Consider the following 72,089-nt stretch of genomic DNA (forward strand, 5'->3'; position numbering starts at 1 on the left):
ACCGCTTTTGAACTCCCCCATCCCTCTGTAATCTCAGACATTATCACCAAATCCAAGAACTCCTCCTGTCAACTCGACCCCCTCCCTACTATCCTTATCAAGTCCTGCCTACCCTCTCTTCTTCCATTTATTTCAACCATTATTCACTCCTCATTATCCACTGGAATTGTTTCTATCCCACTCAAAACCGCAGCTGTTACTCCAATCCTGAAAAAACCTGGCTCAGATCCAAACGATTTCAATAACTTACGTCCTATTTCCCACCTTCCATTCATCGCCAAAATCCTTGAAAGACAGTTGTGTCCCAGCTTCACTCTCACCTCACTCACAATAACCTCTACGAACAATTCCATTCTGGTTTCTGCCCCCGCAACAGTACTGTATCGGCTCTCATAAAAATAACGAATTATCTTTTTTATGGCAGCCGATGCCGGTTCACTCTCCATCCTCATCCTTCTTGACCTGACCTCAGCTTTTGACACCATTTCCCACCCTATCCTGCTTGACAGACTTTCCACCCTAGGCATCACCCACACCACACTTCGCTGGTTTCATTCCTATCTCTCTAATCGCTCACAATTTATCCACAATTTATCGTTCACCTCACGGCCCTCTCCTGTGTCCTCTGGTGTGCCTCAAGGGTCTGTCCTGGGGCCAGTACTTCTCTTTATTATCTACCTACTTTCTCATGGCAATATTTTCCATAAGTTTGGCATTCACTTTCACTGCTTCGCGGATGACACCCAACTCTACCTCTCCAGCAAACCCGACGCCTCTCTTCCACCTTTATCCCTCTCACTTTGCCTCTCAGAAATTAAATCCTGGCTTTCCCATAACTTTCTCAAGCTTAACAGTGAAGAAACTGAACTTCTCCTTGTCGGTACCAAATCCACCCTCCACAAAACTAACAGTTTCTCTCTCACCATTGACAGTTCAACCGTGTACCCCTCCCCTCAGGTCAAGAGCCTGGGTGTCATCCTCGATAGCTCACTATCTTTCCACTCCCATATAAATAACATAACTCGGTCTGCTTATTTCCACCTCCGTAATATTAACCGTCTCCGTCCCTCGATCACCCCTCACTCCGCTGCTATCCTTATCCACAGTCTCGTCACCTCCCGCATCGATTATTGTAACTCACTTTTCTTCGGTATCAATCAGAAATTTCTCCATAAACTCCAACTCTTCCAAAATTCTTCAGCCCGGATCATCACTAGAACACCCTCCTTTCACCACATCACCCCTGTCCTCCAGCAACTTCACTGGCTACCTGTTAAACATCGAATCAAATTCAAAATACTTCTGTTTACATTCAAAGCCATCCATAACCTTGCCCCTCCCTATCTTTCTGACCTTCTTCAAATCTCCGTTCCCTCTCGGTCCCTCAGATGCTCATCCTCCCTTTCAGCCGCTCTGCTCCCAAACTCTGGAATTCACTTCAACCCAACATCCGTAATATTGACTCCCTCCCTATTTTCAAGTCCCACCTCAAAACCCATTTGTTTAAAATTGCTTTCAATGTCTAATTCATTCTGCTATTTTATTATGTATCATTTTACTTATGGTTTTATTGTTATGTGCTTTGTGTTATTGTTTTTATTGTAAAGAGTCCTTGGGTGTTTTGAAAGGCGCTTGAAATTAAATGTATTATTATTTTGCTGGCGGCCCCGAACCAAAAAGTGATGGAAAAACACAGAATGTATTCGATGACAGCCGTGTAGAAATGTTGTAGCACCTCTCTTAATGTGTTAATCTGTACTTGGTAATTACTTTCAATGTTTTAGCTCCTCCGCACTCCAACACACCTGATTTACTTGATCGTTATCGTTTCAGGTTTCTGCAGTGCTTACTGATGAGCTAGCTGGTCATTTCAATCAGGTGTGTTGGAGTAGGGTGGGATCCAAAGGAAGCATGATTTGACTCTCAAAGGAAATGGAATTCCCTACCCCAGTGCGAAGGTCTCACGTACTGTATGTGGACCGACAGAACATCAGATGCATGGGAGAGCGATAGTACCGGTTAGCGTTTGACCTATCTGGTGGCAATTGCCGATTGTTGTGGCATGGGTTGTTCATGACAGTTTTCCGTGATGTATCATATTTAGAAAATAATTATTTCTACTCTACAGGGACTTCAAATGTGTCAGTCAATTCAATAGTATGTGCCATACAGTATATTTTAGCTGTAATCGTTACGGCACTCTTCAATGTTGACCCTTTGCAACTGTACAAGTCTTAAGAGGGGAAATTAAGATGGAACAGGTATTGATTACTTCACTTTAAAGCTGTTCATGCAGCTTAGAAGCCTCCACAGTAGCAAGTTGATAATATTTCCAACTGCATGAGATCAGACATATAATAAGCTTCCAACACAGCAACATGTGGGGTTGTGGAATCACACACGCAGCTTCTTAGCAGCATGCTGAGATGCTCCATCAACTTCTCCCAGGGTGCCACACCGACAAACTTTCGGGGGTGACAGACACTGAACTCACTAATGACAATGAGTACATTTGTTATTCTTGTTAGCACAGTGCCCTTTAAAGGAAGACTTCACAATTAGCCGGGTAAAACGAGAGGACGTGAAAAGATTGTGCTTTGATGAATAAAACAATGAAAAAGTGAGTCAAAATTAAGTATGTCAAATATACATAAATAAATAAAGGAAAGGAAAAACGATCCACAATTTCCTAATCAGCACAATAATAGTTCGGTGACAGTTTGATAGAAACTCCATCTCATATTCATAGAATGCACATAAAATATGAGATGTGTGACTTATTATATTCTTATCAGAATGGGTAACTATTCTTCTTGGGTACATTCTTGGTAATTGATTAAGTTGATGAAATTGTTTTAATGAACACTGGAACTCATCTTTGAGTGGATTGGTTGATATAAGTACGCCAGTGTTATGATAATTGCAAATGTTTTTTATATTCAATGAAAATTTGAGTGGTGCTAAAATTAAGAAAACATTCATCAAGAAAAATCTGCAGAACGCCATTGTTGTACCAAGACAACACAGTGAATCCAACATTCTCCCAAATTGTAGGCAACTTTATTTATAACTTTAACTGTATCTACTACCTACCTACACTGATTGTAAACCAGATTTGTCTAAATATGTATTTTATTTAGAACGAAGTCAATAACCACTGTACCAAAACAAAATAAAATTGAGTTTTTTTTTCCCTTTTTGTGTGAATTATTTACAAACCAACAGTTCCAGTGGCTAGCGTTTCGACCTGACACTACATAGGTGCAGGGTTTGAATCCAGCTTTGGGCTTCCTGTGTGGAGTATGCATGTTGTATCTATGCCTGTGTGTGAGTGTGGATGTCTGTATGTGTGTGTGTGTGTGGGGGGGGGGGGGTAGGAGAGTGTGCGTGTGTGTGAGAGAGAACGGATGATTGTTCATCTCTGTGTGGCCTGTTGTTTGTCTGACAACCAGTTGAGGGTTTCCCTCGCCCAAGGATACATGGGATAGGCTCCAGCACCCCTTTCGACCGACCCTTGTGAGCATCAGCGGTTCGGAAAATGGTTGGATGGATGGATTTTCAAACTGATTTTGATGTAATTGTTCTACACATATCGTCCCCCGTCGGCCTCCATCGGTCATGGCTGACCATGGATGACTGTCCCGGTGGACAGTGTGCCTGGGCGGTGTATTATGCAGAGCAGGTTGTTGCCTATGCAGCTTGCTCCCCCTCTCCACCACGCTGACTGGACCAAAGGAACAGCTGAGCTGATACAATTTGGGGTCAGTATGGTCGCAGGAGCTGCCGGAAAGGTAGCGGAGTTCGCTACCAGACCGCCTTAGGTGCGCCATTACCGGATTGATTTCAGGTTTACTCCCATAGGAGCTGCCGGAAAGGTGGCGGATCTCGCCACCAGACCGCCTTAGAGGCTCCGGAGACTCATGGATGGCGGATGTCGTCTTTACACCCGTGTAGGTCTATAGGACCTACCCACTGCCAATCTATGCATATGCATCGTTGGAAACATTTTCCAACATACAATGAAAAGGGAAATAACATATTTAATCTTAAATTCTGATCAGAAGAAAGAGATCACAGCTTATTTATCCAAGACGTTTCACTGGACCCCAGTCAGGTGTATAATCAATGTTAAGATTCTGCTACAGCCACCACCAAATAGTTTGGGTCCAGAATACATTTAATATTAATATTAATTGAGTATAAACCCAAAAAGGCTCCAAAGTCCTCAAAATGAGGTCAATTGTTTAAAACTAACACGCTGAAGTGGCATTTCCCAGTTATGCTCCGCAGAAATACAATACACATTGTGAGAATGAGTCAAGTCAATATAAATGTCTTCAAATACAAGTTACCTAAGCCCCCTGCCCTCTCCCCATTACTTGGATGAATATAATTGAGACATTTTTAAAAATACATTCTGTGGTCTTTTAGTAATTTCATCAACCTTTTTTTATTTTTATCTTTGCTTTCAAATATTTCTAATCCTTTGTTGGGAAAATAAATTCCAATTGGATGTATCCAATATGAATTGGTTCTTAATTTGATTTTCTCATTAACTGAAAATATAATCTGAAACACAGAATAGTTGTATTAAGCGTGAAGTAGAGGCGTATATCAAGCGGGGCATTGATAAAACATGCGCTGAATAACAAAAAGCCCATGAGGACACAATAGGAGATGTCTTGTAGTCTATGAAAATGAAGCCTTTGAAAATGTGATGTACCTCTGCAATTCCCTCAAACCATGGGGGTCTAAAATAATGGGTCCTTGGCAGTGTGCACTCCATCTTTGTTCTCCAGTAATTCGACACATGAATGCCATTGACCACCTCATACTTATTATGCTCAGATGGTTTTGGAAATCAGACCCTGGATGTTTTCTCAATTTGCCCGAAGGCAGTGATTTAAAGAGATAAAAGGGGCTAAATTCTGGCACAAACACATAGTCCAATTCATCATTGACATGACCTTGACTCACTCTGGAGACATGAATCTTGAGAAGGTAATGATATAAAAGTGGAGTGCTACAGGTCCCCCATTTCATTCAAGGTATCTTTTGTAATCACCAAGGCAATGGTTAACAAGGCAGATATCACATACATGTCAATGTTAAATCATAACCTCAAACACAGACTTGTCAAATATACCCAACCAGTCTTGAGGGTTATATTGGATTACATTACCTTTAGTCATCTCGCAAAGGAAAAAAAAATCAAGCAAACCAAAACTTATCAGACTGAAACCATATTTTAAATTAAAAGCTATTCAGTGTACCGCTACACTATTGACGCTATCAGTCATGTCAACTTAGGGCAATAAAAGCTGACACAGCTTGAAAATAACTCGCTTTTGTCTAAAGTTCCTCTTTCAAGTTTATTTTGTTGGCATACTGAATATATAGCATTCATAGGCCACAGAATGAAAAAAAAACTGAATGCCATTCATATTTACAACTTATAAGTGTAGTAATAGTTGTTTAAACATGTATAAAAGTGTATAAACATGAATTAAGGAGTCCAAACCCTCCCAAGATGAGTACCAGACTCCCAAACTGTGTTTCGAGGCGAGCTCAATTTCATCCAGTTGCCACTTCTCAAACTCATCTGAAACTCTGAGCTGGGAAGCTGAGATCCAAGTATGGCCTTAGTTTTTCTCCCCCTCTCATGGGACTAAAAACTGTCTTGACCAGTATAAAGAGAGGCTGAGAAAATAATTTATAAATGTGTTTGATCAAAAGTCAAAGTCGAAGTCAGCTTTATTGATGATATCAAATATAATGCTGTAGGGTCGTAAATACAACTACACAACACAGATATAAACAGTTAGGCTATAAGACCTCCCCCAGTGGAGCATCATCTCCTCTGAGATCCATGTATATATTTCACCATAAAGGGTCATTTAAGCCTTGTTTAATCTGTTTTCTCACCTAGTTTCCCCTTTGTGACACCACCAAGCTAATAAAGCCGCTTAACTTTCTGATTGATGGGGGCTCACAAAACCCTCTACTACGAGAAGGTGACAGTTCAAGTCGGGGATATATGTAATTAAGTGCGGCGTTCATCTTAATCATGGAAATGCGGGACATTACAAATACTGTTTTTAAAGTTAACCCGTGTTACTAAGTTAATCACAGTCAGCGAACAAACAATAATAATGCAGACAAACATTATGATTCAAATCTACCAATTCAAGGTGAATCAATATTTCATAATCATTTTGAGATAGTGAAAGATTCATTGGATGTTTGACAAGCAGGAGAAACATGCCATAATAACAGCAAGTATTTTCTTTCTCTCAATCCTACAGAATGTTGACGTGAACCTCCAAGGTCTTGCGTGCACTATCCTATTGGCCTGTGTGTCCCAGACAGCTGTCCTTTCCTTGACATCGGTGAAAGCTATCTAATCTCACTTTGATCTGATTAGATAGTGTGTGCCAAATTAAAGAGCAACAACCTTGGGCGGGCTGTCAAGCAAACATGCTGCCAGACGCTTTTAGATAAATATTATAATGTGCTTCAAATCAGGTTAAAATACAATCTGCAAAAGGTCTCGTCTTCTTTGGCCTCTGTTTATGCAGCAACGCCCGAAAGCCAAATGTCCCTAACTTTGTACAATTCAGAATTCAAACAGAATCTAATGAACAAATTTGCTTTTACGGTTTTAGCAGAGGTCATGTACCGAATTTGTGTATGTGTACGTTTTTCTTCAATGTCTGTATAGCAGCATGCAGAGCCTGTCCTTGGAGACAAGTTTCTCATTTGGGCGACAAAATAAAAAGTTGAATCAAATCAAATATCACCATCATCATCATCAATGTCATCTTCGCATTTGTATTGTTTTCATGCACTGTCTATGTTAACTCATTCACTGCCATTCCTGAATTTATTCGGCAATTGAAAATATGGGATGGAACGCCATTCCCAAAATTATTCGGTTTTGTTTTTTCCTGTGGGGCGAGGGTGCCGATAAAGCACTGGTCAGACCTCTGGCAATGTTTCCCCCTCCCACGAGAGGGAGGCATTTGCCTTTTGTCCAGCCTCCTTCACTTGCACCTCATATTACTCCAGACCCATCTAACTTAGGAATTAACTCTTTTTTTCTGATGGAAGAAGAGAGTCTCGGGCAGCGGTGCATGGTTTCCAGCTCTCCCAGGAGCAACGCACCTGATTCAAATCATAGGACCATTTTGATGCTCATTCAGAGCTCGCTGATGAACGATTCAGACGATCATCTGAATCAGTGTTGCAGCCGGGTCAGATGGAAACCATGACAGTGACCCCCCAAGCCTGGAGCTGTCCGGTCTAAGGTTTTTTTATGCTGCATTGAATGTTTCTGTAGTCCTAAAACTATAGTAGTCCTATAAAATTACAGTAGTATTCTGTAGTCCTAAAACCTATACTGTGGGTCCTGGATTTTGAGTGAAAATGACAAAAACGTTGGAATTGGAATTGAAATAAGGACATTTATACATCACTTTAAAAATAAAACATTTAAGCACTTTGGCAACAACATACTAATTGTCTGGCCTTGTACTAGCATGGCCCACAACATGAGTTGGTCAGATCATTACAGAAATTGGTCCCTAAACCACCGATGTTTGGAAACTCCATGCATGAAGAATATGCACGCTACAGCACGCTTGGCTGACAGCCCAAAGTCATTGCGGTCTAACTGGGGCATTGGCGGGTGGGAGCTGATCCCCTCCAGTACATGACCAGAGGGTACGACAAATTGAGGTTGCAGACAGGGAACTGGGCTTGTGAGAAGTCCAACATTTGGCTTATAATGTCCAACTCTGAAACAAATCATGATGTGGCTTCATGTAGTGCATTGCTGCGATTTTTTTATATGAATGATCTGCGTACATGATTTAGTTTTTTATTAATTTATTAACATTTTGTAATTGGCTGCCTCATGTCCAAGCTGGAAATGGCTCCAGCAAACACTAATGAGCATAATTAGGATTGAAAATGGATGGAGGTGTGTTTGATATTTTGCATAATTAGACCAAAATATACTAAAGTGAGCAGGTGACAAATAAAGTGGCTTTTGGAGTTCATATCAAAGTCACATGTTATGGCTTTCACATTCTTCTATACAAAGCGCATCCCCAAAATTGTGCTTTCTACGGTTCTTGCGGCCATTCCTCCATCCTGGAAATAAATTAAGAGTTACGTGTACATGTGTCCATAGAGTTTATGAGAGTCAGAAAGATTGTAAAACATGGGTGTGTTAAGCTTTATTTTAATGCGGTGGAGGGCGGTCCACTCCCCCTGTTCGGACATAATAAATAAACCATGCGCTCCGGTTGCAAAGTGGTGTCATCAAACAATACAAATCAGCACTCTCCCTTGTGTCTAAAACTCATCCCTTTTTACAACATCAGCAAATAAAAACATATATATTCAGGGCATTGTTTTCACTCCTCTCGAATAAGCTGTTTGGGTCGGGGTGTTTGTGGAGTTTAGCTCCTCAGATAGTTCGCATAAATCTTGAGAAAGAATTCTGAAAAGAAAACAATTTGGGTGTTGGTTGCAGTGAGGAAGCTGCAACAACCAATGACTGGAAATTGGTCACATCTGCACGGTCCGGGAGTTAGTTGACCACACAGGCAAGAGGTTGAATAATACTGTTGTAAATCTCCCTCAAATGAATTTCAAATCAAGAAGCTGATGTGAGCTAATATCTTGATGCCATAGTGGTGAGTGTCAGGAACTGTAAGCCACACTTCGCAATAACACTTAACAGCATGAAACAAATGTTCTGAGACTCGGGGAAATGTGAAAGATGTGTAAGTTGTTTAATTTTTATGTTATATTATCATCATCATCATTGCTAGAACATGCAGGGTCATTTGAGATTTATTGATAGTAATGATGGTGTTTCACATTGCTCATAGTCGTCCCCCCGCAACCTTTAGGCACATATTTCAAACTCTATAGAACCAAGACAAGAACATGTAATTAATTTGACTGTACGTCACACCTGGGTACAGTGTCAGTCCTCAAAACTGTTGGTGAAATGATGTGCCACATATGGTGTATGTTTGTCACGTATTGTAACATAATGTAATGTATATTTGTAATGGTGCACAAGCTGTGGTAAAAAGGACAATACATATGCATTGCTTTTAAAAATGTGATGAACACAAAACGTAAAAGTGATTCTGATGAGTTTACTTGTAAATTACATCTGCAAATGATGTAGAAGGACTAAATCATTATTTCTGAAAACCGTTGGTGAAAGTGCAGCTGATTAATAGAGAGGGTTCCTTACAGCCAATCATCCTTAAGGATATCTAGCTCAGCACCAGTTGGTGGCTTAAAACAAGGACGCGGGCCTTTCAGCATATGACCAGTCATAATGTGGTAGCCAGATGAGCACCAGATTTCACCACATTTCCAACCAACTTGATTGGCAATACAAATTGAAACTGGGACAATACCCCGCCCATAGCAACAAAATGTTTCTTCTTGAAACAACGGCAACCGAATCTGGCTTATACGATTTGAAATACAAAGTACGTCTCATATCAAGGCTATTTTCTCTGTTAATATCCGAGCTCTCAATTGGACGTTCCTATCTCACGCTCTTATGTGTTGCGGTTTACCGTGCAAATCCTCCTTTGAAGACTGAAAAGTGAGCACTTAGTTGCAGTTCCAAGCAATTGCCAAGTGTGACTGGAAAACTGTCGCTCATACTCTATTGCTGGTGCATACAAAACTCCAGCGTAATCTTTGTGTGTTGTGTTCTTTGCAAGAAGGAAATCATGAGCGATATGGAACTGGTCGTCACAAGGCTGCCTGTCAAAATTGTTTCCAAGCCGTTAAGATTATTACAGATCGAATTTCATTTTGCTATGCTTTTGAATTGTATAATCAATTCCAGGGTACAAATGTTCATGTTTGTTGTGCTGATTATATTCCATCATTTGCTCTGACTGCTCAATTCAAAAAAGTCACGTGTGTAAGATTTGTTGTGAGTGTCAGTTTCATAAACATACAGTTTCGTTTGGGTGTCCCGCAGTTTTTTCCCTTATCACCTATTTATCTCACTTTTATGAGATATCTGAAACAATCCACATATTGTTGACCACCATAGACACATAGGAGTAGTAGTCGGCTGTTTAAAAACAAGAAATACCAATTTTTAAATGTATCACACATTATTTACATTAGGTGAACGGCAGAAATTTCTTTCATTGGTTTGAATGCAAACATTTTTTTCACTATTTGGTGTTCTTTAATGCCACGATGAATGACTGATCATTTTGCCATTTTGATTCACTCCAGGTATTAGGGATTTCACATGTCTTGTATTTATATTGGCTTTCCATTTACCCTTCAATTGCATATTTGGATATCAATTCTTTTTTTCTTTAGCAATTTCTTTTTAACACTGGAATATCTGATTATGTGGACCGGTATATTGTGTATTACAGCCAATATATTATAAATATGTAGCTGTGAAATGTAATATTTGTGGAAACTGTTTTTTGGGGGGCTGCGGGGGGTGTTTCTTTTTCAATATATCTCATGTAGTGTTCCCATACCAATTATTATATTGTCGTATGACTGTGGTCCCTTCTCATTCATCACCGTTGTCATGAGAGCAAAAGCTGTTTTTTAATTCTCAACAATGAAGTAAATTAACAGTCAACACCTTTAGAATGAATGTATTTTCTCTTTCTTTACACAAGCCATTTAAAAGGTACCCAATTGTTGACCAATGAAGCAATTTCAAATAAGATTTATGACAAATTAAAAATCGCAGAAACCTCATCATCAGTTCAAGACAGACACGGGTGTGTTACATTTATTCACTTCAGTCACAACACAGCATGTGCTTCAATTAAGCAACTCTGAGGTTTGGATTGATTTTTTGAAGTGGAGTTTACTATTACTTTATCTTAACGTTTGGCCTAATTAAAGCATTACAATATTCACTGAGTCGTCAAATTTAAAACCTGAAATAGACTGTGCCAAAAATGCTCAAAATTGTTTCAAGATGCCTATGCAGATCCAGGCTTATTGATTTTATTTCAATTAATGAATAATTCAGTCAGATGAGTTTTCACATTGTTGCATCAGAAATATAGTCTTAGAGAAAATCATTGAAGTAGAAATAACTGTGCATAAATGTTTTATTGGATTCTTGGCACGAAAAGTTTCTATATTCAGAGAGACTTGCCATGGACATTAGGGAGGGTCTCGGTCTCACTTTAATATCAAGCTCAAAAATATATATATTTCTGAATAATAGAAGAAACAGTGCTTTGCGTTCAAATAGTCAGAATGAGTTTATATCATGGGTGAAGCAGAAGAATGACCTTAAGTGTGAGACAGATGGACAATTTGGTCAGTATCTGCCCTGCCAGGGCTGACATTTCCATTCGTGTTTGCTTGACAGACAGCCATTGTTGCTGGTGCTTCTTGCCGGTTAATTCATGGTGTTTCTCAAGAAGAACAGAGCATTAGCTTGATTTTTCTATCAGTCAAAGTCAGATGCCGTTCTAAAGCAAAATCCTCATTTTGACACGTTGACTGTGTCCTGTGTTCACACTGACAAAGAGCCAGATGGCGTACATAGCAAAAAAAATTACATTGGCAGATCCATTCTCAGCGATGCAGAAGTATCACCCCTAATACACGCACACACACAATGAAAGTGCCAAAAGGTGGCATTGAAAAGGATAGCTAATGGAAACACAGTTTCTCTGCGTATTCATCTTTAACGAGAGTAATTGGCCATATCGGCTCAAGTACTGCACAGCCATCATGCCGCCTGAAAGCTACTACAATAATGTGACATTTATGCAGATTATTTATTAATCTGACAATGAAAGGTGCAAGAAGCTATGGTGGAGGAGACATGTCGTCTTCAGAAAGTGGATGATGAGAAGGTATAAAGACTATTTTCACCCTGAATCTATTCAGGTTGGCTTTCATTGTTGCCACTGTCAAAAGCTGTCAGGCCTGAAACAGCCCTGACAACAGTATCCTCCAGATAGGTGCTCTCTCTGGTCTTGGATAGCTTGGGCAGACTTTTACAGATGGGAAGCAAACTGTTTGTCCTTGGTAAAGTACTTGAAGGGATATATTTCCACCTTTCATTTGCTTTTGAAAAGTGTTTATCTGCCTGAGTGTTTATTTTTGCAGGTAGAAAAGAATAAATGAGCAGGTTTACATTTACATTGATCTTCGGCGCTTTTAGACCAAAACATTAGGATTTGCAGGGCTTGACAACAAACGGCCCTGAATTCTTTTGACAAGTTGTGGACAAAAGCCTGAAATTTAATTTAACTTTCAAAAATTTGCGATGAAGATCACCGTACACAGTGTTACAAAACACAGAAGTGCCAAAGCAAATTTATGCGGCAGCCCAAGTGCAGCTCCTTTTTATTGATTTGTGGTTCTCATTTAATCTGTCTCGTATATTTGACCTCATATACATCAAGTAACATGCATCACTGTGAGCAAATGCATTTGAGTTTGTGATGCGGGAAGTGTGTTGCATAGATGTTGTCCTCAGATTTTGCGAGGGAGATGGTAAACTTTTCAAGAATTGTTTTTTTCTGCCCTACTCACGACAGTGTTGTGCATTTGACTTTCAGCTGTTGCCTGACCTTTTCTGCTTCATTAAAGTGCCATATTAAGAAGTGAAAATGAATAAACCATCCTGCCTGTAAATTGTTATTAATAATTATTCCTTTCTAATAATTAATAATCATTCATTTCATTGTCAGATTAATACATAATCTGCATAAATGTTATTATTATTATATTTGATTTCTAAGCGGCTTTCAAAACTCTCGAGGTCACTTTACAGTTCCGGTATGAGTTTTATGTTGTGGGTGAGCAGCGGCAGCCACACGCGCCAACGTTCACTCAACTCTGAATAACTCAAATAGATAGAAAGCTATCTTGCTAATAGATATCTAGCTAGCCAGCCAGAATGTTGAGTATTTACTATTTTGACGATGTTTGACGTATTGTTTTTATAGGAAACCGTATAATAACGGGCAAGATATACTGTGCGCGTGCGCACACACACACACGCAATGAAAATGTGGTGCATAAATACATTAAGATAAAAAATGCATAATAATAATAATTAAAAACGTTTTTATTTGAAAGAGACTTTCATCATGAAGCAATTAGGCTTTCCACACTGTTGGTTTACTTTTTGGCCAATGCATCATGGGGCCTCATTTACTCTACTGTGCCATCATGTGGATAATAAATGTCTTGGCAGAGAGAGTGATTAAAATGATGCCATCAATCAGATTAGGGCCAATGAAGAAAATAAAATTGAAATGGCAGGATTTTCACTTTTTTTTATCTCATAATTCAGACTTTAAAGTGAGAATCGTCACTTTAAAGTCAGGATTTTGAGATTAAAGTCAGGATTCTGACAATAATAATAATCACAATCATAATCATAATCACATCATAATAATCATCATGATAATAAAAAAGAAATCATTGTTATACGCCTTTCAAAACTAAGTCAGACTTCTGAGATAAAACTGAAACTCGTGCCAACTTTATTTGTTTCTTTGCTACCCCTAATCTTCCTGCATAAAAATGGCAGGGAGTTGAGATGTGGATGAATATGTGTCTCTTACTTGAAAGTATAACTGCTTTACTTTAGACATTGACGCACAAACAAGGAAGAAAACACACCTTTCATTCATTTTTGTTGAGGGGAAGGTCTTTAGTTCTTTTGAAAAAAGTTTACACTTCACCTTTTAAAATATCAGGAAGTAGAACACATGAAAACGAGATATACACTGTATTGTCACAATAGTTGAGATTATATATTCGCACTGGTTATTGTAATGTTTACCTTTTTTGGAGGGATCTGCTTAAAATGATCCCTGACACGGGATGTGCTCTTCTTTTTCGTTGTGAAAGGTCCATCCAACGCAGAACAAGTCCGATTGAAGATACGAGTTGGGTGCATCAGTGTATGCTGTCACCTCATTGTCATCTAGGTGCACCATTTTATTTTGAATATTCGAGTGGGTGATGACGGAGAAATCCCGTCTCGCGAAGCATCGGGCGTAGCCAGGTGCGTTCCGAGGCTTTGGGCTTAGCCACAAGCGAAATCAACCCACGCTTCGAACCGCGCTTCGCAATTTTTTTCACCTGGTTACTCAGCACACGCCTCGGAGCCTCGGCATAGTCGGGCACATCACTACTGATAATAATAATAATAATAATAATAATAATAATAATAATAATAATAATAATAATAATAATAATAAATAGAATCATTTTGGAGAAAGCAGAATGTGGCCACAGGTAAAAGCAGGAACCAATGCTTTGAGGGAAGTTTCTTGGTCAACAATGGTTTCCTTGCTATATTGTGTGCTGTTGGGCTGTTGGTTAAAGTCAAATCATTTGCTTCTGTGTAAGATGTCTTTCTCACTCACTCACTCACTCACTCACTCACTCACTCACTCACTCACTTACTCACTCACTCACTCACTCACTCACTCACTCACTCACTCACTCACTCACTCACTCACTCACACACATGCATACATCCACACACACATATACACTTAACACGCAAAACGCCGATGGAGTTTTCTAATCATCGGCATGCGAAAACAAAGTCCGCATTTTACATATCCTGCACTTCTCTCTGAGCTATAAGCAAAATATTACACAGGAACAGCAGCCGCGGTCACGACAGAATTAATAGACTTCTACTGTTGTCACTCGTGTTGTATTTCCAGCTGCCTATGCAGCTTGTGAAGGAAGCTGAAGCAGATTAAATTTGATAGAGGAAAGAAAGGGAATATGCACATGGAGACATAAGGAGAAATTATCTGCAAGGGAGTTGTCAGCAAATGGAATCACAATGAAGCTCAAAGTGATTTTGTTTCAAGCAATGGAAGGAATCCAGGAGGGCTGGCCCGTATTTGATATGACCGGATGCGTTCACATCGCGTATGCATGTGTTATGAATTCAGATATGGATGTACGTATATTATGAAAAGGGGATGTGAACACTGGTGAGCCTGCTTAATGTGTTTTGTCTATTCACACTGGATGCTTCATCTCCTCCACGCTCCATTTGTCAGCCAATCAGGATTTTCGCAGAGATCCAATAAATAACACCGGTCCATCATTGAACAGATTAGGTGTCAGCTAACTTCCGCTCTGCGCCACATTCCGTGTAGAAGCCTCGGGGGGCCGGTGTCCCAGGAGTGATGGCTCATAAAAATGAATCATAGATGAAGGCTAGAGACAGGGTGCTACAGGAGGAGTCTTGATGCATTAAACAGGAACAGTCGATATGTCCTCTTGTGATAATAGAGCATACAGGAGCTGCTGCAAAGCTATTTAACGCTTGTCAATCCAACCTGGAAAGGAAAGCTGGCTTGCAGCGCCAAAGCTGATGGTGGAAATGACTTATTTAGGACATTGAGAGTGAAAGTTTCATGCTGTTCAATTCTAAAAGTAAACTCAAAATGTCAAAAGTTGTTTGTTGTTTGATCATCTAGGAAAAACAAAGTCATGACACTGCATGTAGTGTTGCTTCACCTTTGACATAATGGAGAGCCGCAGTTCAGAAGTTATTGTTCACTAATAATTAGCTTAAAACAATGCATAACGAAACCCCATTGATAAATGATGGTGCCTTGACATCTCTGGAGAAAAACAGTGGCCATCACTGCAAAGAGCACTTTTGATAAATGTCACCTCATAGTTTCACGTTTTTTTAGGATTAATTATATTTAACGTCCCCACACTGCGAACAACCTGAAATAGCTGTTCATTCATTTTTTTTTACAAAGTTTTTTTTTTACAAAGTCACTTGAAGAGTGTTGCTCTGGTTGGCGCTGACAGCTAACATCTTTTGCAAAACATGTTCACTTCTGAGGGATTGAAGTAAAATTGGTTATTTCAATCAAGGAAGTGAGATAAAGGTAGTTTGCCATCATGATATTAACATAGTACGTACTTTCTCAATATTGCGCCAAGAATCTGGGGGCTGATGAAAGAAGGAGACAGTCCATACTCGTAACTGTCAAAAAAGTCAGCGGTAGGAAATAAATAATGATGTCTGAGATGTGAACTCTGGTTGCCCCCTGCCATACTCACGTCCAGCAACAATTATTGATGTACTGCCATTTCAAATGTACTTCAGAGACAAATATGGTCAAGAAATAGGGGAGAACCCAGTATGTGCTCCAAAATGTATTGCCAGTTTGTATGGAGGTGGACTTATACCTTTGCAACTTAATGTGTGAAAAATTCATGGAAAAGATAGGGAGGGAAAGTCACATAATTGTTGAGGTAATTTTCCGAGATTGTGTTTTGATTTCATCATTTTGGTTGGAGATGCATCCGGTTTCAAAAGCTAAACAGCATAATGGTCGACCGAGAATGCTAATTATGTAAGCAATACACTCTTTGGACAGTGCTCACCACATCACAGAAAGAAATGGATAACCAGATTTGGAAAGGTGCCAAAATTAGGATAATTTGGGGGGCTATGAGGCTTTTCTTCATTTACCCTGCAGATGTCTTGTAATATTATTGCACTAATGTTAACAGCGGGTGGCTATTTTAATTAAAAAAGTTGATATGTCATTCATTAAAATAAATACATAAAAATATTTTTTTGAGCAAATGTGTGATGAAAGGGAAATTGCCGATGCCTGATGATGGATTTCATATTGTGGCCAATATGCTGATACTGTATGGTAGTCAATATGCATTTCTGCATAATTAAACCTGCATTGAATGTGTTAATATTACATGAAAACAGAATAAACAGGAAGTTTAAACATTATTGTGAAGCAAATCTCTACGTTCCATTTTTGACTGGCACCCGTCAATGAAACTGTTCAGTGCAAATGACGAGGATTTTTGTTGGTTTTTGTTGGACTTTGCATTTTTCTGTGGGGGCAAAAGCTGTCCCTGCAAAATGTAATAATCATTACTTAATTGCGTCTGTTGCCTTCCGCTTGGCTGCGCCAGTGTTTTCTTTCTCCGCCAGTTTTGTTTTTATTTTTATTTTCTTTTTATGAGCCCTCTATTCATTTTTTTTTCATTTCTTACCAATTTAGCATGCTTGGTCCAGGTGTACTTTTTGTTTTATTCTCGACTCAAGTGTATTTATAGAGCACTTTCATACAAAGTGCTGTACACAGAGCAACTATCACGGAAAAACAATAAATCAATAACAAAGATAATCTAGAGCACCAAGGAGTAAAACTAAGACCAAGTCTGAGTCATCCTGAGTCAAATGCCAAATTATTGTTTAGTCTTAATACATTGACTATATTTTTCCGCTTTTAAATTCCTTTTCTTTTCATATTTACACTGGTCCTCTCATGATTCATTTGGGTGTGTCCCTCATACACGTTGACAAGAAACAATGATCTTCACACAATGTAGCATCATAACTTAAACACGTTAAAACAGTGATAGCCCAAATAAAAACTGGAACTTTTATTTTTCACTTGTTTTTTTTTTCATTTCAAAATAAAATACTAAAAAAACAATGTCATTCAACCTTTTTCAACTTTGAAATCATCAGCATCACCCTACTGTGACTATTCACCCACTCCAAATTGTTTTGGTCTCGGTTGGTGTGATCTTAACTTCAGCACAAGCATGCTACATTGGTATTATCCATAACAAGCAATTATGATTAAGATATATGTGTGTACAGTATCATGTATAGAGAAACATCCCATTTTGAATGCCACATAAGGGGTGTTCAGACGGCAATTTTTACTCCGGTGTAGCACTCGGCTGCCCTGGTAGAGCGTTCACACGTACAAAGGTATACAAAGGTAACATATAGCCCCTGAAAGTATCTTAAACCACAGCAAATTTAACCCTGCTCAGTATAGGTGGTTTAAAATTTTACTCCAGAGTAAAAGTTTGTTTGCAGAGAACCACTGATATGAAATTGGACATGGGGTAGAAATACTATGCTACAGGAGTAGACACACTACGCGTAGACAAAGAAGAGTTAATTACCGTATACGACCAGTCAGACTTTAGTTCGCTGACGAAGCCTCTTGGATAGGAGGCGAAACGTCCGAAACCCTCAAATTTGTACAGATGACGGCTGAAGAAGCCTTCTCATCGATGGACCACTCCTGTACGACTGAGAGCTTACACAGACTTAATTACCGTACATACGGTATTTCATGCTCTGTTGTAATTCCGCCATGTTTCCTCTCTCTCATTCATCATTTTACGGTATCCGATAGACCACAGTGTTGATTTGTCTGAAGAAATATGAACCATGGTTTTTTGATATGTCACAAACAAGGCAAGCGGAAATGAAGCACAATTTACATGTTTTATTTCTGTGTTATTCCTACAGTATTGCACGGCCTCAAAAATGTCCGTGTAAACGCAAGTGGGGCAGCACCTTGGCTAACATGCTTCTCTTTAATAAGCATCTTTATACATGTGAATCCTCTAAAAAATGTGTTTTAAAACATATCGCAACAAAATATATTGGTGCAAATGTGTACCGTGTGACCACCCCCATATATTCAAGAAACACTTTTTTGGTATATTTATATCCTTATATGTATCGATGAGAAGGTTTCTTCAGCCGTCATCTGTACAAAAGTGAAGGTTTCGGACGTTTCGCCTCCTATCCAAGAGGCTTCGTCAGCGAACTAAAGTCTGACTGGTCGTATCGGCCCCATTTATATATCCCTAATGTCCAGACATGGTGGCGCCGGACACAGCTATGATAGGTCCCTACTCTCAGGTTGGGGGGGCAGAGGACCCCTCCCTGTGGCCCCACTGATTGTTCCTACATTCCTTATATGTACATATGATCTGGGGAAATTGCCAGTTTTACATATGTCACATATATCCACCCCAGAAAAAAACAGAGACTACATAGTGCACTATATGTTCTTTCTGTGTAAGTTCTCCCTTATCATAGAAATATATTTGTACTACATTTAACTTGTAGACATGTCTCTTTCATTGTTGTTATCCACAACTGCAATGAGCAAACAGAAGATATGTGGCAACATTTTGTGTCGTTTTTGTGTAACGTGTAGATCTATAAAACGTCAGCCCGCATCTTTTTAGTTTGAGGCGCCCCTTGATCATATATTTCTTTTTCGTCTCTGCCACACATGCACACTCATTTGATTCTTTCTTGCTGTTGCTTTCATCACCAGGGAGCCACAGCCCCCCTTCAGATGGGCTGTGGCTGGATCGCTGTCACAGTCCCTCCCATTAGTTGTCTCTGTGGAGCTTCAGCCACAGCCGATGTAGCCGGACACAGTGCCTTTAGGCAATCAGCCGCCTCCAAATCTGAAGGGATGAAGCACATGTTGCCACAGATAAACCACCATGATCAATCTCATGGACGCGCAGCGAGTTGGTGGAGCGAAAGGCTTTGAAAATCAAGCCTTGTCCCCAACGTGCCCAGCAATGATGATTTGGTCAGTGGAGCCAACGGCAACCGGCAAACATCAAGCAAGTTGGACCGGCAGGCCTGTCAGTTCTCACCACTAATTAAACATACACAAGCAGACCCAGTGATATGATGCCAGCAGGGCAAAGCTCGCATCCTTTGGTCTAAATAAAATCCATCCCTGCCAGTGAGATTACAAACACCATGTGTAACTCTTGAAGTGATTGCTTGAAACAGTAAATGGCTGTGCGTCCTACAGTATATGACCAGCTTCCTGATTTGTATTCAGGGATTCTATGTAATGACAGTCTTTTCGTGTATCTGTTTTTGATATAGTGTGCACTCTAAAGTTATTTCTTATATAAAATATGTCTCACATGTGTACATTGAATCAGTTGTGATGAGGGGTGAGGGTTCTACAGTATGTTCTAAAACGGAATGGCTTTCATCCTTGGTTCCTACCTCGGCGTGTATGTCCACCGCATTCCCCAAAATCCCTTTTAGTGTTCATTCTGTGAAATGTAAATGTCTCCACTGCGAGACTAATAAAGGCAAATCCAATCCAATCCAATCCAATCCAATTGCTGTCCATTTTGCCTTGTTTCCTCTTTCTGGTATGACGATAAATGTGATGAATGGGTGCTGATATCTCACTGGGCAATGAATGCTTGAAAATGCTCGCTCAGAAACGAGTCAACAAATATTGGAACAATGGTCACATGGTCTCAAGCAGCGGAAAAAAAGTACAGTGATACCTTGGCTTACGAACGCTTTCGCTCACGAACTTGTTGCCTTACAAACATTTAATTTGCGAGAATATAATCTTGGCATACAAACTAATTTTCGGCAAACTAACCAAACCACATGGAGTGCCACGGGGGCTGGCGGACTAGTTTTCATCGGAAGAACACCAAATGGCCGAACAGCGCCACGGTGGCTGCCGGACAACTTTTCCACACACCATTTCTCTGAGTGCATACGTGGCATATGTGGTTTGTTATCAAGTATACATTTGCTATTATGGGATAGAAAAAGACCCCGCCACAGGCTAGTTTTCAGCCGAAGAGGACACAAAACAAAATTATGTTCGAGTCGAATGAGATCGTGCGTTTGTGTGACTTAGTGTCCCAGTACCAGTATGCTAAGTCGACCATTGCTACCATCCTTCGGAACAAGAAAGCTATTAAATGTGTGTGTGTTGCTAAGGGTGTTTCCGTGTTGTCTAAGCCATGGATGGTTTGCGAACTTTAAGTGTCGTACAGGGATTCATGGTGTCATTCGTCATGGTAAAGCAGCCAGTTCTGACGATAAAGCTGCCGAAGCTTACAAGGAATCATTCCTCAAGATGGTGGAAGAAGAAGGCTATGTTCCTCTTCAAATGTTTAATGCTGACGAAACCGGCCTTTTTTGGAAAAAGATGCCTAACCGGACTTTCATTACACAGGAAGAGAAGTCCGTCCCTGGGCATAAGCCTATGAAAGATAGGGTAACCCTCCTTCCTACATTCCTTATGGAATGTGACCCTCCCTCCCACCTCCTCCCACTTCATTTCATCAAGCCATCAACGACCATCACAAAGGTAACTAAAATGACTTTATTATAGGGTACAGTTCATTTCTTTAATTACAATATAATAGCACATTTATCATACATAAAATAAGATATATTTTCTGTAGTTTTATGGCTTATTTAGAATCAGAATCAGAATCAGAATACCTTTATTCGTCCCGCAATGGGGAAATTTGCAGTCCACAGCAGCAATTGAAGAGGGATGGGGTTGGGGTGGGAGTGAAAGGATAGAAAACAAGATATTCTAAGCATTTAATAGAAAATTATGTTTTATGCGGACCTGGGAGGGGATTAATTCTGATTTTAATGGTTTCCTACGGGAAATTAATGTTTGGAAGACACACTTTTGGCCTTACACACACTTTCTGGCAACCAATTAAGTTCGTAAAATGAGGTATCACTGTACTTCACAGCCCATCTGATGAGGTATCACTGTATTGGGGACATGTTTTGACCGTTTAGCGAAGCTTTTGAATGTTTTGCAAACCCTTGTGCTCTTGGAGGAGAAACAGAGAAAACAGTTTCTTAACATGTTTGCAGCCTTTTACAAACTGCCGAAACCCAAACATTTCTAGGTTAGAAAACATTCACTGTTTATTCAGTCTTAAGGTTCAGGGGTATACAGTACTGGGGCAAACCACTTTGTTATTGTTAGTTTTTCTTTCTAGGCTCCTGTACACTTTTCCAACAAAAGGTAGGCAAGGTCTAGTCCACGATGTGAAATTCCTTCAATGGATGCTGATAGTCTTGTTGCTTTTCATTCTTTGTGAGAGCTAAAGAAGTTATGTTAACTGTCCATCTTGAATGTGAAATGAAAACACGCAATTGTTGGTGTGCTTGAAAAGAAAGCAACATTCCAGCAGATGTGCAAAAATTTCAACACGTGTAAGAGGAGTGTATAAAAGAGCGATATTTCCTCCAAGGAGCATGGTACTGCTTCAGGCAGGTAAACCATGCTGAAAATATAAAACATGGTTTATCAAATGTAAAATGAAATACATGGAAAGAAAAAAATAGACATATTTCCATCTCAGTTAACAATAACTGGAGAAAAAAACACTGGATTCACATTATTTTAGATTAAATAGATTACATTAGATTATTTTAGATTAGATTAGATTAGCCTTTATTGGTCTCACAGTGGAGAAATTCACATTTCACAGCAGCAAAGGAAAGAACAAAATAGAAAAACAAAATACAAGAGCTGCTGTTAAGGCAGCCACTTTTGCAGCATCATTTTGAAGTCAAAACAATATTCAGGTGCCATTTTGTACTTGGATTCAAACTCAAATCGAGGATCTATCCAACAAAATGTTTTGCATAGTCGACAGTCACAGTATTGATTGGGAGTGACAGTTTCACTGAGTTTGAATGACATCCGTTCAGGTTTGAGATGTCAAAAATTCAAGTGAACTCCTTGCTCAGGCTGAATTAATAAACAGGCTAGATTCCCTGTTGCACTTCACCAAACATGTATGTTCTTCTCTGTTTACTGTTATAGTCCACTTGCTCTGCAGCTCTTCATTTCTATCCAAAAGCAGGGAGAAAATGTTCATTCACTTATTTTACTTGAGCACCACTTTGCTCCTCGAGAGCTAGCAATGAGTCGCTATACGCTAACAAAAGTGAATTTTGACTTTTGCACGTTGAAGGGGAAATTGAAATATTTCAGGGCCAAGACATTGTTTTCATATTCTTTTTTTTTGAAGTTAAACAAAGGTTGTGTGGAAGGTGCTGACATGAAAATAAAATATAAAACAAAGTATGTGACTGTGGATAAATGTTGTTTGGCAATGTTTGCCCTGCTGCAACCACTTCAGAATGTCCTCCACCTCCTCCCCAAAGACAGCTGGGAGAAATTTTGAGAGCATAAGCGGATCAGAAAACGGACGGATGGCTATTGTTCGAGATGGCCCATGCCTGTATCAATGACATAGTCTTATTTTGCTGTTGTGTGGCATCTTACTCTGACTAAGGTGACATTATTTACTTTCAGTCATCAGTCAAGGCATTCAACCCTGAGTGTTGCATTCTAATTCTTCTTTGTGTGCAAAACTGTTTCATTTTGTTTTGTTTGAAGAAACCAAATTAAAACATTTTGCCTATTTGTCTCAAGAATGTAGCAAGCGTCAGGAGAACTTTCACAAATTTGTTCAAGGACCAGAATACATGAAATGATCCACAACAATCATGGAGCTGCATAAATTGTCCAAAAATCTGCCAGATGCTCACAAATGCCTTGGGCATTTTATCTTTTCACCTTTTCAGAAAATGACCAGACATTTCTTTTGCATATTTTATGTTGTTGTGTCCGGAGGAATGAGAGAGGAGAGTTGCTTTGTCAACGTGTTTATTGTGCCACCATCTTAGTCTACCTGCGGTCGTGACGTCACCGCAACATTCTGTAGCAGTGTGATATATGCTACATTTACCCCCCTCCCTGAAGGAACCAAAAACACTCTGTAACAAGAGAAACCGGGTAGACTGCCGGTTTCCCTGCTTAGCCATGTGGGTTATTCTGCCACGCGATAGGCTAAGCACTGGCTAGGGTCTGAACATTCAAAATATGTGATAATTGTCCAAATACCGAGGGCAAAGGCGAACGCGAGCTGGCCGAGGCTCTGGCCCCACGGGCACGGCTGGTTCACCACGCTCTTCGAGGCGTCCCATCGGTGTTCTCTGATATGTGACAGGACGTCAGTAGTCTTTGCCTGAGAAGTCGTTCGAGGGGGTTGGTGCCGCCACTCTCCTTAGGCGGCTGACATGCCAACGCAACGCGACCAACGCATATTTAGGAAGTCTTGTTTTTGAGTTGGTGACGAGTCCGTACGTGACGTCACTGAAGGAACGCCCCTGACCAAAAAAAAAGACACATTGTAGCAGTCCTTCCATCACGTCAATGTATTTTGCTGTACTTGTTTGGTCTGAAAACCTCGTGTTGCACCAAAATGCCGCCAGAAGAGGGCGACCAAGCTCCATGGAAGGAATTTAGCAGCCTGTGGAAACGGGCTGACTAATTCCCTACACTGCTTTGTCACCATTTTCTGCCTCCCTTGGGTGCGACATTTTCCACCCCTGATGCCTCAAAATGACACGGAATAAATTCTTTAATCGATTGCAAACACATTTATCATCATCAGGCTGCTAGTGTTTAGCCTCCTATCTTGTATTTTATGATTTGAACATATTTCTTGTTCATAGAGACACTTCAAAAAAAACTTTCACCCAATGTTGGGATTCAATTCCAGTAAAACGTTGGATTCTTTACTCAATTTGAAGAGAATTGTGCCTTGTATCTTCTTAAAGGGGGAAGATAAAACTAAACATTTTAGTCGTTATACACTTGAATGCCATGCAACCACTGACTTTCCATACAAATACTGGAATCCAAATGTGCAACCATTCCAATACTGTTAAATTATTGATCCATCAACATGTTTCGAATATTATTCAGTCTTTAAGTGTCACTGTTCGAAGAATAACTCTGAACCACTCTTAAACAAAAGTAATTTTGCCTTTGTCTACATGAAATAACATGGGTAAAATATGAAGCAAAGCGAAGCTCAAATTCCCCTATGCAGCATGATGTCGTCTTCAATATTTCAATGAAACATTCTTTACCACAGCACATCTCTTTTCATTCCCAAGGCGATGGTTTCAAGACATTTAACAGAATAACTTTTCACCAAGGGGTTCATGCATTTTTCGTTTTTGATGAATAGATTAATGAAATGGAAAGAAGAAAACTTGCTATCATACAAGTCCCCCAATAGAAAAATAACTATTTTCTGCGTTGAAAGTACTTCCAGTCAGAGTTTACTGCCTCAGTGGAAAATGCAAAGACCCAAAGGAAGACCGGCTCCTGATCTCATTTTCCCATGGAACTCAGCACTTGGATTTTTTAAAAATAGTTCATGATGTGTGTCACATGTACAAATATCGAAAAGAAGAGGAACATGATTTCCCCAATCCTTCCAACCCCAGATTTGTGGAAAATGTGCTATCATCTATCGAGGTTCCTCTGAGACCTTACAGTCCAGCGCTGTTTGTGATAACAATTAATTTCACTGAATCAGAACCGCTGCCTGACACCCATTTCCATTTCAGACCACCGTTTGTTGAATGCTCACATCAGCCGTCTTGATAAGCACGCCTTTGAATTATGTTTCTGCTTGGCTGTACCTGTGAAATAGCTCCAGGCTAATGTAAACTTGTTTTCTGATACAGTGGGCTTGATCTGTGGCTGCCGGAGCGAGACCCATTTTGCCTAGACGGTTGTGGGAAAATGCTGGTTAACTGTATGTATAATAATCAACACATAATGTTAGATTTTTCTGCTTTTTCAAAGCAAAGGTCTTAAATCAGCACCTAAAGCGAGCATTACAATATACATCAACTTTCTTTGAGATGCAATAATTTATGTATATTTTTTTGGGCCGTTTGCAATGAAAGGACTCAACCATTTTATAAGCACTTGACTCGAGAAACACATCACTGTCAACAATAAACACATCACTCGTGCTTCAACTATTCATCATCATCGACACCGATCTTTCATTCTTCACATTAATCCAAGAGTTATTGCCTTTGCTCACAAAACCCAGCCAGAAAGCCGCATGGCACTACCTATTTCCTCTGTTCTGATGATTCTGAGATTATTGCGCTGACACTCCTTTTTTAACGAAGCAAATGTGACAGATGCGACTTGATGACTAAATAGTGATTGGATGGATGCATGTTTTTTGTTGATGAAGCGAGACTGGCTGAGTATGTTAGTAGGTGTTCTGTCAGATGTTCAAAATGCATGCTCGCTGCAGTGACTGTTAAAAAATGATCTAGAAGTGCTAATATGGTGGCCGTCAGATTGGTTCGGAGTCACATCTCTATCTTCTGCTTTTTATCTATGAGTTACTTAGTTTGCAAATATTACATGGCACGTGTGAATGGATTTTGTTTTCCTAGTGCATAGTTGTCCGCCTGTTTTGTTGAGAAGTAGCACGTCAAATTGGCAACTGGACAACTGCTATTGACATGTTAATGTTTGTATTATGTGTAACCTTGAGTTGTAAAGTTTATGCAGATTTAAATTGTTTCTGTATTTTTTCTGTATTTTTTCCAAGAACAACAATTTTTGTTTCACTGTGCAAATAAATGGCCTTCTCTTTCACCACATTTTTCGCAGATGTTCAGTCGAAGTTGAGTTTCAAATGCTCTTCAAAAAAACAAACATAAAGGGTGCGGTTTACGCAGACAGAGGCCTGTGCATTCAGAAAGAAAATGTGTTGATCTTAATTTTTGTGTCAGGGGAAGTTTATATGTTCAGGCAGACAGAGCTGGCACAGCCCAGTGCACTTGACAATTTGGTGAAAGAAAATCGACTGCCGTTGGGGTAAAAACGGACATCTTTATTTTCGTGACAGTTGTATTTTGTGAATTTGTATCAATTAATTCTGACTCGTTTTATAAATTGGCCGCCAGGTGGTCAGGACTTTGACTTGATAGTTCAGATTTACCCGATTGTGCAGCTCAAGCCTTCATATGTGGCGTTTATGTATAGTTTTGCTTTTTTGAATGTTGCTGTGCCGATGACCATTTTGTGTTTGAGAGCCTTTTACTGAGCGGGTTGCTTGTTCTGGAGCCACAAAGGGACATAAGTCTTCTTGTGCCGGTCCTAAGCCCGGATAAATACAGAGGGTTGTGTCAGGAAGGGCATCCGACGTAAAAGCTTGGCCAAAACAAACATCAAACTTCTGAAGATGGAGGACACTGATTCGCTGTGGCGACCCCTTGATGGGAAAAGCCAAAAGGAAAAGAAGAAGAAGCATGTTCTCGCCGGGCCTGTGTGGGTTTTCTCTGGGTCATCTGGTTACCTCCCATATTCCAAAAACATGCATGTCAGGCTGATTGAACGCTCCAAGTTCTTCTTAGGTCTGAGAATCATGAAACACTGGACATGATGTTATTCTGTCCGTTTGTGCCAACGGATGGTCCTCACATGAGATTTAGCCTTGATGTTGAGAGTGGTGTGGGAGCTGTGCCTCAGGGATGGGGAGGTTGTGAATTTGGGACACATCATCAGTAGTGCTCCAAAGAATCATTGGGTGTTTCGGCCTTTCATCACTAGACACCCTCATCGATGGTGGCCAGCGACAGGTTGATCTGAGTGTGAGTGTGGATGGTTGTTTGTCTCTGTATGCCCTGCGATTGGCCAGCAACCGGTTCAGGGTGTCCCGTGCCTACTGCCCTGTGAGGATAAATTGGTTCAGATATTGAATGAATGAAACTTATTGTAGAAATGAATTCACTGAACACGTTGTTATCCGTATTATCTTTAAAAAATAGTTTAATTGCATATCCTTGGCCGAATAGCACAACTATGGGTGGATGTTCATCAGTGTCAGTTAATAATACGTGTTTCAATGCATGTTTGAATGATTCACTGTCCGAAGTATAGTTTGAAATGAGGCAGAGGGCTCACTTTTACAAATTAGGTTAATAATATAAATAAAATAATTAAATTAAATTAAATTAAATTAAAAAAGTCAAAGTGAGATCTGACAGTGAACGTCATGCATTTTATTGTCAGATAAGGATGCTAATGAATATTTTTAACTGAAAGTTAAATATCTCATAAGGGTGAAAATGTTCATTAAAGAGGTACAATGAAACAGTACCAATCTTGAATGTAATTCACCTCACACAATTTATCATTGAATCCTTGTATGTTCATGTCCAGCAAATTATAAGATGAAAGAAGCACAAAGAAGGTTACAATTGTAAATAAGGTTCATGAATCCATCTCTCTCAGAGTAAAAGTTCTCAGTCACGCATACACGACCCACTGGCATTTTTCCAATATTTTTACCGAAAACCTTAAAAGCTTCCCAACAAGAGTCTACAGCCGTAAATCCAATTTAAACCTGAAAGTGTAAAGGGGGAGGGTGGGCACAAGGGGTGGTGTAAGTGTTTTAAATAGAAAGGAGACAACATTGACTTGAGTGGTCTGCTGGCGTGTCTGTAATTTAACTCTTAACAAGCATAACATCACTTGCAACAGCAACAAAATAATCTTGAAGCAACCTACATGGAAGCTACAGGCTTAGCTGGCCAAACTGGCTGCAATCAGTGTGAAACATGGGTCCAAGGCAAACTCACCGAAGCGTGGTTTGAATTGAAGGCAGACAATCAAGTTTCCTCACTTGCATATCAGAATCAGAATCATCAGAATCATCTTTATTGCCAAGTATGTAGGACACACAAGGAATTTGTTTCCGGTAGAACACGCTGCACTAGTATCGTTGTCAAAAAAAATGCTAAGTGGCACTATACAGTTCCATTTTGGCTACTGTTGAAAGAGTTCAAAGAGTTAATGGCTTGGGGGAAGAAGCTGTTTAAATGTCTGTTGGATTTGGTGCGCATGGATCGGTAGCGCCTGCCTGAGGGGAGTAGCTGGAAAAGGTGGTGGGCAGGGTGCGGAGGGTCCAGTAGGATTTTCCGCGCCCTAGTTTGGATTCTTGCAGTGTGCAAGTCCTCGAGAGTGGGTAGGGCGGTGCCAATGATTTTTTCCGCCGTCCTAACTGTCCGTTGAAGTCGGATTTTGTCCATATGTCTTGTGTTCCACAAAAGCAGACATACACAAGGACTCCCGTGCCAGTTTGGGAAAACGCCTCATATCTGTGTTAGGGAACCATGAAGTGATCTTACTGTACCGTGTCTTCTCTGTTTTACGGCAGAGCAGCAGCAGTTTGGATGGCTCACTGTTGAAACATGCTTTCCAGGTAACAGAACGTCATTATTAAGGCAAATGCAGGGCTCCGCTCTTGGTTGTCATGATAACATGCTCTTCTTTATTTCTTTGTCGTGGATAATAAGTACTCATAAAGCTAATGATGCCTGATTACCGCTGCAATCTTTGGCTCATTAGGCTGATTAGCTGCGACTCCTCGATGTATAAAAATACACTACTGGTGACTTGAACCTATGCAGGCAGATACCGGAAGCGGAGGAGAGGCATGAAGGAGTATTGGCTCTCCTAATACCGAGATACTGACTTCAGAACACGAGGTTGCGGCTGAGACAATAATTGTTACGCCTATGGATTGAACGGCGGTGACTCTATAAGGACAGTATTGAATCCTGTTCCAAGAGGTAGTGAGAAAGTGATATTGGAATGTTCTCTCTCGTATGCATGCATGCTGAGATTTTTGCGTGGCCACAGACTTTGTGGAAGAGCAACTCGGAACCCGGCGGTCCCTTTGTCAATGGGGGAAAGGGTTCAAGAACTGCCGCTTCAGACATGGTCATGATCATGATCATAACAGTGCTCTTGGACAAGGCACATTTATTCACATCCTGTGCACCCATGCTGTGGCTGGTTGTTAAGTGCTAATCTGACACGTAGTACCATTGCTCCAAATGCAGAAAAAAAACATACTAATTGCAATTTTGACATACTTTGTACAAGGAAGTCAGTCATGTTGCTTGAATGTGACAAATATTGTACTTTCTATCATTTTTCCCCCCACTCACAGTCACCACGGCCTTGCAGTGTGGCGACATAGTACCAAACCTTGCGACCCGTGCTTGTCCAAAAACACTTTAGGCAGGGTTTTGAGAAAGGCTTACATTTGTCAATCCATCGATGAGAAGGTTTCTTCAGCCGTCATCTGTACAAAAGTGAAGGTTTCGGACGTTTCGCCTCCTATCCAAGAGGCTTCGTCAGCGAACTAAAGTCTGACTGGTCGTATCGGCCCCATTTATATATCCCTAATGTCCAGACCTGGTGGCGCCGGACACAGCTATGATAGGTCCCTACTCTCAGGTTGGGGGGGGGGGGGGCGTGGGACCCCCCCCCTGTGGCCCCACTGATTGTTCCTACATTCCTGACTAACGATTGGCCTATTACACCCACTCCCCCCGGTATCACCTCATCAGCATAACGACCCTCATCAGCATTGCGAAAGTTGCCTAACCTGTTTTGCCTAAGCAGGCTATTGTATGAACGATCCAAATTGAACCTCACACCACCAGACCGGTTTAATGAAGGATTTTGTTGTTTTATAAGAATCGCCTCTTTCACCCCCCTTTCAAACCATCTATGTTCTTTCGCTAAGATTTTAACCTCATTGTCGTCAAATGAGTGGTTGCTAGCTTTTAGGTGCAAATGTACTGCCGATTGAGGCCCACTAGTATTATCCCTGCGATGTTGATAAAGTCTTTTTTTGAGAATTTGTTGAGTCTCCCCAACGTACTGCTCTTTACAATTTTCATTCTTACAATGTATGGAATAAACTACATTACTTTGTTTTTCATTTGGTAGCCTATCTTTTGGATGCACTAATTTTTGCCTTAACGTGTTTATCGGTTTGAAATAAGTAGGAATTTTATGTTGCCAAAGGACTCTTTGTAATTTTTCAGAAACTCCTGCAATGTACGGTACTGCTACTCCTCTCCTTTTAGAATCTTGAGAATTATTGGTTTCGTTCGCTATTCTTTCTTTCTGACATTTGTTGAATGACCACTGAGGGTACCCACAGTTAGTGAGTGCTCTCCTGATGTTTTGCCTCCTTTTCTCTACCTTCAGTGCTAGTTGGTATTAGTTTAGCCCTATGCTGGAGGGTTCTGATAACTCCTAGTTTATGTTGTAAAGGGTGGTTAGAGTCAAAAAGTAAGTATTGGTCAGTGTGCGTAGCCTTCCTAAAGACTTCTGTTTTTAGCGCTCTGTCCTCTTTTATAATTACTTTACAATCCAAGAAGGCTAGTTGGTTCTCTTGAATGTCCTCACGAGTAAATTTAATCTTGAAGTCTACAGAGATGAGATGATCTGTGAAGGATTGAATTTCTTGTTTCTTAATTATGACAAAAGTATCGTCCACATATCTAAACCAGTGTCTAGGTTTTGTCCCTGGGAAGGATGTGAGGGCCTGTTTCTCCATCTCTTCCATGTAAAGATTAGCCACTATGGGTGAAACTGGTGAGCCCATAGCACAACCATGGATTTGTTTATAAAATTTTTCCCGAAATTGAAAATACGTAGTATTGAAATCCGGTTATATGAGGCACCACAGCAAAACCAAAGAGAGACAAAAGGGTAAATTTCAAAAATTACTTTTACTGAAACAATCTCAGCTACTGGTAAACACGCGGAAAATTAGGTATGAACAGTTTGCAAGGGAGAATTGGATCAAAAATTTGTCAGACAGAGATCTCTCAGAGACAGAAAAGGCGGTACTTACCAAAGGTTTAAATTTCTCAGTGACTCCTAAAACTATACCTACAATAGATTATATCACAGCTACTGAATCGGCTATTAAAAATAACAAACTTTCGTATGCAGAGGCAGATGATCTACGCATTAAAATATCAGCTCTTCTCAGTAGTGCCAAACTTCCTCCGTCCAACATAACATTAGAAGAGAGAAAGGCGTTAACTACTCTACAAAAAGACAAAAATATTACTATTTTGCCAGCAGACAAGGGCAGATGCACAGTGCTGCTCAACACATTGGATTATGAAGACAAAATAAATAGGTTAATCAGTGATTCTAACACGTATGAGCAACTAAAAAGGGACCCTTCCAATAGATACAAGAAAGAAATGATTGACTGTCTCCAAAAGCTAGAGAAAGGAAAACATATAGATAAACAGATGTATTTTAGATTATACCCGGGAGAGGCCACGCCATGTATCTATGGCCTGCCAAAAATACATAAAGAAGGGTTCCCCCTCCGACCCATTGTTTGTAGCATTGACTCCTCTACATACAATGTAGCCAAACATTTAAAAACTATTTTAGCTCCGTTGGTTGGTAACACAGAATACCACGTAGAGAACACCACAGGGTTTGTAGAGAGGATCAAAGACCTCATATTGGAACCTGAGGAAACTTTGGCATCATACGATGTGACTTCTCTCTTTACATCTGTCCCAACCCCAGCAGCAGTCTCAGTGGTGAGGACGAGGCTGCTGGCGGATGTTTCTCTGCATGAAAGAACCAAACTGAAACCAGATCACATCTGCCAATTATTAGAAATCTGCCTTAATACTACGTATTTTCAATTTCGGGAAAAATTTTATAAACAAATCCATGGTTGTGCTATGGGCTCACCAGTTTCACCCATAGTGGCTAATCTTTACATGGAAGAGATGGAGAAACAGGCCCTCACATCCTTCCCAGGGACAAAACCTAGACACTGGTTTAGAATCAGAATCAGAATCAGAATCAGAATACCTTTATTCGTCCCGCAATGGGGAAATTTGCAGTCCACAGCAGCAATTGAAGAGGGATGGGGTTGGGGTGGGAGTGAAAGGATAGAAAACAAGATATTCTAAGCATAACAAAATAAAAATGTCAACTGTATACTGTGCAAATGTAGATGTGCAAAAACCGTTCTATAAACAAGACTGTACATAGTGCAGAATCAAGAGATGCATTAAGATATATTGCAACAACCCATATTTACAAGTGTCCAGTTTTTTTGTTTTTGTTTTTTTTTTCACATGTGATCATTGGGAATTGTGAAGCCTGACAGCAGTCGGTAGGAACGAGCGGCGGTACCTCTCCTTCTTGCAGCGCGGGTGTAATAGTCTCTGGCTAAAGGAGCTACCCAGAGCTGTCAGGATGGGCAGGAGGGGGTGGGAGGGGCTGTCCGTCATAGCTTTTAGTTTAGCTAGCGTCCGTCTGTTGCCCACCTCCTCAAGAGAGTCCAGCGAGCAGCCCACGACAGAACTGGCCCGCTTGACAAAGCGCTCCAGTCTTTTTCTGTCCCGGGTGGTGATGCTGCCTGACCAGCAGACAATGCCATAGTGGATGGCTGATGCCACCACAGAGTCATAGAAAGTCTTTAGGAGTGACCCCTGAACTCCAAAAGACCTCAGTTTCCTGAGGAGGAAGAGGCGACTCTGTCCCTTTTTGATTAGGGCATCCGTGTTTGTTGTCCAGTCCAGTTTATTGTTGAGAGTAACACCCAGGTACTTGTAGGAGGTCACCCTCTCAATGTCCGAACCCTGGATGTTCAATGGTGCAGGTGATGATTGTTTCCTGCAGAAATCCACCACCAGCTCCTTGGTTTTGCCAGTGTTGATCTGGAGGTGATTCTGCTGGCACCAGTCCACAAAGTCCTTTGTCAGTCCCCTGTACTCCCTATCGTCTCCCTCTGTAATGAGGCCGACAATAGCTGAGTCGTCAGAGAACTTCTGAAGGTGGCAGGTTGGGGTGTTGTAGTTGAAGTCCGAGGTGTAGAGGGTGAAGAGGAATGGAGCCAGGACTGTTCCCTGCGGCGCTCCGGTGCTGCAGAGAAGCCTGTCCGACTCACAGTTCTTTACCCTCACGTACTGTGGCCTGTTTGTGAGGTAGTCTGTAATCCAGGATGTGAGGTGATGGTCGACTCCGGCATGCTGCAGCTTGTCCCCCAGTAGACTGGGCTGGATGGTGTTGAAGGCACTGGAGAAATCGAAGAATGTGATCCTCACCGTGCTCCCAGCATCCTCCAGGTGCAGCAACGCCGTATGGAGGAGGTAGATGATGGCATCCTCCACACCGATGCTGGGCTGGTAGGCAAACTGCAGCGGGTCCAGCGATGAGCTTGCCAGCGGTCGCAGGTGGGTGAGGACGAGTCTCTCCAGATAGATATGTGGACGATACTTTTGTCATAATTAAGAAACAAGAAATTCAATCCTTCACAGATCATCTCATCTCTGTAGACTTCAAGATTAAATTTACTCGTGAGGACATTCAAGAGAACCAACTAGCCTTCTTGGATTGTAAAGTAATTATAAAAGAGGACAGAGCGCTAAAAACAGAAGTCTTTAGGAAGGCTACGCACACTGACCAATACTTACTTTTTGACTCTAACCACCCTTTACAACATAAACTAGGAGTTATCAGAACCCTCCAGCATAGGGCTAAACTAATACCAACTAGCACTGAAGGTAGAGAAAAGGAGGCAAAACATCAGGAGAGCACTCACTAACTGTGGGTACCCTCAGTGGTCATTCAACAAATGTCAGAAAGAAAGAATAGCGAACGAAACCAATAATTCTCAAGATTCTAAAAGGAGAGGAGTAGCAGTACCGTACATTGCAGGAGTTTCTGAAAAATTACAAAGAGTCCTTTGGCAACATAAAATTCCTACTTATTTCAAACCGATAAACACGTTAAGGCAAAAATTAGTGCATCCAAAAGATAGGCTACCAAATGAAAAACAAAGTAATGTAGTTTATTCCATACATTGTAAGAATGAAAATTGTAAAGAGCAGTACATTGGGGAGACTCAACAAATTCTCAAAAAAAGACTTTATCAACATCGCAGGGATAATACTAGTGGGCCTCAATCGGCAGTACATTTGCACCTAAAAGCTAGCAACCACTCATTTGACGACAATGAGGTTAAAATCTTAGCGAAAGAACATAGATGGTTTGAAAGGGGGGTGAAAGAGGCGATTCTTATAAAACAACAAAATCCTTCATTAAACCGGTCTGGCGGTGTGAGGTTCAATTTGGATCGTTCATACAATAGCCTGCTTAGGCAAAACAGGTTAGGCAACTTTCGCAATGCTGATGAGGGTCGTTATGCTGATGAGGTGATACCGGGGGGAGTGGGTGTAATAGGCCAATCGTTAGTCAGGAATGTAGGAACAATCAGTGGGGCCACAGGGGGGGGGGGGGGGGTCCCACGCCCCCCCCCCAACCTGAGAGTAGGGACCTATCATAGCTGTGTCCGGCGCCACCAGGTCTGGACATTAGGGATATATAAATGGGGCCGATACGACCAGTCAGACTTTAGTTCGCTGACGAAGCCTCTTGGATAGGAGGCGAAACGTCCGAAACCTTCACTTTTGTACAGATGACGGCTGAAGAAACCTTCTCATCGATGGACCACTCCTGTACGACTGAGAGCTTACACAGACGTATTTGTCAATCCATTTTACCAAATTGTGAAAACTAACCGCAAAGCTTCATTAGTGAGTCTCCTTATCATTCGAATAATTGTGGTGTTGGACTTTTGGGCAAAATCACACATGTACTTGTTTTTAATAAAAGAGCACATATGTCTTCTTCTTTTCCTTTCGGCTTTTCCCCTCGGGGTCGCCACAGCGAATCAATGTCCTCCATCTATCCCGGTTTAGTGCATCCTCTTCTCTCACACCAGCTACCTTCATGTCCTCTTTGACCACATCCATAAACCTCCTCTTCGGTCTTCCTCTCGGTCTAATGCCTGGCAGTTCAAGGCTCAGCATCCTTCTGCCGATATAGTCACTCTCTCTCCTCTGGACATGTCCAAACCATCTCAATTTGGCCTCTCTGACTTTCTCTGCAAAGCCTCTAATATGAGTTGTCCCTCTAATGTACTCATTCCTGATCCTATCCAACTTGGTCACTCCCAAAGAAAACCTCAACATATTCAGCTCTGCTACCTCCAGCCCTGCTTCCTGTCTTTTCTTCAGTGACACTGTCTGCAGTCCAAACATCATGGCTGGTCTCGCCACTGTTTTATACATGTTTCCTTTCATCCTAGCTGAAACACCATCACACCTGACATTTTTCTCCAGCCGCTCCAGCCTGCCTGGACACGCTTGTTCACCTCTTTTCCACACTCTCCATTGCTCTGGACAGTTGACCCCAAGTACTTAAACTCCTCCACCTTCTTTATCTCTTCTCCCTGTAGCATCACTCTTAAACTTGGCTCCCTCTCATTCACACACATATATTCCGTCTTGCTGCGACTGATCTTCATTCCTCTCCTTTCCAGGGCATATCTCCACATCTCTAGTTTCACCGCCACCTGTTCCCTGTTCTCGCTACAGATAACAATGTCATTTGCAAACATCATGGTCCAAGGAGATTCTTGTCTAACATCGTCTGTCAGCCTGTCAATCACCATTGCAAACAAGAAGGGGCTCCGAGCTGACCCCTGGTGGAGTCCCACCTCCACCTTGAATTCCTCAGTCACACCGACAGCACGCCTCACAACTGTCTTACAGTCATGATACATGTCTTGCACCGCTCTGACATAATTTTCCATCACTCCAGACTTCCTCATGCGATGCCACAGCTCTTCTCTGGGCACCCTGTCGTACGCTTTCTCGAGATCTACAAAGACACAGCGCAATTCCTTTTGACCTTCTCTGTACTTCTCTATCAGCATTCTTAAAGCAAACACTGCATCTGTCGTACTCTTTTTTGGCATGAAGCCATACTGCTGCTCACAAATGTTCGCTTCTGCTCTTAGTCGAGCTTCAACTACTCTTTCCCAGAGTTTCATTGTATGGCTCATCAACTTTATTCCTCTGTAGTTAGTACAAATCTGCACATCCTTTGTTCTTAAACATGGGCACGAGTACACTTCGTCTCCATTCTTCAGGCATCTGTTCACCATCTAAGATCTTGTTGAGTAACCCACCACCTCTCCAAGACACTTCCATACCTCGATTGGTAAATCATCAGGTCCAAGTGCCTTTCCCCCCTTCATCCTCTTCAGCGCCCTCCTCACTTCATCCTTGCTAATGTTTGCTACGTCTTGGTCCACAACAGTCACATCTTCTACTCTTTGTTCCCTCTCATTTCCCTCATTCATCAATTCTTCAAAGTAGTCGTTTCATCTTGCCATCACACTACTGGCACCTGTTAATACATTGCCATCTCTATCCTTAATCACCCGAACCTGCTGCATGTCCTTACCATCTTTGTCTCTCTGTCTCGCCAGCCTGTAAAGATCAGTCTCACCTTCCTTGCTGTCCAGCCGAGCATACAAGTCATCATAGGCCTCTTGTTTTGCCTTTGCCACCTTTACTTTAACCGTGCGCCGCATCTCCTACTGCTGTCTACTCTCGTCCGTCCTCTCAGTGTCCTACTTCTTCTTTGCTAACCTCTTTCTCTGTATACACTCCTGCACCTCCCCATTCCACCACCAAGTCTCCTTATCTACCTTTCTTCCACTCGATACACCAAGTACTTTCCGACCTGTGTCTCTGATTATGTTTGTTGTACTTTGCCAGTCATCTGGAAGGACCTCTAGCCCACCCAGTGCTTGTCTTACCTCCTTCCTAAATGTCATGCAACACTCTTCCTTTTTCAACGTCCACCATTTTGTCCTCACTTCAGCCTTTGGTTTCTTCATCTTCCTCATTGACAGCGTCATCCTACACACCACTTTGCAGTCACTGATTTCCTTTAGATGGCGCCGTTGACACAAAATGTAGTCTACCTGTGTACTTCTGCCTCCACTCTTATAGGTCACGCTATGTTCCTGTCTCTTCTGAGAAAAATTATTCACAATAGCCATTTCCTTTCATAAAGAGTTTGATGGTTCACTTTATTTGTAAGTAGGTTCGTTGTCAGATCTCCCAGGCAGGTGACGCGCAGAGCTTGATCGTGGCGTGGAGTTGAGCAAGTCGTGCCGTGATGTCCGAGATGAGTCTGATATGATTCTGCCCCGTGGTTCGCCCAATCTCTCTGTCCCGCGACAGCTCCTTTTATACAATTTGCAAGCGTGTGCTATGCGTCAGGGTGAGACGCACATCAAGGAGATCAAGGAATTGAAAGACATTAAAGCTGCGGTGCGCACCGGTGACGCTACAGGGCTCCCCTCCTGGATCCGAAGTCGGTGAACGCGATGAAGGAAAAAGAAATAAAAACAAAAGTCATTCTGCGACATGGTGAGGCCAGGCAAGATGCCGGTCACCGGCATGGCAGGCGTCGGTGGGGTGGTTGCCGAGGAAGTTTCGTGGTGCCTGAAGTCGTTGTACGGGATCACGGCAAAGAGTGCTCTACGACTGCCAGTTAGAGTCGATCGATGGAAACTTTCCTCGCGGCCGTCGAGTCGATGCCGGAAGGTCTTCTCACCGTGTGTTGTTCGGCTGGGATCGGTCAAGTCGGAGAATCGATGAGGGATTGTGAGGATGAAGGAGCGTGGGGTTGGTCATGCTGCCGGGCACGGACAGGCTGGTCATCGGCGACGGTGGCGTTGATCGCGCTGCCCTGGCGCTCTGCAGGACGCTGAGGAAGCACGCTGACGTCGGCGGCCGTGTCGGCCATGAAGTGTCTTCCCGAAGTCCGATCGTGGACATAAGCGATGTCCGATCATGGACATATACGATGTCCGATCGTGGACATAAACGATGTCCGTCGATGTGCGATCGTGGACATATACGATGCAGCTAGTTGCAGAGTTGCCAGACGAATTGAACGATGTTGGCCATCAGGGTGCGGCAGGTTTCACGGTGGGGTCGGGGCGCCCACGGGTGGTGGCGGCCCATCGGGAGCTCGGCTCGTGGGGTCTTGCTGTGAAGATGCCGGGTTCACAGGCGGCTGGGAGATCTGGTTCTTTCCATTTGGAGAGTTGATTGGGCTGAGGAGGAGGGACAAAAATCCTCCTGGCTGGCTCGCCAATAAAGAGTTTGATGGTTCTCTTTATTTGTAAGTAGGTTCGTTGTCAGATCTCCCAGGCAGGTGACGCGCAGAGCTTGATCGTGGTGTGGAGTTGAGCAAGTCGTGCCGTGATGTCCGTCCGACGCCCGGCGTGAGCCGGGCGTGAGTCCGAGATGAGTCTGATATGATTCTGCCCCGTGGTTCACCCAATCTCTCTGTCCCGCGACAGCTCCTTTTATACAATTTCCAAGCGTGTGCGTCAGGGTGAGACGCACATCAAGGAGATCAAGGAATTGAAAGACATTAAAGCTGCGGTGCGCACCGGTGACGCTACAGGTCACCCTATGTTCCTGTCTCTTCTGAGAGAAAGTATTCACAATAGCCCTTTCCATTCTCTTAGCAAAGTCAACCACCATCTGTCCTTCAGCGTTCCTGACCTGGAGTCCAAACCTGCCCATCACCTATTCATCATCTTTGTTTCCTGCGCCAACATGTCCATTGAAGTCTCCACCAATTACAACCCTCTCATTTCTCGGGATGTTCTGTATGACTTCATCAAAGTCCAACCAAAATTTCTCCTTCTCTGCCAGCTCACATCCTACTTGTAGGATATACCCACAAACAAATTACAAATTACCCACAAAACAAATACCGGAAACAAATTCCTTGTGTGTTCTACATACTTGGCAATAAAGATGATTCTGATTCTGATTCTGATTCTGACAACATTGAACATCACGCCTTCAATTTCTAGCTTCAGACTCATCATTCTACCTGATACTCTTTACTTCTAAGACATTCATAACAAACTCCTCTTTTAAGATAACCCCAACTCCATTTCTCTTTCTGTCTTCACCATGATAGAACAACTTAAACCCTAAGCTTCTAGCCTTGCTCCCTTTCCACCTGGTCTCCTGGACACACAGTATGTCTACCTTCCTTCTCTGCATAATGTCAACCAGCTCTCGACCTTTACCTGTCATTGTTCCTACATTCAAAGTTCCTACTCTTAGTGCTATTTCTCTCTTTTCCTCCGGGCACACGTCCCTCCTCTCCTTCTTCGACCAACAGTAGTCAATTTTCCACTGGCACCCTGAAGGTCAACAGTACCAATGGCGGCCGTTGTTAACCCGGGCCTCGACCAATCCGGTATGGGATTCAGAGGTTTGATTTGCATATTTGTTTTGGCATTTTTTTTTACGTCTGATGCCCTTCCTGACACAACACAATTTATCCGGGCTTGGGACCGGCACAATAAGACACTGGCTTGTGCCCCCTTGTGGCTACATTAAAAGAGCACATATGTACTTTTTTTTAATAACAGATAGTAGTCGTTCATAAAACATATTTGTATGATTAACGTATTTCATGGTGTCCATGTGTTGAAATGGACGCTTATTGTTTTTGTATGACAGGAAAGTGAATAAGGGAAATCATAAGTAATCTTGCACCCAACGGCTTTACTTTCCCATGGAGACAGCATGGCTAATTAGGATAGCATGTTGCCTGTTCCAGCACAGCTGCAGTCAGAGATTAGACAGACAGAAGCTGCCAGCTGTTATACCGATTTGCTATCGCTGACTAATTGAGACCAGCCAAAGGAGTGAGGCCCATGTCACTCGTCCCGCCATTCATAATATGAATATATCATTGGGTGATGAGGTTAATCAGTGGGGTTGTTGTGGAATACAGAAGCTGATTAAATGTAAATATTCCAAAATAAAACTACAAGTGGTTCTGCAGTGTTTGTGAAAATTAGAATATACTCTTCGACAAGGCAGACAGTCACAGTAGATGGTCTGTTGGTTGATGCAGAAGGAGGGTGATTTTGGTGTCAAAACAAAATCAAGCAAGAACTCACTTCATTTAATATTTCAGGTGAGTGAACCACTACACCATCAGCAACATTAAATGCAGGCAGCAAATATTTATTAGTAGATAAGACCCATAGATTTCCATTATATCAAACCACTCCCACTCCTCTGCACACTTCCCATCACTTGACAAACCATTGCGTGGAATCCAACGCCTGTACTGTGCTGTCAACAAAAATAATCTTCTCTGTAAAGAATTTAACAGCGTACCTTCTGACATAGTGTGGAAATGCATTTTCTTCCAATCTGTGATAACTGAATGGAAAAAAACTCTTAAAACTTCAGAGCTTATAATAAGCTTGTCATCTTATCGTATTAGGCATGTGAGCTTATAACATTAGCATTTTAATGTTCTCACATGTACAGTAATGTGATTGGAAGGTGTTGCCATTTTCGCTGTGTCACTGAAGAGATGAGCAGACAGAGAAAAGTCACATATTCTGCTGTGAATATTCAGGGTGGTTGGCAAATGATTTATTTATTTATTTATTTATTCCATCATCCCTTCATTCATTCATCCATTCATTCATTGATTCATTCAGGGTACTGATTTGTGAGCTTGGTTTTGTTAACTGTCGCATGCACTAAATCTCAAAGTGGTACAAGTGGGAACAGCAGCAATATTTCTTGAATCCCGTGTACTACAGTCTGAGTCCAGTCCCTGGCTATAGGTAAGAAGTATTGGTGTGTTAATACTGTATTTCTATGTTGCTTTTGTATACATTGTTATGATCACACACATTTTTTTTCTTTTAGACCTGCAATTTAGTATTGATTTAATTCCATTTAAATGAATAAATATTAGCATATTTGACAATAAAGCTGACTTTGACTTTGACTTTAAAGCAGTGCCTGAAGATACACTCATCTTGGAAATTATCTTTGCCCATCGAAATAAGTGGAAATAACATTTTATATGAAACAATCTCTCCAAAATCGTCCATCAACAATACACAATTTTTTAATATAGAAATGAGAGAAATATCCTAATTAAACAGAATAGGAAATATAATAGCCAAGTTACAAGCTAAACAGTGGGACATAATTCAATAATATATATATATATTTTTTTTTCCATTGATGATAAATCATGTGCTGCATATGTTGATAGATGAATGTAATATGGCTATGAGGCGCTTATAAATGAAACAAATTATTATTATTATTATGATGCATAAAGCTTAAAACAACATTCAGTTTACATAAGTTTGTTGCTTACGGTTGTACATAGTGAACAAATCAACTCTTTTGGTTTAGAAAATGATTTTGCTTGTGGGATTTTTTTTTCTCTATTCTATTCAATGCGAATTACATATTTATTTGCTGTGCTCTTTTACTATATATGACAGTTGGTTGTTTAACTGATGATTTAAATATATGTTCTCCATTCACTATTTTACTTTCTCCTTCTATTATGTGCTGCATATGTCTTGAATAAATACAGTGCAAGACCTCTTGATGTGAGGGTTGACAGTTATTATTAAACAAAACTGATTAGTCATTGGTATTGAACAGTCATATCCTGCACACTAAAGTATTAATGTTGGAGATTTAAATAGGCATATCCATTAAAAGGAACAATGTTTCATTCTATCAACAAGGAGGAAATACGTTCAATAGTCCTTTATATCAGCGAGGAAATGGACACCGGTAGAGGTACATCAATTAATGATTGCATATACTGTAAAGCCAGAACATCGTCTGTGAATGGCGCTTGCACACTATACAGCAGACAGACATTTGAAAAGTACATTTTAATGAACAAAAAGCATGGTGAGATGATTGAATATTAATGCCAGAGGAGGATGGGACCACAATGATGTATAGTACCACTGATTATTATATGTTCAATGCAATTTTTTGTGATGAGAATGTGATCTATACTCTACACTGCTTGTGAGGGGTTGACACTTTTTGTGCATTCTGCTTCGCCCAAAAGTCTTATGTTGTCCTATTTGGGTCATTCGCAACACTCATTAATTTAATGTGTGCACAATTAAGATGAAAAATCACTTGGTGTAATTTCAAATTCATTCTTACTGGAGCACGTAAGCCTCCTGTTTCTTTAAAGTGTTAATTTGGTTCCCCTGTTTCTTTCTCAACATTATTTTCTGCTGGAATTGCCCAGTAAATACCACTTTGGGTACAAATTACCTGAATGTAATGAGTGTTCATTTGCACATGTTGCACATTAATGGGTTTTCTTTTTGTTATCTAGATCAAGTAATTTTATTGTTCTGCACATGCAGTTTTTCTTTTTCTTCACTCCATTTTCATCTAACTGCGATCAAAGACTGTTTTGTATGTAAAAATCAAGCTAATAGATTGAGCTCAAATTGAGGTGCAAATGTTTGTTTTCATATTTTTCGCAGTGGTGTTTGTTTCTCAAACCCATCTGAAATATTGAACCTCCAGTTGGGAAATTGGTGTGAAGAATAAAAAATATTGACCTCTTTGTTTTGCCCATTGATGATAAAATATCAGAGCATACATGAATCAATAAGTTGCCGTGATCCTGCCTCGTTTACTTTGGTTTTTCAATCTCCAGCTAGAGTTGGTGTTCCCTCTGAAATGCACCTGACCCTAATCACATTTTCGAGTTGCCTTTAAAAATCATGCCACGTCAGCAGCATGTTGTCTCTTATTATGACGTAAACTGTATGTATGTATGTATGTATGTATGTATGTATGTATGTATGTATAAAACACTCATAAATGGGAATCCAGGCAGATTTGCGATAACGGACTTTCTTCTTCAGTTAGCTTTCAACATGTCACAGCTTGTCACATAGAATGTTGTTTGAGCGTTTTGTTGTGAGCTTGAGCGTTCACTTCACATCACCAGAGAACAAAGGAGCAAGAAGGGACAAATGCCCGGTGATTACATATGATGTAAAATGGAGACACATATTCAGCACATCGGATTGGATGGATGAATTTCATAAAGAGGTGAACATGAGATCATGCTGGATTTTGCCTGTATATCCAGATAGTGCCTTTGGTATGTCACACTGCCACACATTTTCATTTTAATTTGTACTTTTCCACCTTTTTTGGTCATTTATCGTTCCTTGTTCATTCTATTAATCCACTGTGAACTCTTTTTGGTATGATTAGCCCCTGCGTTTTTTGCTACAGCCTTATCTTATTTTGCAGCATTGCCGCCGGCTTGTTTAAAACAGTCCCATTTTGCTGAGGAGAATGTCAGGGCTAGTAAAGTTTTGCCCTCCGTCTAAGATGCCAATCCTGTGACGAGTTGCAAGAGTGAGGAGTTTTGCTCCTCTACATGCTGCTGAATTCGCTAGCGGGCAGAATACAGTTTGAAAGGGGATGAGAGGTGGCGCTAAAAAGGGAAAAAAATGAAATGAGATCGCTAAATGGCACAGGAGAAATGAGACAGTCATTCATTGTGTTACTCGCCAACAGTCGAGCTATCAGCTGTTATAAAACTACAGTCACCTTTTGACCTCACACTCGGCTGATAGCAAATGCAAGTCACATTGTAACCATGTTGATTTGAACACTCAAACTGGCCAACAGCAACTTTCATCATGCTCCTCTCATCTGTTAGTATCGTCAAAGAACGTATGCAACTTGAGAGTACAACTCTGTGCAAATTGCGATTGAAAACTTTGCTATGGTGTATTTCCATTTGAAAACCTTGATTTAAAATTCTTAATCACTATTGTTGTTACACTAGTCATGATTTTTTATGATTGTTTTATTATGTTCATGATGATGGGGAAGGTGATGATGAATGTAAGGATGTTGATGGTGATGATGATGATTGCGTAATCTCACATGGTGGGATGTCCCTGAGTCGCGCGAGGGGGGAACACTAAGGTTTTTGAGCCTGTGATGGCTAAACGCCCACCAGCCGGTGAGGAAGGAGATGGAGTCTCACCGGAAAATGTGGCACATCGTCATCCCTCCACAACCCTTCTTAAATAATTATCAAGCGAGGGCCCTTCCAAGACCTGCACTGGGTGTGAAGCTCGCAACGCACCAGCAATAGTCGTACCAGGTGTTGGATCCGGGAGTGGCGGCAAGTCCTTGACGGGGGCCAATTGCCCAGTAAAAGGAAAAGAAGAGGAGGACAATTGAGTAAATGTTTTCTCCTTTTTATTCGGCCTCGTCTTGATGATGACAAGTCAACAAACAACACGTCTTTTAAGAACAGGTAATCCAAGTTCCTAGTTTATTTGATTTTGCTCCTGTTCCTCAGGAACATGGATGGAATTGAATACACCTAATACACTTTAATACTCAAAAATATTTGTTGCACAGCCTCTGTAATGTTTTGATGGATTTGCATAATCCGAGACAATAAACCACTAAAAGATTCAGGAGGCTGCACTGACCTTGCAATGGGAGGCCTGTAGCGCTCAAATACTATATTGGCATGAAGCCGTCATGTGTATTCAAAACCAAGTGACAGACAGGAATATTAAAGCTCAATGACATTTACCTTTATTGTGCTGCCACCTTTAATGCAGTCAAGGATTTAAAGTTAAACCTTGAGGGAATTTCAGCCTCTTTGAGTCAGCATGCTCTCGTCGCAGCAACATCACCAGGTTCACTTGTACAGTCTCATGTGATAAAATAGAACAGCTATGACAGAAGGTCTTCAATTGTAACAAAACAATCTTGTTTCCTCTTGGCATTGTTGGCATTTGTTTTTTTATGACTTACTTCAAATTCTACTGAAATTTAGGTTTAGTTTTTTATTATTTTCACCTTTTGGCCTTCCATGCAATGTACTGTCCTCCTAGTTTCAAATGGTGCGGACATTATTATTATGTTATTTATCTTTAAATTTGTAGGTTAAAAACAGCACAAGAGTGACTACTTTTGGTATTTTGAAAAACATCAAAATGTATTTCATAATTTTAATGCTGTGTAGTAATTTAGTTCAAACTCAACTTTCCTGAAGCATTCAGTAATCGTCAAGATGAAACAAAAATAAAACACTTGGATATATATATATATATATATATATATATATATATATATATATATATATATATATATATATATATATATATATATATATATATATATATATATATATATACTCCACAGTGATTAGGCAACACAGTTAAACAGTGACTGGCTGTTGGAAGCCATCCCGAACTAACAATAAGATCTCGATAGGCCAATTAGCCCTTGAAGTTCTCATGTAAAACCTGTCGTGGGGATCAAGTGATTGGGGACTATTATGGACAAAGAACTTTGTCAGAGTAGACATGGCATCCTCAATGGTCTTCTTTTTACTTGTTCATTCAAGCTTGTACATGTCACAAGCAAACCCAAGTTGCCAAAGTGACATTGCTCCTACCGGGAACAATTTTCAACCCTTATATAAAATTGTCATTAACTATTTGAGCAGGTAACTATCGTTGATTGTTTCAATTTCCAATCACAACGATAGATAGAATCTGACCTTTGGTTAGAACTGTGATGGTCATCAAGAACTGAATGTTCTTACTCTAACTCATTCTCTCCTTGGAGAGAATCTGAATTGTAATTTCCCCAAATGATTATTGAGATTGTTTAGCGAGAATATATATGATATATATAGATATATATATCATAGCAGTCTGTAAAAGTGACTTGTAAAATCACTGAGTGATTCATTAAACCAGTGTATCATAGTTTTAATGAAACTGTATTTTGCTGGTTCAGTTGCTACTCCGGGTTGTACAATTCCAAAACATACTCGAGAAGTGTCAGTAGGTGACACCCATTCTGCGTGTGTGTGTGTGTGTGTGTGTGTGTGTGTGTGTGTGTGTGTGTGTGTGTGTGTGTGTGTGTGTGTGTGCGTGTGTTTGCGTGTGAGAGGGAGAGTGAGTGTGTGAGAGAGTGAAAGAGAGAGGGGGTCAGAGGGGGAGAGAGAGTCTTTTTTGAAGAAGTGTCTGTAAAAGGCTCCTCTGTATTTCGTAATGCAGCGCTTGTGCCCAATATTTCAATAACATCAGCATTAGTAGCTAATAGGATACACTAACTACAAAACATGTTCCCACTGTTTATGGTAAAATAAGATGTGGAATTTAATTTGAATGTTGCTGTTAATGTTCAGGTATATTCATTTATCATCAGTGATTGTGCAAATGCACTCACAGTTTATTGACACACATTTGCTTCGGAAGGTGGTGACGTTTGTGTGCTATGGTTATGCATCATTGCTTCAACTGACTCCACACTCTCCCGAGCACAGCAGAGACAGGTCGTTGAAATCCCATGCTCCTTCCTGTCTTCTAATTCAAGGTTCGACTTACTTTGACATTCCGAGGTGAGCGTTATCTCCAGCAGCTATATTTTATTTATTTTGAGGAAACAAGACAGAAGTGTTTTTCCTTTGTTTTTCATATTCCTTTCCTCTCCAGAGGCACAGAACTCAAAGAACAGTTGGAGTAACATACTCAAAGCATCCTATTTCCAGTGCGGATTAAATACTTGCATTTGAATTTGGTAGAAAATGAAAAGCTGCCTTGCCTGCATCAAAGAGCATCCTTGTCATTATTAACTGGAGGGGGAGGGATATGCCACATGATAGAAGCGAATATTGTCCTGTACTTTCTTTTTTCAAGGTGTCCTCCTCCTCTTTCCTGTCAAGCTGCTTATATTGTAAGAGCCTGCACGTGCATTCATGTTGTTCTACTAATTGGGACTTTGTTGAAGCCAATGGTCCATTCGTGCGGCAGTAATCAGGACCCATCGTTTGTTGGCAAAGCTGTGGTACTTTACTTCAGGATTATAATGCAGATTTCTCCTAGTCACGTTGATACATTTTTCTGATCAGGAATGGATCCCTCCAAGCTACTAAATTTTCACGTCATTGTGAACATCATATATATATATATATATATATATATATATATATATATATATATATATATATATATATATATATATATATATATATATATATATATATATATATATATATATATATTTTGTCTGCCTCCATCGGTCATGGCTGACCATGGATGACTGTCCCGGTGGACAGTGTGCCTGGGCGGTGTATTATGGAGAGCAGGTTGTCACCTATGCAGCTTGCTCCCCCTCTCCACCACGCTGACTGGACAAAAGGAACAGTTGAGCTGATAGAATTTGGGGTCAGTATGGTCGCAGGAGCTGCCGGAAAGGTAGCGGAGTTCGCCACCAGACTGCCTTAGGTGCGCCATTACCGGATTGATTTCGGGTATACTCCCATAGGAGCTGCCAGAAAGGTGGCGGATCTCGCCACCAGACCGCCTTAGAGGCTCCGGAGACTCGTGGATGGCGGGGTTTTATATATATATATATATATATATATATATATATATATATATATATATATATATATATATATATATATATATATATATATATATATATATATATATATGATGAGTTGCAAAAGGTATGGCACATCCCTGCCGATTTGTTCATTCAGATGTGTTCATTCAATAGGTGGGGTACAACCTGAGCCTCTTGCCAGGCACCCAAAGACAATCAGACAATCAGAATCAGAAAGCCTTTAATTGTCCCACGATGGGGAAATTTGCCTTGGGACAATTTAGTGTTCAATCAGCCTGCCATGCATGTTTTTGGAATGTGGGAGGAAAACTGGAGGACCCGGAGTAAACCCGCACAGGCCTGGGAAAACCACACAAGCTCCACACAGAGAGGCCGGAGTTGCAATCCAACCTGTAGGTTGACGCGCTAACCACTGCCCCGCCTGGACAGTTGTATGTATATTGTGTGTCTAAATGCATATCTTTTGACCCCAAAAAATTTAACATGAATGCATCATATATGTTTTTACAGACAAAACGTAACCTGTTGCGTGTACAATTTTACAGAGAAAATCACCACATATCCACAGTTTCGTGGATATTTTTTTTCTTCATGTTATGAAGTATTTTTCAATCAGTCTTCCGCATGCACCCAAGTATTATTTACAATTCAAAATAATTGTCTCATGTTTTACTTTTAAATGATTACATTTTTTTGATGGAAGCTGTGGGAGGACACACAAGAATATTGAATGAATGAATCTGGTAAATTAATTTATGTGATATGAATTTTGTGTTTCCAGACACGAAGACACGATATATGCAAGTTTTGCAGAAAACGTAGTTCCCTTGTTTGAGGCACAGCACACGCCAGGTTTTGAGAGATCACCGAGTGATATTTTTGGGATAACATGAAAATTGTAGTCATTGAGCTAAAGCGAGACCTGAGCTCTCTGACTTGCTGTGGGGGTAACACCCTCTGCAATTCCTCCACTTGCCAAAAACTGACAAGAATGGATTGGCTCTATTAAAGTAGGCCTAGGTGGTCCCAGGCTGTGCCGCAACTAGTGTAATTAATCCATATTGTTGGTCTATCCCAAGGTCCTACCCTCTGTCATACAAGCATGTCCTGACTTTAAAAAGATTGTTCCAAATAATGGATACAGATCTTAGGAGAAGAGAGTGTTGACAGGAGAGGACTGTCCTGTTTTTACTTATTTTTTTTCTTATTTTAGGCTAAAGTTATGATGCATGTGACCAATATGTTTCGCATTCGCAGCTGTGGTGTGTTTTATCAATCAATATTGTTCATCTGTCTTCATGGTTTGAAGAGTACAAATGTGTACTCATAAAAAAGTAGCTAGAATGGTTCAACACATTTCAATGACACCCCTGTCTCTGGAGAGAAGCAGGACATTGGCTGGGCCTTTGATGACCATCACACTATGATGTCTGTTTCTAGGATATCATATCTTGAAAGGGTGCCGCTGGGTTTAACCACTTCATTAAACATTTGATTAATCCACCTCAAAGACATTGTTCACACATTTGCATATCAAAGGAGTCATCTTTGTATTTGGAATTGGTCTAGAGGTGTACTTATAAATAGATTTGATTACTCACATGGGTTTGTGTGTGTGTGTGTGTGTGTGTGTGTGTGTGTGTGTGTGTGTGTGTGTGTGTGTGTGTGTGTGTGTGTGTGTGTGTGTGTGTGCGTGCGTGTGCGTGCGTGTGTGCGTGCGTGCGTGTGCGTGCGTGTGTGTGTGTGTGTGTGTGTGTGTGTGTGTGTGTGTGTGTGCGTGCGTGCGTGTGTGTGTGTGTGTGTGTGTGTGTGTGTGTGTGTGTGTGTGTGTGGTGTATTTTACATCGAAAATAGGAAAAGAAAAAAATGTGTGATGATATATAAAGTGCAGCGCCGTTTCTGCATGACTTATTCAAAAGATTACACTGACATTCTTATTGATGTAAAACAAAAGCATGGAAATGTAATTTTCGTATCAATGATGGTGCTGCCATTCGATTACAACTCTCTTGTCTTCTTGTTGGCTATTCCACTGATTACACTAAAAACACATTGGGAACAGGAATACTAATTCATAGGATTCCATAGATTACACGCGTGAGTCTGCAGTAACATCCCATTTGCTCCGCAAACCCAACAAAATACATTGCATTGTATGTATTTTGTTGGGCTTACACATTTGTTGGTGATTTCTCCAGGCAACTCCAAAATTTCCTCTGTCAGCTGGAAAATGTCTCCTGTAAAATGTGCTACTTTTATTGATTGCTCTAAATGTTAATGCCTTTTGTGCCAGATATTTCACCATTAAGACAACAATAAAACATGGAGCATTGTAATGACATTTACCAACAGATGCTCTCCCATTACTCCCTGGGGGGTTCATGTGGCCTGGGTAACTTTTTCGATAGACTTTTTTTGTGGAACGGATGTCTTTGGGGAAATTCAAGGGAAATTTTCCTGAACAATGTTTTTATTCCATTGAAGGGAGACAGCAGCTTGGCAAGTTTAGTTTGTTCAAATTGTATCTGAACCGCTATTTCGGAATCTGACGTTTAAAGTAGCAATTTATTGTAAAATTGTGGCATAAATATCATCACAAATTAAGAGCATCATCCTTGTCTGATATTAAGAATTGGGTTGTGAACAAAATGTATGAAATCTAACGCCAAATCAAAGCTAAAATGGTGAATGGTGAATTTCCTGACATTGTTCAGCATGCGAAGAGTTGTCAAAGTCAATGTCAAAGTCAGCTTTATTGTCAAATATGCTAATACTATAATATATAATATTATTGTTTAGTTTTTTTTTGTTCTTTTGACTTCAAGACGGCGCCGCGAGAGTGGCTGCCTTTCCAGCAGCTCATGTATTTTGTTTTTCTACTTTCATTCGTTTCATCACTTTGCTATGAGACTAATAAAGGCAAATCCAATCCAATCCAATACGCATGACATACATCACAGATGAAATTACTGTTCTCTCGGACCCAGCATGCAAGGCACTTATGATGACTTTAACAAACATAATAAACATGAAAACGCCAATGTTGCCGGGAGAGGGGAGCCGCTGCGGGTTCACACGCCGACATCTTGGGAAAAAAAAAAAACAACAACAAACAACAAATAATATGACAACACAAAGACTCAGAGTCAGACAGACAGACAGAGTCATTCCTTCTTCATGACTTGCTGTACCCTCTTTGTGATGACATTAAGCAGTTCTAGTTCAAAGCATCCATTTCAGCAGTGGATCAGGGACGTCATGGTGGAATTTGCACGTCTACTACAAGCTAAATGTTGAAAGCAAACACGCAGCTGTAGCATCCATTGACGAAAAGACATGGTCTCACATCTCCTGTCCCACATAAATCCGCTTCAATTCTAAGCCGCGACAGTTTTACATACGCATCGGCGCTCTGCGCTGACGCTCCGTTCTTCTTATGGCACGCTCCCCAAGCTATGCATCCATCCAACCGCAGACTGTCCAACAGCACCGACCTTTCCGCTGAACAAAGCGGGGCTGTGAAGATGCTGCCCATTACAGGCGCAAAAAAACACAATGGACCCTGTGGTGTCCAGCGATGACAGTCGAATGGCACCAACATTTTTTTTTGGTTGTTTTTGTCTTGTTTTGTGTTTTCTTTTGTCACTTTGTGTTGTTGTGCATCGTGTGGAACGGATACAGATTGTTTTTCATCATTTTTGACCACGACATTCATCAAGGAGGAGACTGTGCTGAGCGGTTGTGCCTTTTCAGCAGCATGAATATGCCAGTACTGTTTTTGAATGGGAGGAATGTCGGAGCCATTCGACTGCCATCGCTGGACAACAAAGGGGCCATTGTTTTTTTTTTGCGCCTGTAATGGGCAGCATCTTCACAGCCCCGCTTTGTTTAGCGGAAAGGTCAGTGCTGTTGGACAGTCTGCGGCTAGATGGATCCATGGCTTGGGGAACCCGCGATAAGAAGAAAGGAGCGTCAGCGCAGAGCGCCGATGCGTATGTGGAACTGTTGCGGCTTGGAATTGAAGCAGATTTATGTGGAACAGGAGATGTGAGACAATCTCTTTTCGTCAATGGATGCTACAGCTGCGTGTTTGCTTTCAACATTTAGCTTGTAGTCGACGTGCACGTTCCACCATGATGTCCCTGATCCACTAGTGGAAAGACGCTTTGATCCTCTCCTCTTTCATCTAGAACTGCTTCATGTCATCACAAAGAGGGTACAGCAAGTCCTGAAGAATGAATGTCTCTCTGTGTCTTTGTTTTGTCATATTGTCTCTATGCTGTCATATTATTTGTTATTTAGTTTTTTTTTTGTTCTTTTGACTTCAAGACGGCGCCGCGAGAGTGGCTGCCTTTCCAGCAGCTCATGTATTTTGTTTTTCTACTTTCATTCCTTTCATCACTTTGCTGCTGTGAAATGTAAATTTCTCCACTGTGAGACTAATAAAGGCATATCCAATCCAATCCAATCCAATCCAATTCTTCCCATTCAAAAACAGTACTGGCATATTTATGCTGCCCAAAGGCACAACCGCTCAGCACAGTCTCCTCCTTGATGATTGTCATGGCCAAAAATGCTGAAAAACAATCAGTATCCGTTCCACACGACGCACAGCAACACAAAGTGACAAAAGAAAACACAAAAACAACAAAAAAAGCAAGGCTCATGAGAGCACTTGCTGACAGCTGCCTACTCAGGCGCCATCTTGGAAAGAAGAAAAAATGTTGGAGTTGGATATCCTTGCATAAAAAAGTACCGCTTCATTGGATGAAAACGCTATTGGAGGAATGTGAGCTGTGGCACAACATAGGGAAATGCACTTCCCATAATTGCTTCGTTAAAAACCAGTTGCTTTGTGCGTCCTGGAGTAATTAAGCAGTTGAAACTTTACATTACACCAGTGAAAATTAACAAAGAGCACATCTGGGTGTCCCATAGGTTTAGTCATTAAAAAGCCCATTATTTTTCAAATTACTTTTTCAATCTTTCAGCGTCCCCTAATCTGGAGGAATTTCCCAATAGACAAGTTCCTGTTCTTGTTTTGAATGACTCCTTTAGGAAAGTTAAACATTTAGAATATGCTGCGAGCGAGCGGTGGCTGTGCATTTATCTTCAGTACATGGAACAGTCTTTCTCAGACAACATGGGACAGGTCAATGGGCAGTTGGAAGTGCATCATAAAATATGGGCTCCCCAGGCCCTACTCCTTGGCCCAAAATATATACGAAAATTATTGGGACTCCACAGACACCATCACCGCCAGACACTTGCTACCCTTTCTTTTTTGGCTGTTGCACTCTTATAGTCTCATGCACTTGCCTTGGTGAAAACCTTTGGTGAATAGACCTTTTATTGGATTGAAATAGGACTCTCTCTCTCTCTCTCTCTCTCTCTCTCTCTCTCTCTCTCTCTCTCTCTCTCTCTCTCTCTCTCTCTCTCTCTCTCTCTCTCTCCCTCAGAAAACCTTTATTTGTCCCACAATGGGGAAATTAGCAATTTGAAAGGGGATGGGGTGGGGGGGTGAAAGGATAGAAAACTAACTATATATATATATATATATATATATATATATATATATATATATATATATATATATATATATATATATATATATATATAGGTGACAGTCGTGCCGGTGGTGGTCGGAGCACTCGGGGCAGTGACCCCCAAACTCGACGAGTGGTTGCAACAGATTCCGGGAACAACATCGGATATCTCGGTCCAGAAAAGCGCAGCGCTGGGAACAGCACGGATACTGCGCAGAACACTCAAGAGCTTCCTGGCCTCTGGTAGAGGACGCGAGCTAAAATGGGGGGACAGACACCACCCATGGTAGGTGAGACGAGGAAATTTATATATATATATATATATATATATATATATATATATATATATATATATATATATATATATATATATATATATATATATATATATATATATTTTCTATCTATCTCAGGGATCTATTATTTACACACGTATTGATGTTTCTGGGGGCTTTGCAGCAATGGTGAAGGCTAGCAAGTCTTTCATTCATGTAAAACTCCTGACGGAAGCTGCTGCGGTAAAAGTCAGTGATGGAGATAAGACGACACTTTGACCAGCCTTGCCTCCTCATGATAAATCTTGATCATTGTTGGTGATGGTTTGACCTCTACAACGTGCATTGGGGCCCTGGGGGTTGCTGGGCAATGATGAAAAGACTCACTCATTAATACCACTTGTCCTGTCGGCTCATCCAGTCTATTTTCAAGAAGCCTATGACCTTTCCAGAATTGCCGCTATCAAACAAAAGCATTTTTGAAGGCAGGAAAGCAAAGGAGACCGTGTTTTCAGGAGCCTTTGCGTGCATGTGAGCGCGTGTGTGTGTTTGTGTGCGTGTTTGTGTGCGTGCGTGCGTGCGCGTGTGTGTGTGCGTGTGTGTGTGTGTGTGTGTGTGTGTGTGTGTGTGTGTGTGTGTGTGTGTGTGTGTGTGTGTGTGTGTGTGTGTGTCCATCCATTCATTTTCAATGCCTTTTATCCCGAGGAGGATCATGGGGGAGTAACTGGAGCCTTCTCCAGATGACTTTGAACGGAGGGAAGATTACACCCTGGAATGGTCAGCACTCAGTCGCAGGGCACATATAGATACAAACGGCCATATACACCCATATCCACACCGTCATTATGTGGAAATCAATCACAAACAAACTGCCAGTACAAAAGTCATGGGAGTGTACCTCTACGACAAAAGCAACTTACTGTGTGCTGCTATTGTTGGCATAAGGCCCCAGCCTTTTGAACATTAAGCCTTTTTTTTCTTTCTAAAATAATTGATTGGACCACCACACTCCACATAGTATAAGTTGCATGGCAATAATATTATTTTCGAATCTCAGTTGAAAAGTGATGCTCCGAGGGACTCAAGTAGTTTGGAAATCACATCATATCAAGTCATGATTTTAAAGACATCAAAATGGTGACCAGTAACATGTGACTATAAAGTGGCATTGAGAGTTTTGAAAGGCGCTTGTCAATGAAATGTATTGTTATTGTTTATTTATTATTATATGCAGTGTCTGATATTCATGACAAAAAGTTACCGGACACCAGGTCAGACAACTCTGAAAAGTTTCCTGCCCAGCCACAAAGTTGCCTGCCCCATTTTTCCCAACTTGAAACACAATAATAAAACAGACTAATGGAAAAAAACAATTGTTGCAAAGATTAAGGATTGATAATCTGAATATATAACAGAACAACACATTTAAATGTACCTACCAGGGATGCTCCCTTGCTTAATTTATCGTAAATATCCCTCGCTGATGATTTTGCTCCAGTTGTCGTTTGTCCATATACTGTTCGGCATGTTGCACAATGCGTTGCGTCGTCTGCTACAAGACACTCCTTTTTCCATGATGCTTTTAACGTACATTTACGTTTTGTAGGTCATACATTTTCTTAGCTTATTTTGAATCTTTCTTCTGAGGCTATGATGCCCGGCAAAGTACGGAAGCACGAATTCAGGCTTCCGATTGGCTGCCGAGTATGCAAATTGCCAAAGGAACCGAAATTCCGAAATTTCCAAACCCAACAAAGATTTCGAAATCGGAATAAAGCAAACATTTGATTTGGAATTGTTTTTTTCCTTGAAAAAGTTGTCGGCCACCCGGTCAGATACGTTTTGTAACGCGCCCGACATAAAAGTTCCAGTTCGTTATTTCTGACACCATTATCTGCCATTTTAAATTGAAACCCAGTGTTTGATAACTTGAATTTTTGCAGTGGCAACCTTATGAGCATTAATTGTTGGACAGACTTCCATTTTGTACTTGAAATTTAAATGTTCACTATTCACTTTTTATTTCTGTGACATGACAATATGAGGTTTAATTTCTTGCGGAAGTTGAGGTCTTGTGTCACAGTCAAGCCGTTGACTCTAATTATAGTAGGATTAATGGTATGGTAATTACGACAGTTACTCAAAACCCTTTGATGTGGTCAAAATGATTCATGATGCGCATAAACTCGAAATCGCAAATGATGGATTGTCAAGGGGTGAAGGAACACTTGTTCTCTGTTAGTCACTAATCATATTCACAGCATATGCACTACAATCAATCTTAAGACAATTTTCATATCATATATACAGTATAAGACCCAAATAAATGATGATACTGGAGCATCCCATCGATTTGAAGTCAGCATCTTCTACAGTAGAAAGTGATTTTTTTTTCCACAAAAAAAGGTCTTTTTGGTTCCTTTTTATGCGATAAAATGCCTTGTTATAATGCACAGCACTAGAACTTTTGAGTGTTTTGTTACAACATGAAATTTAGGTTAGAAAAGTAATTTTGATGGTTTTATGATGTCTTTGGTGCGAGTTTTCCATCCTGATGTTTTTTATTGCTTGTCATGAACTGACCTGTTCTTGCACAAGTCAATAATATCTTGTGGCCTTTTTGTGGTGGAAAAAAAGTTTTTTGTTTTTTTTTACCAATTATGCCAACATTTTACCAATACAGTGAGACCTCAACTTACAAACACCTTAACTTACAAACTTTTCGTCTTACAAACGTCAAATTTATGAAAATTAAACCTTATAATAAGCACTATTTTCATAATACACACCCACCACGGCTGGCGAAGTGATCTTCGGCGGAAGCACACGACCGAACAGCACCAGAGGTTAAGTTACCAACAGTCCTTATGAAAGGTGACTCTCCTTCCATAAGCCATCAACGACCATCAAAAAGTTAAATAAAACTTTATTTTACAGCACAGTTTATTTCTTTAATTACAGTCCTCATGTAATGCGCCTCTCTTTCCAAACAGCAATTCCCTTTGACCTTCGACCTCCAACGCCATTCCATCAAGCCATAAATGACCATCACAAATGTAAATAAAGTGACTTTATGATACAATTCAGTGTATTTCTTTCACTACAATACAATAGCACATTTATTATACATAGAATAAGGTATGTTGTGTGTAGTTTTAAGGCTTATTTAGTTGAAAAGTATATTTTATGGAAACCCGGGAACGGATTATTCCCATTTTAATGGTTTCCTATGGGAAAATCTTTTTTGAGATACACACTTTTCGCCTTACACACTCTGTCTGGGAACCAATTAAGTTCGTAAGTTGAGGTCTCACTGTACACTTTTCCAAATATACTTTCCAAGTACTTATGTGGATTATCTGTAACCAAATATACACGTACTTTAAAGTCACCCCCACTCTGCACCCTGCACAGACTTTCACAAACAGGGTAAACCAGCACAACGAATACAAACATGGAAATGAGAATTGTGTTGGACCGGATGGCTACTGATGAACACCTTCATGTTTTAAAATGGAAATGCTGCGTTCTTGGTCCATATATATATATATATATATATATATATATATATATATATATATATATATATATATATATATATATATATATATATATATATATATATACAGTAAAGTCTCGTTATATCTCGTTATATCGATATTCAAGGGAGTCCGAAAAAAATATCGATATAACCGGGACTATCGATATATCCGACCTTGTTTGCATGTAATTTTCTCCGTGCGTGTATAGAAGTAGTATTGATATAACCGGGACTATCGATATAACCGATATCAATATAATGAGACTTTACTGTACTGTCTCGTTACATCGATATCGGATATATCGATAGTCCCGGTTATATCGATACTATTTCTATGCACGCACGGAGAAAATTACATGCAAACAGGGTCGGATATATCGATAGTCCCGGTTATATCGATATTTTTTCGGCCTCCCTTGAATATCGATATAACGAGACTTTACTGTATATATATATATATATATATATATATATATATATATATATATATATATATATATATATATATATATATATACACGACGGAGATCCAGAGAGGTGGGAATAAAAGGCCAATACCCAAGAGGTACATGCAGATAACCATACCTGAAGCACTCGAAACTGCCAAACAAAGGCTCCAGGCCTTGTCCAGTCGCCTAAAGGGGTACACAAAAGTGAATGAGGCCAGAAGAATAAACAGGCTGTTCGCAACACAACCTGCGAAAGTGTACGCTCAGTGGCAGGGTTCTAACAGCAGAGCAGACCCTCCAAGGCTGGAAACTGAAAGATACTGGAAAGGCATATGGGAGAAGGAGGTCGCACATAACAGCAGTGCACAATGGCTGGTGACTCTGAAAGAGGAGCACAGCAACCTTCCTGAACAGAACCCAGTTACCATCACAGCGGCAGATATATCAGGTATGAAAAACGGGACGACACCAGGCTCGGATATGGTCCACACCTACTGGCTAAAGAAACTCACAGCTCTCCACGAGCGCCCAGCAGCACAAATGAACCAGTTGCTAATGGATGGGACTCACCCAGGATGGCTAACCGAAGGGCAAACAATCCTGATCATGAAGGATTCCTCAAAGGGTGCAGTCCCTTCCAACTATCGGCCAATAACCTGTCTCTCCACAACATGGAAGCTCATGTCAGGCATCATTGCGGCTAAGATAAGTGGACACATGGATCAATACATGAGCAAAGCACAGAAAGGCATTAGTAGAGATACTAGAGGTGCCAAACATCAGCTGCTGGTTGACAGAACAGTCGCTCAAGACTGCAGGTCCCGACATACCAACCTGTGCACAGCCTGGATTGATTACAAGAAAGCATATGACTCGATGCCACACACATGGATCACTGAATGCTTGGAGTTGTATAAGGTCAACAGGACCCTGAGAGCCTTCGTTGCAAACTCGATGAGGATGTGGAAAACCACACTTGAAGCCAATGGCAAGCCACTAATGCAAGTGTCCATCAAATGTGGCATATATCAAGGTGATGCACTCTCCCCACTGCTGTTCTGCATAGGACTGAACCCCCTCAGCCAGATAATCGCCAAGACAGGCTATGGATACCGCCTCAGAAATGGAGCTACGATCAGTCACCTCCTCTACATGGATGACATAAAGCTGTATGCTAAGAGCAAAAGGGACATAGACTCCCTGATCCACACAACCAGGATCTACAGCAGTGACATCGGAATGTCATTCGGGCTGGAGAAATGTAGTCGGATGGTGACTAAGAAGGGCAAAGTTGTCCACACTGAAGGGATCTCACTTCCTGAAGGAACAATAGCAGACATTGAAAACAGCTACAAGTACCTCGGTATACCACAGGCCAATGGCAACCTCGAACTAGCAGCAAGGAAAGCGGTGACGACCAAATACCTCCAGCGAGTGAGGCAAGTCCTCAGAAGCCAGCTCAATGGCAAGAACAAGACCCGGGCAATAAACAGCTAGGCCCTGCCAGTGATCAGATACCCTGCAGGAATAATAAGGTGGCCAAAGGAAGAGATTCAGACCACGGATGTTAAGACCCGAAAACTCCTCACCATGCACGGAGGGTTCCATCCCAAGTCCAGCACCTTGAGACTGTACACAAGCCGTAAGGAAGGAGGCCGGGGACTAGTGAGTGTGAGAGCCATTGTCCAGGATATCCAAGCTCCATGAATACATCAAAGAGAAGGCTCCAACGGATGATGTACTCAGAGAATGTCTCAGACAATGGGGAACAGAGGATGAGGTGATGGAAGAGGGACAATCATAGGAGGAAAAGCCCCTACACGGGGATGTACCACCGAACCATAGCAGAAGTGGCTGATCTCAATAAGTCCTATCAGTGGCTAGAGAGGGCTGGCCCAAAGGACAGCACAGAGGCACTCATCCTGGCTGCCCAAGAGCAGGCCCTGAACACCAGAGCCATAGAGGCAGGGATATACCACACCAGACAAGACCCAAGGTGTAGGTTGTGCAAAGAGGCACCTGAGACAATCCAACACATAACTGCAGGGTGTAAGATGCTGGCAGGGAAAGCCTACATGGAGCGCCATAACCAGGTGGCTGGCATAGTCTACCGAAACATCTGTGCGGAGTATGGACTGGAAACCCCAAGGTCAAAATGGGAAACACCTCCCAAGGTGGTGGAGAATGACCGAGCAAAGATCCTGTGGGACTTCCAGATACAGACCGACAAGATGGTAATGGCCAACCAACCAGATATCGTGGTCATAGATAAAGGGGAAAAGAAAGCCGTTGTCGTGGATGCAGCGGTCCCGAGTGATGGAAACATCAGAAAGAAGGAACATGAGAAAATCGAGAAATACCAAGGGCTCAGAGAGGAGCTGGAGAGAGCCTGGAAGGTAAAGGTGGCAGTCGTGCCTGTGGTGGTCGCAGCACTCGGGGCAGTGACCCCCAAACTCGACGAGTGGTTGCAACAGATCCTGGGAACAACATCGAATATCTCGGTCCAGAAAAGCGCAGTGCTGGGAACAGCACGGATACTGCGCAGAACCCTCAAGCTTCCTGGCCTCTGGTAGAGGACCCGAGCTAAAAAAATGGGGGACAGACACCACCCATGGTGGGTGAGACGCAGATTTTTTTTTTTTTTTTATAAACAAATTCCTCGTCTCACTCCCCATGGGTGGTGTGTGTCCCCCATTTTAGCTCGGGTCCTCTACCAGAGGCCAGGATGCTTGAGGGTCCTGCGCAGTATCCATGCTGTTCCCAGAACTGCGCATTTCTGGACCGAGATATCCGATGTCGTTCCCGGGATCTGTTGCAAGTACTCGTCGAGTTTGGGGTCCACTGCCCCAAGTGCTCCGACCACCACAGGCACGACTGTGGTATAGATAGATAGATAGATAGATAGATAGATAGATAGATAGATAGATAGATAGATAGATAGATAGATAGATAGATAGATAGATAGATAGATAGATAGATAGATAGATAGATAGATAGATCGGCTACAACTGCTTCAAGAATGTGACACATCTTTTTGAGAAAACACAATTGTTTTCACTCATTACTATTCAGATCGCATGAAAATTAATGTATTTGGCTTGACAAAGCCTCATAACACATGCTGTTGCTATGTCTGTGCAGTCTTAATGCGTGCATCAGCTAAGGAAACAGGACAGAATGTCTTCTTATGCCACCGGCAGTGCAGTCGGTGTTTGATTTCAACTATCACGCAACGCAGCAAATCAAATTGCCACCTGAATGTGACAAATTTGAATCAACAGCCTTGATCAGTAACCGGCTTTCCTGGCCGATGAGGGTCTCACATCACAATGGGCCTTTTGTCATCACCATATATTTAAAAGATAGAAGTTTTCGAGAAGCATCAGAGTGGGAGGCTTCAGGCAAATGAAAAGAAATATACTCACTTGATTGAGAAAGATCTCAACCCATTTAAGTTTTAGAAGGACATTGAGGACAGGTGTGCTCATTCTGTGGTGACTTAAACATTTGTGACAATACCCTCAAGCAAAGGCTTCAACTGCAGAAAGGATACCCAAGTGTGTCAGGGTTAATTGGATGACCCAATCCATCCCAATTACAGATTTTAAGGCACACATCCACCATCCACTCCCTCAGTGTGTATATGAGGAAATTGAAATCCATTAGAGAGGGTGCTTCCTGTGGGGTTGCTCCAAATAATTGCTGGCAGTGTGTGTGTGTGTATGTCTGTGTGTGCGTGTGTGTCTGTGTGTGTGTGTATGTGCATGTGTGTGTGTGTGTGTGTGTGTGTGTGTGTGTGTGTGTGTGTGTGTGTGTGTGTGTGTGTGTGTGTGCGTGTGTGTGTGTGTGTGTGTGTGTGTGTGTATCTGTGTGTCTGTCCGTGTGTGTGTGTGTGTATTTACCCATTGAATTTAAAAAGAAAATGTCAAATATTTGGGTCAAACACTGTGCATTCCTTTACTTTTGCATTGCCACTGACATGAGACTTTTGAAAATCTTAAGAATGTTCTTTGGGCTGAAGCGAAAAATTCATCCGCACATGATCCAATTCAAAACATGTCACTGACACAGTGAAAGCAGGATTTTACATAATCCAGATCCTAGCCAAATACAATTCAAGCACAGCACGACCCTCTGTGCAATTTCCAGCATGCTATTATGATCAATTATAATTTTTCAAAATCCGACAGCAGCACTCATCTTCATCCGTTGGGGTCCCTCACTCAAAATTGATATACAATGTTAGAGCATGAAAATGTTGTCGTGCATTGTTCTCCTATTTGTTTATGTATTTTTTTTACCGACAGTATGCTCACTTGATATTAAGCCTCAGAGTAATTTAAAAACCATGCCTTCTCAATTTATTTTTAAAACAGACGGATTAGTTCGAGTAATCCAGATATATGACTATAAATACAATGACAGCAGAAACATATTTTCAAGGTGAAAAGATCATTCAAAATCCCTCTCCTCTCCCGCTAATCAATGGAACGTGACTCGTTTTGCAGATGGAATGAATAGAATAATGTAATGATATGAAAACGACCCATCACCGATTGTCACAATTAGGCACATTACCCTCATTTATTAATAATAAAAAAATGTTTAAGAAGACCTTTGTGGCAGGAATCCATAGTCCATCTGCAGTTTTTAGTGTCAAGCTGTGTGACTGGCCACAGTTCAAAATCACCATGATTAATCATTACAATTTTACCATAATTTCTGCTGAGGAATGTGCTGTATGTGTGTTAGTGCGCGCGCGCGCGCGCGTGTGTGTGTGCGTGTATGTGTGTGTGTGTGTGTGTGTGTGAGAGAGAGTGTGAGTGCGTGTGTGTGCGTGTGTGTGTGTGTGTGTGTGCGTGTGCGTGTGCGTGTGCGTGTGTGTGTGTGTGTGTGTGTGTGTGTGTGTGTGTGTGTGTGTGTGTGTGTGTGTGTGTGTGTGCCCTTAAGCAATGCACCTACCATGACATAGTTGCATCCATCAGTGTGAGAAAGTTTGAAGACTGAAGATTGAGCTGCAGATGTTAAGCTGTGAGCTGAAACAGATCACTGGCAAATAATTTGAAGTCTTGCAAATGTGCTGACCAGGTTCCCATCAGAGAACCAGTTGCAGACACAACAGAACACTCATGTGAAAGTATCACAGAAAAAGCAGCCAAATTGGTAAGTGTCTTGATTTTAAGCAGTGACTATTTTCAGGTTTCTGTTGTTGAAAATATTTGGGAGTCGAAAAGTGAAGGTTCAAGTGCGTCTCAGCACTGACAAGGTCTGCTCTAGTAAAGCAACAGAGTTCTGACTTCTTTCCCAATATAAGGTGATTGAGATGTCAGCTACACGTGAGGTTTGTTCTGCAAAATGTGAAGACAATTGCATGAACAATTTTCAATCACAGGTGTCCTGTGAAAGTGCACGATTGAATAATTATTGTATAAAATCAGGAATGTGCAATGAGGACCTTCAACACCTTCTTTGCTGTCATTATTTAAAAGTGTTTTTCTTGGCTTACAATTTACAGCAGGTTGTGGTCATCATTTTTTCATGTATTTATTTTTGTCCAACCAGATTGAACTTCTACTGTACGTTATATCACTGTAAACACAGGATTGATCGCCCCGTACAATTGAAACAACACAATTGAAACGTCCGTGTAAGCTCTCAGTCTTACAGGAGTGGTCAGGGATAGAACTATAGTGGTAATCAGAGCGGAGAGGTAATCATATTGGCTCATGAGGTGACAACAAGGATAGTCCAATAGAAGTAATCAGATTTGCCTTCAGAGAGTGGTCCACTACTCCCCCAACCAAGCAGGCACCTATCACCTATAAGAGCAGATGTCTGGGAAGGCCACCTCTGTCCAACAGGGAAATAGGGCCAGGGTTACCAGCACAACATTAGTTCACTGACGAATCTCTTTGGATGAGGAGCGAAACCTCCGAAACCTTCACTGAAGAACAAATGACGGCTGTAGAAACCTTTTCCTCGAAACACAATTGATCGATGCATTTATTATTATTGTTATTGTTTTTTTTATATAATCTAAAACGAATCAGAGTTCAGATGCAATATACTAGTGATGTGTTGTTCGCAAACGAGCCGGTTCTTAGTGCGGCTCTCTGAAGTGAATGAAGAGAGCTGGCTCCTAACAAAGAGCCGGAAATGGGAGGCAACCTTTTATTGCCTCTATTCCCTGCCCCAAGTCTTCGGTTAAAGCCGCACATGATTGGTCAAGACCCATGGTAGAGGCAGGATGGGAGAATTACAAACACACACAATAGTGAGGAGAACGAGGAGTGGTTAGAGAAACAGAAGCACACTGTGAGTAGCACATGAAACAGGAAAGGGCTTTCTGATTCTGATTCTGAAAAGACTTTCTCAAAGAATCATACCAGAATCATATATGACAAGGATGTGCTGCAGTCCAAGAACGGGTAAAAAAAAAAATCACAGCTGTTTATCTCACAACTGACTGCTGGACATCCGAACCACGACATCCTACATGTCACTTTATTGAAAATTTCAAAAGTGGGGACATGTCTGCTGAATTGTTTTGAGTTCAATGAAAGACTCATTTCTCAGAATTTAGCAGAGGGGCTGGGGAGGTACTGCAGGACGCATGCACTGTTTTGGAGCCATTTGCGCAGGTCACTGGAGATCAGTGTAGACAGGTACAGTGGACAAGGGTTATCATATTATGCTGTTATTATTATTCAATTATTATCAATTTTACTAGTTGGGATTATAGCATTATTAATATGAAAATCAAATTGGTGACAGCTGATCATCAGACTCGAGTAACCACAGGAAAATATAAAGTTAGCATCCACTAACTCTGTGCACATATAAATAAAGCCATATAAATAAAAAATAGTATTATCATATATTTTTTTTACATGAGTAATTAATTTTTCACGTAATTTTACATGATGAGGAGCCATTTGGGAGCCTAAAGAGACGGATCTTCTTAGTGAGCCGAGCCAAAAGAACTGTCCCTCTTAAAAGAGCTGGAATTCCCATCACTACAATATACAGGGCCATCTCGAAGAAATCATCTGTTTTCCGTCAACCTGATTAGTTTCACCTTCTTAATAAGAATTCATTGTACGACCCTGGTGTCTGGAAGTGACTGAAAATTCATTTCCAAGGCAAACTTTTCCAAAAGAAAAAAACATGGATATTGTGAGAAGTCAGACAATGCTTGGGTTATTTGAACTTGGAAAAGGATCTATTCACCACTTTCACAGTGGCAACAACTATATTCTGAGTTTAAGGAGATCATGCTTATTTATTTATTTATTTATTTATTTATTTATTTATTTATTTATGTGTTTGTTTGTTTGTTTGTTTGTTTACTTATTTATTTATTTATTTATTTATTTATTTATTTATTTACTTACGTACTTACTTACTTATTTACATACTTACTTACTTACTTACTTACTTACTTACTTACTTACTTACTTACTTACTTACATTCTTGTGACACTTTATCAGATCAATGATTGTGCATTATAACAATTCAGTGAAAAGATTTGGAGTAGAGCATTGTAATGGAGGCATTGATTTTGTAGCAGTGCATTCGCCTCACTTTAGTAGGAGTTAGTCTGAGTTCAGTTCTCACTCAGTGGCAGTGTCAAGGTGAATGCGAATGATTGCCAATTTCTCAATTTGTGCCCTGCATTGACTGTCGACAAGCCTTTCGTCCCAAGTCAACTGGAATAGCCTCCAGCACCTGTGCTGAGTGACGGCCTCTGTAAGAATGGCAAAGCCCAATGCTGTATGAAATACAATCTATTCTTCACACACTATAGCAACAGTCAAACGCACATATTTCTATTTTGCAAATGGATGTGTCCATGTAATTGGTTGCAATAATGCACAGGTCCAAACCCCACAGCAGCCAGCTACCTTGGCGTGTTGACATTTATGCAATTGATTTCCCAGTGGCAACATGGTCCATCAGTTGCCAGAAACATTGGCTTGGACTGCAGTCGCCTCATGTTGACACAAAGCGAAATCACCTCTCCTTGCATGCATTGCTAATGTGTCGCAAAAAGAAAACAGAGAAGGACCAGGGAATCAATCAAGGTAGGAAGGTGATTTCTGATAAACATGTCACGCAGCCTTGAGATATCGAAATGACATGGAAAGATGCAATACATTATAACTTTAATATATTAAAGTAGGACTGCAGTGTAGTGGAAAAACTTGCAATATACAATTTGGGTGTCTCAGTATGAATGTTCTTGTGAAATATATATATATATATATATATATATATATATATATATATATATATATATATATATATATATATATATATATATATATCAGTGGTGGTCCGTGCATTTCACACCTAGGCCTTCAGTGAAGTCCTGCTTAGTTCGACTTGAACAAATATCCCTCGTAATACCATAATTTATGACACAACGGCTGGAGATATCATTTACAAAAGCACACGCACACAGTACTGGGCGTGGCATCACCTTAATCATCTACAACACATCCGGAGCAATTACACATCAATAAATCTGCATCAGCAATTAGAACTTGTCACTATACGTGATACTGCAAACACTTAAAAATAAAAGGAAATTTAAAATCATTTGTCCACGAAGTTTTATTAAGTCCACCAGGAATATGCAATCTTTAACAAGATTTTACGCTAAATTACAAATTGTCAGTTTAATATAAGCAAAAAAACAAGACGTTCACAAAACGGACTATTTGTTGAAAATAAAAGTAAACAAATCTTTTTAATTTGTTCTTGAGAATAGGCCTACCTCCATGCGACAGCGAGTTGTCCTCTCGTTCAGCCATTGTGGGTTAAAAAAGAGAGTAGATATACTTCGTTTTTCTGCTAAAGTTTCCGGGTCTGATCTGTTATAGCTTGGTTGATTTGCATAGCGCTGCCTCCGCTGGGGGCTGAGGTAAAGTGAGTATCCAATCACAGGACACGTACGTCATGTTCAACGCGAGGCCCTCTAGCTGGCCTTACTGTGCCAACTCGTGATCTGATTGGCTATCGCCACTATATATCAACTACATGTGCCCGTTTATGTACAGCACACAGACACCCTCACTGTTGATTCTGAAGGCGTCGGTCAGATTTCATATAGCCTGGCGACACAAGCGAGCTGAATTCTGATTGGAATAAAAACTCTACAACACTGAAAGGAGCATAACCAAATGGATATAATATAACATCAAGAAATCAATATGTAGAATAATTATATATATATTTAGAAAAATACTTTTTTAATGAAATTGACTTTTATTATAATTATGATAATGATGTCTGATTATGTTAGGCCAGCAGAGAAGGCCTTGCTGGCTCTGACGGCCCACCACTGATATATATATATATTTTCATTCTTCCCTCAGTGGTCATTCAACAAATGTCAGAAAGTAAGAATAGCGAACGAAACCAATAATTCTCAAGATTCAAAAAGGAGAGGAGTAGCAGTACCGTACATTGCAGGAGTTTCTGAAAAATTACAAAGAGTCCTTTGGCAACATAAAATTCCTACTTATTTCAAACCGATAAACACGTTAAGGCAAAAATTAGTGCATCCAAAAGATAGGCTACCAAATGAAAAACAAAGTAATGTAGTTTATTCCATACAGTGTAAGAATGAAAATTGTAAAGAGCAGTACATTGGGGAGACTCAACAAATTCTCAAAAAAAGACTTTATTAACATCGCAGGGATAATACTAGTGGGCCTCAATCGGCAGTACATTTGCACCTAAAAGCTAGCAACCACTCATTTGACGACAATGAGGTTAAAATCTAAGCGAAAGAACATAGATGGTTTGAAAGGGGCGTAAAAGAAGCGATTCTTATAAAACAACAAAATCCTTCATTAAACCGGTCTGGTGGGGTGAGGTTCAATTTGGATCGTTCATACAATAGCCTGCTTAGGCAAAACAGGTTAGGCAACTTTCGCAATGCTGATGAGGGTTGTTATGCTGATGAGGTGATACCGGGGGCAGTGGGGGTAATAGGCCAGTCGTTAGTCAGGAATGTAGGAACAATCAGTGGGGCCACAGGGAGGGGTCCCCCCCCCCCCCCCCCCCCAACCTGAGAGTAGGGACCTATCATAGCTGTGTCCGGCGCCACCATGTCTGGACATTAGGGATATATAAATGGGGCCGATACGACCAGTCAGACTTTAGTTCGCTGACGAAGCCTCTTGGATAGGAGGCGAAACGTCCGAAACCTTCACTTTTGTACAGATGACGGCTGAAGAAACCTTCTCATCGATGGACCACTCCTGTACGACTGAGAGCTTACACAGACGTCCCTTGAATATCGATATAACAAGACTTTACTGTATATATATATATATATATATATATATATATATATATATATATATATATATATATATATATATATATATATATATATATATATATATATATATATATTTATATATATAAAGGGCCGTTGTCGTGGATGTAGCTGGAAACATCAGAAAGAAGGTACATGAGAAAGTCAAGAAATACCAAGGGCTCAGAGAGGAGCTGGGGTGAGCCTGGAAGGTAAAGGTGACAGTCGTGCCTGTGGTGGTCAGAGCACTCGGGGCAGTGACCCCCAAACTCGACGGGTGGTTGCAACAGATCCCGGGAACAACATCGGATATTTCGGTCCAGAAAAGCGCAGTGCTGGGAAAAGCACGGATATTGCGCAGAGCCCTCAAGCTTCCTGGCGTCTGGTAGAGGACCCGAGCTAAAATGGGGAACAGATACCACCCATGGGGGATGAGACGAGGAATTTTATATATACCGTATTTTTTGGATTATACGTCGCTCCGGATTATAGGTCGCACCAGCCAAAAAATGCATAATTAAGAAGAAAAAAACATATATAGGTCGCACCGGAGGATAAGTCGCATTTTTGGGGAAAATTTATTTGTGATAGAGATTTCTGATAGAGAGGCGTTTGCGCTACATGAAGCGGTAACACCAAGAAGGTCCTCCTGCAAACCCGTTTATATTCATCTCCTTGGCAACGACCTGGGCGTGGAGACGCAACTGCACCGTTGACAAACCTCTCCCAGCAGCACGTTGTTCAAGCACCCATGCGTGAACTCGTTCCTCCAACTGCGGCCACCTAGCTTTTCGCCCGCGATTAGCTTTTTTTGTTTTCTTCATTTCAGTAAGCGTAACCTCTGCTTTTCGCCAGTCCCTTACAAGTTTTTTTGCTCACTCCAAACTTTCTTTCTGCTGCTCGATTGCCGTTTTCGGCTGCATATTTCACTATCTGCAGCTTGTAAATTGCAGAATATGACTTTCTTTTCGGTGCCATTTTTATTCAGCCCTTCTCAGTTGTGTTTATAAATAACAGGCGTTACAGAAAAATCTGACCCTCCAGAAACCGCGACCGCAGGGACGACAGATTCTGACGGGTCACAGATTTCCGATTTATAAGTCGCACCCCCGACCAAACTATGAAAAAAAACTGCAATTTATAATCCGAAAAATATATAGCGGCGCGGTAGCCGAGTGGTTAGCACACAGGCTTCACAGTGCAGAGGTCGCCGGTTCGCGTCCCGGTCCGGCCTCCCTGTGTGGAGTTTGCATGTTCTCCCCGGACCCGCGTGGGTTTTCTCCGGGTCCTCCGGTTTCCTCCCACACTCCAAAAACATGTATGGCAGGCAGATTGCCCACTCCAAATGAGATTATATATATATATATATATATATATACATACTTGGGAAAAAATACAAAATACAGTTTTCCCCTCGGGTGACGATGCATCTAAGAAGCCACTCTTAGATAAAAGTATTTAATTTGAAAATATAACACATATTTTGCATTCTGCATTGTCACAGTTTAATTTCGCCTCTGTACGGGGAGGGAAAAAGACAACATAGTACCTTTCTTTTGAAATCCTATTTGGTAGTGTTCAACGATAACTCTTCTGGAGAAGAGCCATCTTCAAGTAAATGTTTCTTCTTATTTTTCAGTGAAATAATGTAAATGATAAAACCGGAGTCTCACAACGATAGTAATTTTCTTCATCATAATTGTTTCCTTCTCCATTCTGTGTTCCCGGATCTAACAATTCAGGAACTCAGTCAGCATCTCTAATTGTCTTTTTATATGAGCTTTCGGGTCTCTGACCGCCACCTTGATTAGACATTGAAATAAATATACCGTGTATATTTCTCTGCGTACTTTGCAGACTGTTACATTTTACGAATGAAATTGTAACACATTTCTGGGTCCAGTGACTTCAATCACAGCGGTAAAACACAGTCGTATTTATTTCTTGTTCAAATGGGGCTTCATTCCATCTGATTTCAGAAGAAAATGGTTTTCTATCGGTCTCACACTTACAGCTCAACGCACCTGCTCCATACACGTATCTTAATGGATGCTGCCTTCTTTTCTGGGTGCTCTTTTTTAACGTCTCACACGCACCGGAAAAAGCACCCCCTGCTTATTTTTCAACATAATTCAAATTAATCGCAAGCTAAATGATTCAGGGAAGAACAGTTGAAGCCAGCCATTTTCATGACTTAATAAAACTCACCAGACTGCCGGACAGGGTGTCAAAATGTGGAGAAGTTCAAACAAGAGGACATCACCCAAACCAAAGGCGTGCTACACCATTCACATTCACGTTCACTAAAATTCACTGTTGCCTTTTTTAAATTTCTGAATCACTCAAACAAAGTGAACCATAATGTGGTGACAACTGATTTACTACTACGCATGTTTGCTCAAAAAAAATATCATACCCTTGTTTTTTGGTAACATGCTTTGTGGCAGAAAACTGGAGCCTTAAACAAGGTGGAAGGAATTATGAACAGTTCATAATGGCTGTTACTCTGAATACAAAAATCACTGACCCCTGCCACAAAGGAAAACAAACATAGTCAAGAATATCAGAAATATGGCAGACAGCTATGTGCGCTCTCGCGTTTAGCATGCCAATTAAAGTAACTGAACAACTGAGTAATTCTGCACAACCGCACAATTTCAGTTGTTTATTTTTACTTCTCCTTTCTCCCACAAAAATAGATGTGCAAAAAAGGAGTCAATTAATAATTGACGATCAAATCGACCATTATTTTTGAAGACTGATTAATTTTTTAGATGTATTTACAAATTCATTGGATTGGATTGGATTGGATTTGCCTTTTTAGTCTCACAGTGGAGAAATTTATATTTCACAGCAGCAAAGTGATGAAAGGAATGAAAGTAGAAAAACAAAATACATGAGCTGCTGGAAAGGCAGCCACTCTCGGGGCGCCGTCTTGAAGTCAAAAGAACATAAAAAAAACTAAATAACAAATAATATGACAGCATAGAGACAATATGACAAAAAAAGACAGAGAGACATTCATTCTTCAGGACTTGCTGTACCCTCTTTGTGATGACATGAAGCAGTTCTAGATGAAAGAGGAGAGGATCAAAGCGTCTTTCACCAGTGGATCAGGGACATCATGGTGGAATGTGCACGTCGACTACAAGCTAAATGTTGAAAGCAAACACGCAGCTGTAGCATCCATCGACGAAAAGAGATTGTCTCACATCTCCTGTTCCACATAAATCTGCTTCAATTCCAAGCCGCAACAGTTCCACATACGCATCCGCGCTCTGCGCTGACGCTCCTTTCTTCTTATCGCGGGTTCCTCAAGCCATGCATCCATCCAGCCGCAGACTGTCCAACAGCACTGACCTTCCACTGAACAAAGCGGGGCTGTGAAGATGCTGCCCATTACAGGCGCAAAAAAGCACAATGGCCCCTTTGGTGTCCAGCGATGGCAGTCGAATGGCTCCGACATTCCTCCCATTCAAAAACAATACTGGCATATTCATGCTGCCGAAAAGGCGCAACCGCTCAGCACAGTCTCCTCCTTGATGAATGTCGTGGGCAAAAATGCTGAAAAACAATCCGTATCCGTTCCACACCCAAATTTGGTGATTATGATACACTTATAGGACAAATATGAACCTACCTTCACAATTTGAGTATTTCAGGTGAAGGTATGAAATCAACCATGACCAGAATATAGCCAAGATAAGGGAGATAAACATACAGTAGACTTTGGGAAATCTTACAGCACTGTGTGTGTACACGGCCCTCTAAAAATTTGCAAAGGGAAATAGGTTCAAGCTCCTGGAAGTCAAGATCTTTGCAGATTTCACCTGTGTCAAAGTGGTGTGACAAAAGCACATCAAAGACCACCTTCTACCGCCCCCCTTTCAAGAAATCTATTCTTATACCAACTGCTTCGCACAGCCATTGGAATCATTCCCATCCTGTATCTAAATCATGGAACTATGACATCACATAAAGTCGGTCTCAAATATGTGAATAATTGTAATTTTTTTTTGGGGGGGGATTATCATGTACCAGTGTTTTCTTTCTTCAACATATGTTACAATGCTTGATGAAAAGTACCATCAGTGTTCGATGGAGCTGTTGAATTGATTTTCCAAAAGATATTGCAGGGTTTGTAAATTAAGTGGCTGTAAAGCCATGTGATATTGCTATTCAATTCAATTATGCTACACGCTGTATTGATATTTTGTTACGACAAACAACCCAGCAATTATTAATGAAGACGTTCTGCAAGTAATTATAACACTAATTTGGTTATGGAACATCGGATAAGTATCTGATTTCATTTGTTTGATCAAACAAAGGTCCAATTATCCTCACGGAGCAGGTGGAAATTCTCTAAGGGGCTCAGTTCAGAAGGTCTCAACCAAAGACTAACATC

The sequence above is a fragment of the Hippocampus bargibanti genome, linkage group LG02, assembly GCF_051943395.1.
Source record: "Hippocampus bargibanti isolate YZ-2025 linkage group LG02, ASM5194339v1, whole genome shotgun sequence".
NCBI lineage: Eukaryota > Metazoa > Chordata > Actinopteri > Syngnathiformes > Syngnathidae > Hippocampus > Hippocampus bargibanti.